This window comes from Panthera tigris, chromosome F3 (genome assembly GCF_018350195.1).
Source record: "Panthera tigris isolate Pti1 chromosome F3, P.tigris_Pti1_mat1.1, whole genome shotgun sequence".
Taxonomy (NCBI): domain Eukaryota; kingdom Metazoa; phylum Chordata; class Mammalia; order Carnivora; family Felidae; genus Panthera; species Panthera tigris.
The window spans coordinates 31,910,817-31,970,743 of record NC_056678.1 but is presented as its reverse complement, the minus strand read 5'-3'; the positions used below and the strand labels follow the sequence as shown (position 1 = coordinate 31,970,743).

Below are 59,927 nucleotides of genomic sequence, written 5' to 3'. Positions count from 1 at the left end.
CTCCCAGGCACCCTGCCCAGGATTCTGTGATCAACGTGGGGAGCTGGCAACATGACCTTTAGTTCTGACTAACAGTAACACCTATTGAAAATTCCTCTCTCTCAACTTCCTAGCCCTGAAGTCATGCAGCCCCCACTCCCCACAACTAAAGATTCTCTATCTGTCCCAGCATCTGATTTCATTGTATTTAAAACTCAGATATGATTCTAGGGACAAATTGCCTGCTTTATCAGTTGATAGGGAAGAAGAGGAGGGAGAAACCATGGAATCATAAGTCAATGACAGTACAAGGAGCCCAGTGCACACCTGCAAATGTTTCTAGCCAGTGAAAGGAGATATACCCTTACAAAACATATCAACAATGACTTGTAGATGCTGGTCAGGGTATGGGGGGGTGGTGGGTAATGAGTCAGGAAGTAGGCAACGATAAGAGAAGATGTATAAGGGAACAGGGAGAGACAGTAAGGTTCATGGAGCGCCTACTCTGCGTCAGGAATATAGGAATGCTATCTCATTTATTTCACACAGGATTGTGAGGTGGGTCTAGAGTCCCAAAGCAATGCCCACTGGAGTGGTTAATCTGGCTCACCAACCCAAAAGTTGGAATCTGGATTTCTGGCTCTTGTGGAAAAATGGAGACCACGGGAGGACAGGATGGCATGGAACCTGAGCCTGAGCTGGAGCCTGGCTGCTCCTCCAGATCCCACACAAGCTCTGTAGTGCACCAGTGTCCCTCCCCCTCCTCCATGACTGCAGCCTTGGGCCTCCTTCCTGTCTCTTTCTGCCTGGCTCCCATGCATCTCTGGGTTGTGCATTTTACTAATTCTCCCCTTTTACTGATGAGTAATCAAAGCTCAGGGCAATCAAGTACTTGCCCACGGTTGCCTAACTGAAAGTGAGGAAGCTAGAATTGGACTTCTGATCTGTTTCACTCCAAAATCTCGCTCTTCATGCTCCATCAACCTCCACAGAGATTTATATAGCCTACAAATACCATTCAGAACATACGCTCCTGGAGAGAAGTATTCTAAGAAAGAGGCCTGTGTCTAGGAGTCGGGAGAGCTGGATTTAAGTTGTAGCTACAGCCCTTGCTGAGTGTCCACCTTCGGGCACCTCACTTCAGGTCACTTCTCTGGACCTCAGCTCATGGGTAAAATGAGGAGGAACGGGCCTACTTCACAAGGTTGTTTTGAAGATCCAAAGAGATGTCTGGGAGACCTTGGTCCAAGGTCAACCTCAACAATTCTAAAGGATTGCTAGACACGCAGCAAGGAGGAGGGCGGGCAAATTGGTGCTACTGCTGAGGAAGAAGGGGAAGGACTGGTTCCAACCAGACCTGAGACCTTGAGCTAAGGGAGTCAAAGCAGGAAAGGACTGGCTCAGCTTGGTTGTCCCAGGTTGAAGGGTAAGATGTGTACAGTTCAAAGGCACTTGAGGAAAATCTGAGATGCTTTTTATTTGTAGGTACTTGTGATTCCAGTGTGGTTAGGTTAGATTTCTAACTGCTCGGTAATTCTCCGCGTCCTACCCGACACCTTCCTGCGCGTCCGCCCTTCCCCTGGGGCCTGCGCCCCTCGCCAGGACTGCTCCGGGCCCCGCCCAGGCCCCGCCCTTCCCGGGTCCCGGGCCCGCCCTCCTTCCTCCCCCGGTCTGGCTCCGCGAGCAGGGCTGGGGGGCTGAGAGCCTGGCCCCCGCCTCGTCGCCGGTCGCTGCCTGGAGTAGCCGCGAGCCTGCGGACCAGCGCCGGCTGAGCACCCCCGCGCCGAGCCACACGTGAGTCCCGGCAGGTCGCCTCCGGGGCGGTGGCCGCGCCGCGGTGATAAGCCCCGAGGCTGTAGAGCTGGAGTGAGGGGACCGAGGAGCGTTCTTCGGCTCGTCCCGTTTGCTTTGAAACCGAAAGCGCCACAGCGGCACGGGCCCCGCAACCACCTCCTGGCGCCTGGCGCTCGGCTGTGGGGGTCCCGGGCCTGGCCGCCCGCCGCGCTCGCGTCTAGCGCGTCCCGGACCAGCGCCGGGCGGCCGCGGGGTGGGGGTTGGGGGGCCGGGGGAGCCTGCTGGGTTGGTGGCCGCTGCTGAGGGCGAGGGGGTGCAGTTGGGTGTTGAGGGTCAGAGCCAGGCTCCGCGGCTCCGAGCGGGTTTTCTTTGCAGGAGAAGGGTGTGTCGTGGACGGAGACCGGGGATCTGGGCTGGGGAGCTGCTGCAGAGCGCGGCTGTGGCCTGGAGGGACCAGGTTCAGGTTGAGGGGTGATTTCCAGGCGTGCCCTGCACGCACGCACTGCAAACCCCAGGCTCTCCGTTCGCACCCTTCAGCGCCCCCTCCACTTCTGCAGGACTTCTCCAACCTGAGCCCTCTGGAATGAAACTTTAATATTGGAATGAATGGAAACCTCCACGAACTGTTCGATTGAGCGTGCTCATTTAGAAACACCACACAGCACACAACACACACACACACACACACACACACACACACACACACACACACACACACCCAAAGCCGAGCTTGGAGGGGTCTTGGAAGAAACCAAGGTTCAGGGAGGTGAGTTGCCCTGGGACACCCAGAGGATTGGTGGAATCTGGGTTTTCCAGAACAGATCGCTTCCCCCTTGCCGCCGCTCTGCAGGGTTTTGGCAGTTCTGAAGATTTTCTGTGAATACCGGGGCCTCACTCTTATCGCTGACTCCAGTGGGCTGCTCTGCCCGCTGCCGACTTTCTCGGCTGGTTCTGCCCCCTCCTGCAGAGTTTCCATATTTGGCTATTTCAGATTTACTTTCTCGAACTCAGTTATCGCCCCGTGGCTGGCAGGGCCGCTCTAGGCCAGCGGTGAGGTTGGGAAAAGGCTGCCCCTGCAGCCCCACCCTCCACAGCCCTGGGCCGTGACCCGTGTCCCTGAGGACAGGCATCTAGTAACCAATTTAATTCAGTAAATATTTATTGGGCACAGGTGCTGTGTGACTAAGGCCAGTGGAATATGGTTTCTTCCTCTAGAGACGTTCGCGGTTTAAAAGGGCTCTGGAAGACAAAATGCAAAGAAATGGAGGTGCTTCTGGGAATAGAACAGTTATGTGTGTGAGAGAGAATTTTAGGCCGGGAAAGGCTGGGTAGGGCCTCTCAAATCCAGGGTGCTGCTGCTGGCTCTGTCTGCCCTTGTCACATGGCCGATGAAAGGGAGTTAGTGCAGTTGATGGTCGGGTGAAAACTATTTGACCACTCCTCCCTGTGGTCTACTCGGATTTGCATAGTAAGGTCACTGCTGCAGGAAAGCTGGTTGTGAGATGGAAGCAGAAAATATCTAGCCCCTGTCGAGGCTTTCTTGTTTTCGTTACCATTCTGTTTTGAACTGTGTGGAATGGGTAGGCCCTCAGATCCTGGACACAGGCAGGAGAAAGTCACCTGTGTGAGCCCGGCTCTGGACGACCTGCTGGAGGGGCAGTGATGGAGGAAGTGACTTTCTCAGGTCCTCTGGGCTGAGGTCCGTGGCCGTGAGGGTAGGATGGGCAGCGTTTCCATCTGTCAGCAAGCATCACCTGAGCACCCATTGGCTATGGGTGGCAGGGCAGTGGAAAGAGTACGGAAAGGAGAGGGAGGCCCCGTCCACTGGAAGTACTAAGTCTGTAACTGGGATATTTCAGTGGAGGCGATCTGCAGAGCGAGGGAGCTGGATGCCTCTGAGTCAGCCTAAGGCTCGTCAGCCTTAGACAATCAGACCTTCTGTGATTATCTCAGCTTCTCAGCAGAGGACCCTGAAGAAAAAATAATTCCATGTTTGTAAAGCTCTTTCCTTTTTAAAGCATCTTCTCGTTGCTGTTCTCATTTTGTTCTCCCTGATATTCTAGTGAATCAGGCCAATGCAGGATTATTCTCCTCGTCTCCCAGATGGTGAGGGTGAAGTCCTGAGTGTAATAACCCTTGAGGTTCCACTGCTGGGCCGGGCCTGGGTCTCTAAGGTGCCTGGTTCCTCTGCTCCAGGCCCCCACCCTGGTTTCTCAGACAACTAAATCAACCCACCTCCTCCTCAGTCTGGACTCTGGTAACACATGTCTGGTGTGCTCCCAGCCACACAGAGCAGAGTCCCCTGGAGGCTCTGCCTGGGGCATCACATGGACAGACATCTGCTCTGTTAGCTCTACCCCAACTCAGTGAACTCGGGGCAAGACCTGTGTCTATTCTGGTTTGGGTCCTGGAATCTGACAGAGTTGGCCTAAACAAATGTCTGTGTTGAATTCATTTGAGATGTGTCTCCCTTGGGACCGATGGCTGGGGAACATGTGCTCGGTGGGGCTCTGGACAGAGAGGCTGAGCTGTCAGCAGGACTTGCTTAGACCCCAGGAATCAGAACAGCCCTGTGCAGTTTGAAAATAGCCTTTCTGACCTGATTAACTTCTCATGGCCTCCCTGAGAGAAGGGAAAGGCAGGTTGCTGTTCCTTCCACTTCCCTGGTTGCAAGCTAGGGCACAGAAGTGACCGGAAAGATTTCACAGAATGTAGGGACCAGCCAGGACCCCAGTCCAAGTCTCCTGACTCTAATTCCTGTGCTCTTCTCCTGGTATTTTGGCTAGAGGAAGCCAAAATTCTGGGCAGGAGGAGCGTGAGAGAACCAGAAAGGCATTCATCAAAGGCCACCTGACACCTTTGTCACTGGGGGTCTTTAAGGGCTAATAGGCCAAGGGAAGGGGGGAGCTGTGGCAGACCCAGTCTCTGAAGAGCTTTTTCTGTGCAGATGGTGGCTTTTACTGAGGCTACTCTGGGGCAGGAGTCATCACCCCAGCAGAGCGAGGTGGGCATCTGTGTGTGTGCTGAGGGTAGAGGGCACCAGGGCAGAAGCGATCTTCAGGGCTGGAGGGTTCCTGCCCCTGCTGAGGCCAAGGTTGGGCCCCACTGAGCTTGTGGCTTTGCCCAGAGGAAAGCTTTATTTGGAGGGTCAGACAGTAGTTGACCCACATGGCCCCTGGCAGGCCCTGTCTTGTGAGGAAGTGGACTGGAGGACCAGAGAGGAAATAAAAGTGAAAATACTCACCAGTCCTGACAGAAAAATTCAAAGTCAGCTTGAAGCGGCAGTGAGGAGTATATTCTGCGTATTGTTATCTGGAGGCAGGTGGCGACACATGATTAGACGGTGCCGTGGCCAGAACTGGGTACCTCTGCAGATACCTGCAGGGTCTGTGGGCCCCGTGTTGAATGACAGAGCCCAGGGAGCACCCCTTCCGGAGTGTGTGAACAGGGAAGGGGGACCCATTCACTTTCAGCAGCTGCCCATGCCTCATTGCCGGACATGCGCTCCACCAGCTTCTCTCCTCTCCAGTCCAGAACATCCCTGGGATTTCCCCCATGGTCTGTTTCCTCTCAGGGAAGAGGTACTCTCCTGACCCATGGGAGGGAGAGCACCTTCTCCACCTATGCCCCTGATGCAGCCCTCTTCTCCCTCTGACGGGCTCCATCCATCGTTCCCTTACCACTGACCTCTTCCTCTGCCCCACTAGCTCAGCCTCTGTTAAACAGGAACAGCCCATGTTTCTGCAACCCCTCTTCTCTCCCTTTCACTGAAAAGCTTCTGGAAAGAGCAGCCAGCACTTGCACTTATGTATTCCTCGCTCCGCGCTGTGCACCTGCCCTGCCGCTCAGATTGCCCGAAGGTTTCTGGGGCCTGGTAATCCTCAGTCGCCAGCCTGCTCGGCAGCTGTTGCCCATCTCCTTGGAGGGTGCCCCACTGTCCCCACTGACGTTCCCTTCATTGACCTTGAGCTTCTCATCCTCCTCCCTCCCTGCAAGTGCCCATATGAGGACCAGGCTGTGTCCTCAGGCTGGCCCTCTAACCCCTGTGCTCCTCTCCCTAGAGCCCTCCTGTCCTCCCATGGCTCAAACCAACACTCTTCAGGAAAGGCTCTGTCTCTCACCCAGCTCTGTTCCTGGCCGGTTTGATTTGTGACACACAGAATCTTCGCCGTGATGTTTCCAGAGCCCCTCAGACACGCATCCCAAGCCGTGCCTTCCTCTGAGTTCTCCCTCACCTGTGCAGACATCACTGTTCTCCCACAGTCACCTCTGGCCTGTCTCCCCTGGCCGGTTCTGGTCCCCAGGGCGGCACCCTGAGTTCACGTCCATTCGACACATCCATTTGACCTCTTTCCTGTATTACCTTGATTGTGCATTCTCTCACTTTCCTGCCTTTCCGTTTCCTCTCCTGCACTGCTGCAGAGGGGCCGCCTAAATGCATAGTGGAAATAGTGTGGACTTCAGAAGCTGTGTTCAAATCTGAATTTATGACTTGCTGGTTGTAGTTGTATGATCTGGGCAAGTTGCCCAACTTCCATGAGGCTCTGTTTCCAATGGTAAATAGAGATAGTAATGTCACCCACTTGGGGTTGCTGGAAGGATTAAATGAGCCAATATATACACAGAGCCTAGCGTCTGGCGGATACTCAGTAAAGCTGTTTTTCTTCTATGTGTTTGATAGCAATAGGGAGTTGTGGGGTTTCTGGGGAGGTGGAAAATGTGTGTGGAGCCTAAAGGCATTCACATTAAATTAAAAAGCAGACAAACAAAAGAACTGCCAAGTTCCAAGGGAGCCCATCATTTAAACTAGCCTGTTGCTGACACTTGGCAATCTAGACCGAGCAGAGCTCAGCAGCCAGGTAGGTGGGCTCGGATGGGACTGGACATGGTGGGGATAAGCTGGGACAAGCCCTTGGCAGCCAGAAGGCAGAGAGGAGGGCAGGAGGCATAAGATAATGGAGGCCCAGGCCCAGGGAGAGGGTTTCAGGGGCAGGATTCCAGCCTTTAGAATAATGTGTGGGCACAGTAGCCGCCATCTTGGAGGGATAGTTGTGCTGGTAATAAGGTGACACAGGGACCCAGCAGAAGAAATACAATGGATTTGGGAAGCAAAATACAGGCACTGGCTTGATCACCAGGAGCAGAGAAGTCCTTTAATGGGATCCAACTATGTAAGCAGAGCAAAATGTGGAGTGAGGTTGACTGGGTACAGAACAGCCAGCCAGAGCCTTTTCCACACTCCCTTACTAAGGAAGGTGGCTGGGAACAGCCAGGCTGTGTTCTGAGCCTTCCATTTGCATTTGTAGAGGGCCCTTGAGGCCAGAGGATGGAGGCAAGTGGGTGGAGTGAAGCTAAACAGTCATGAAAGTCCCTCTTCTGCCTTCATGACATTAAGATTCTGAGGAAGAGGCTGGGCAGATACCTACACTACAACTTAGCAAATTTACCCTGCTTCCCTGGGTTAAAGGCAAATAATTTAACATAAAGTGAAGGCCTAAGTGCTAAGTAGTTGCAGAATAAAAGAAGTGATTCACCAGTTGGGTGGGGTTATTCCAGGAAGCCCTCCTGAGGAGTGAGGAGAAGTGGGCCAGAGAGATGGGAGGGGATATTGGACCCTAAGCAAAGGCATTTGAAAGGGATAAAGGAAAGAGTGAATAGTTGCCTTTAATGGATGGGAAGTAGATTATTCTGGAACCCCCATATTGAAGTGGTTTATTTGAAAAGCCAATAATTTGGATTGTTACCTCAACTGCTCAGTGGCACTTCTGGAAGACCTTTCTGAGAAATGTCCAATGCCATGGATATTAGCCGTGGACAGACAGACACTACCTTCTTTCAGTCTTTTCTTGGTATTAATTCCATATGTGTGACTTCACTGGATTCATTTCATTGATGCTGGATCATTGGAGCAAATGTGACTTCTCTAGCATCCATGTCTTCCACCTTACAATCATAGTGCTTGATTCTCTCAATGTCAGCTCTGCTTAGGCTGTGTTAAACAGCTGTAGGGCCTTTTACACCTGACTTCCCTGTTCCTAACTTTCTTCACATCATTTCTTCTGCCTAGAGTGCCTCCTGTATTAATCTACTAATTCACGCCCCCCGCCTTTGAAGGAAAACCCAAATTCATCTCGTGTTAAGAAGGCTTCCCCAAGACCATACCCAGCTTTGATGATTTTCTCTGAGGGCTCACAGGATTCAGCGTATAGTCATACAGATATGATTCATTACAATGAAAGGATCCAAAGCAAAATTGGCAAAGGGAAAAGACACATGGGGCAAAGTCCAGAAGAAGCCAGGCGCAAGCTCCAAGAGTCCTCTCCACCACTGACGTCACATAGGGTCACGTTATTCCTCCAGCATTGAATAGTGACAACATGTGAAATGTTGTCTACCAGAGAAGCTCATTAGAGACTCGGTGCTTAGGGTTTCTATTGAGGACTGGTCATGTAGGTACCCTCTGCCTAACGTATACCAACATTCCAGACTTCCAGAAGAAAAACAGGTGCTTAGGAATATCCACATTGTTTGCAAAACAGTTTGGGGACAGTGAGCCACCCAAATTAGTTAGGAGAATTGGCCCCAAATCCACCTTCTAAGATGTTAACCAAGGGCCATCCTTGGAAACAGAACTTCCCAAGGATGGCAGTCTCAGGCCTGCTATGTTACCTCTTTTCTGCACAGCTTGCCTGCATAATTCCACCCGATAGTGCCTAGCTATGCTTATGCTGTAGAGAAAATCACTCTAGATAGGAGCCAGGAGACCTAGGATCCAGCCCAGCATGGCTACCTACTGCTGGGTGACCCTTTGAAGCTCTCACTCCATTTTCTTCTTTCCTGTGGAAGAGGGGAATTGTAATTCTTCTTTGTAGACCTCAAGGGTGAGGCCTACACCCTTGATAGTGGGTTATTCTATCTATCCCTCTTGGTTGAGCACCTACTGTGTGTCAGGCACTGAGTGAGCACTGTGGGAGTACAGAGGGAAGTGTGGTGTAGTGGCTTTGAGAGGAGACCAGTCTGATATTAAACCCAGCACTTACCAGCTGTGTTACCTTGAACATGTTATATAATCCTGATCGGTAGAATGTGAATAGGAAAATAAAACTGGTGCCCACACCTCAACGGGTTGCTGTGCACAGTGGAACAACCCATGTAAAGCTTCTAGCCACAGTATCTGTCACGTTGTAGGCCCCCAAAATGGCAGCTATTAATTCACTCAGATAGTTGAGCGGTTGCTGTGTGCCAGCAACTTGAAAAATACGTGGCCCCAGGCCTACTTTCTGTTTGCTGGTTCAGGTTAATAGTGAACAGATAATGACATACAAAAATGAATTGCAGTCATAGTAAATGCTATGAAGGAGAAGTACAGCATGGTAAATAGCATGCAATTTGGAAGAGGGGACCTAACGTGGCTGAGGAGGCATGTGAAGGCCTGGCTGAATATGTGATGCTTAAGCTGGGCCTCAGTGAGTTTCACTCAGAAAGAGGTTAGGGGAAGGGGAGGACAGGATGTTTCCAGTGGAGACAGCAGCTTGAGCAAAGGGAGACCGGCCTTAGGGGTGAACGCTGTAAAGAGGGCAGTTTTGCCACTTGTATGAAGAATGGCAAACAGGGGCACCTGGGTGGCTCAGTTGGTTAAGCATCTGACTCTTGATTTCAGCTCAGGTCATGAGTTCATATTTTGTGACTTCGAGCCCCAGGTTGGGCTCTGTGCTGACTGTTAGGAGCCTAATGGGGATTTGCTGTCTCCCTCTCTCTCTGCCCCTCCCCTGCTCACGCTCTCTCTCTCTCTCTCTCTCTCTCTCTCTCAAAATAAATAAATAAAAACTTAAAAAAAAAAAAAAAAAAGAATGGCAAAAAGACCAGGGAGAATGGAGAATAAAAGGTAGGGGAGGAGGGGGGCTTCCAGATGACCCTAGAGATCGGACGGGACCATCGCAGCATGCATTAGGGCTTTGGAACGTTAAGAGGAATGGGAGGCTGTGAAAAGATCGTGTGAGTGACACAGCTTGGTGTTTTCAGAAGCTCAGTCAGGCGGTGTGTGGAAAATGCTCTGGAGGAGTGAGTGGGTGAGGGAGACCAGTTGTAGGAGGCTGTGCTGTGGCCCAAGTGAGAGGGATGGTGGCTTGAATCAGGGTGTTGGTCATGGGGGTGGAGAGAAGGAGGCGGAGTGTACCTGTCAGGTACACTCAGGGGGCCTCTGTGACTGATGGGATGTGGGGGAGGAGAGAGAAGGCATCGCCCGGATGATGCCAGTTATCTGGCAACAGCAGGAAGATAAAAGAGTTGGGTCTTTACCAAGAGGTAGCTCTGGGGAGAGCAACTTAGGAGAGGGGAAATCGGTTCAGTTTGGGATGCCTTGGCTTTGGAGTTCCTGTAAGACAATCGGAAGAAGGCACTCAGCAGGCAGCCTTCATGTGGGTCTAGATGCAGAGGAGGTCTGGGCTGGAGAGAGAGAGAGAGAGTTGGGAGTTGTTAGTCCATACATTGTCTCTGTTCTTGGACAGTGTGGTTTCAGGGAAGCTAAAGGGAGAGTGTGTGTGTTTGGGGAAGGGCATGGAGGGGGCAACAATGTCTGATGTTGCTTAGAAGCCAGGTAAGATGAAGACTGGAAACGGACCATTGGCGTTAGTGAGCCAGCAGTCACCGATTTGGGTGGCTTGGTGAGGGTGTGAGCCAGGCCCGAGCCGGCTGAGGATTGGACTGAAGAGAGGCCAGTGGAGACAGTCCCTCCACTGTGTTGAGGGTGAGGGTGAGTGAAGAAGTTTGGCTGTGAGAGGAAGGAGAGCTCGAACTTTCGAGAAATGTGAGAGTGAGGATTTTTAGTGTTGCTTGATCTCTAGAGAGATCGTGGTTGTGTGAGAGTGATGGAAGGAGCCAGCTGAAAGAGAGAGGTTGGCGATGAGGAAGGGGGGTGAGTGACAGTGGATGTGAAGCTCCCTGAGGAGGCAGGGGTCCAGGACAGGTGGAGAAGTTGGCTTCATTCAGAGGTCACCTCTAACACGCTCTGAGAGGGAGAGGGCAGAGCAGGGGCCCCCGTGCAGGGAGACACATAGGTCTGGTGGCAGGAAGTGGAGGTCTTTCTGGTCTGAAGACTTCTATTTTTTGTGTGCAATAGGAAGTGAAGTTTCTGGGTGAGGCCTGGGGGGCGTGGTCACGGTTTGCAGAGAAGAGAAAGGTTTGAAATAGATACTGAAAACAAGAGAGTGAGCTGAAAAGGAAAACCTGGCCTCCAACTCTGTTACCTGTTCACATGGTGAAGCCTCCAGAAAAGGACCCTGGCAAATGTGATTTCACCTGTCTAGCACCTTGTGAGGCACCTGGGTGAGGGCCCTATACATATTTCTTGAGTTGAATTGTTGGCCTTGTCTACCTTTAAAAATCCTCCTCAACATGTTCCCCTCCTTCCCAGGTACCTGGCTTCCCCTATGACATCTCACCAGGGGCTGGTTCATGTTAGTAGGACTAAGGACCATGGCTCAGACTTGGCCCTTCCAGCCCTGTATGGCTAGACCCTCCCCTCCTGACACTAACTACCTCTCCCCAAGTCAACCATCCTTTTTTTTTTTTTTTAATCTTTTAAAAGTTTATGTATTTGTTTTGAGACAGACAGGCAGCGTGAGTAGGAGAGGGGGAGAGAGAGAATCCCAAGCAAGCTCCACACTGCCAGTGCAGAGCCCGATGTGGGGCTCGAACCCACGAACTGTGAGATCATGACCTGAGCCGAAACCGAGAGTCAGACGCTTAACTGACTGAGCCACCCAGGCTCCCCTCAAGTTTCCTCTGTCTAGCTGTAACTGGTGGAATTTTAGGACTAATAAACAGTTAAGATGGGAAGTTTTAGGTACCGGGAAGCAGCATAGGTAGGAGAGAAGCTTTCCTGCTTTTTGCAGAATTCAGTCTTTCTGTGAGTGTTTATGGTATGCCTGTCATGGGCGCCCTTCTAAGTATTAGCACCTCAGTAAACAAAGGAGACACCTCTGCCTCCTGGAGAGCTTGCGCTCTGCCTGGGGAAGACGGGCAGTAAAGAAGTAAACCTCAACATGCCTGATGGTGGGGAGTGCTCTGGAGAAGAATGCATCAGGTGATGGGGCGTGTGGTCAGGGATGGTTGTGTTTGCAGTTGGGGAGATCAGTGGAGACCTCACTTGAGAGGGAGCGTTTGGGCAGATACCTGAAGTGCAGGAACAAGCCATTCAGGTGTCAGGGGGACAGACAGCAAGTTAAGGCGCTTGCACTAGTCAAGAAAAAGTGAGGCCATGAGACTAGAGTGTGTGAACAGGTGGAGAGTGCTAGAAAATGAGGACAGGCCAGATCACATTGGACTCAAAGGACACTGGCTTTAACCCTGAGTGACATGGGGGCCATTGGAGCCCAGAGGAGTGGCATGTCTAACTTCTGTTTTTAAAAGGATAGCTCTGGCTGCTGGGGTATGACTGGGCTGTACAGGGAAGGACAGGGGCAGGAGGCCAGCTAAGAGATTAATGCTGTTCCCCATAGGGAGATGACACTGGCTTAGACCAGGGCGGTTGTGCTGAAAGTAGGGAGCAGGGTTTGATATGTTTGGAAGAAGAGCCGAGAGGATTTGTGTTGTGGGGTGCAGAGTAAGAAGGTCAAGGGTGAGTGACTCCCGAGTTTTGGTTCAAGCAATAGGGTGATTGTGACAGCATTTTACTGAGGTGGAGGAAGGCCATGGGAGGAGCAGGTTGGGTGGGGCTCCAGGTAAACAAACACAGAGGTATGGACTAGGCACTTGGAATGAGGAGAGGTCCAGATTGCAGGTAGACATCGGGGCACTGTCAGGGATGGCATCTAAGGGAGGAGCCAAGATGAGCTCACCAGAGAGAAGAGGTCCAGCACCAGCCTGGGCCCTCTGAGAGATGGGGACATGAGGAGTAGCTAGTGCGGAGGAGGAGGAGGAGTCTAGAAGCTGGCCCAATGGTCTAGTTCTGTGCATCTCACACGGTACTGGCTGTAGAATCTGAGAGATTCTGATTCTGAAATATGTTACCTAGGGTAGGCTAAAAGATTGTAACAAATAGGCTTCTGAAACAGAGGTCTGTTTCTTTGGGGTAAAGTATCCAAGTCAGCATCTTTGTCATGCTCCAGGGCACACTCTTAGAGCACATTGTTGGTGTACTTTGTATACAGGCATGGCCCCCACCTAGACTGAAAACCTCTTGGGGACAGGAACTGTCTGGTAACTGGGGGTCGACCCCCACTCCACCCTCTCCCGCAGTAGAATGAGGCACAGGCCTATGCACACAGCAGGCACTGAATAAGTGCTGACTAGGAGTGAAGGATGGACATGCATGGATATTTAGTGCTTATTTACGTGGCAGGCACTGTGTGCTAGTAATTTACGTGGATCAACACCTTCAATCTTAACTCCAAGCCATAGAGGCAGCTACTATTCTCCCATTTTCTAGATGAGGAAAAGAGGACACAGGTAAGTGAATGGCAGAAGGAATTGAACCCAGCGGTCTGGGTCCAGAGCTGGTCTCTAGGCTGTCCTGCCTCTCCTCAAGACCTCCATCTTGGTGTTGGTTGGGATGTGGTCCATTTCCCTCTAGCTATGACACAGAGCAAAGAGCACTGGACTTGGTGTCAGGAAGCCTAGGTTCACATTCCTGCACCACTATGTGCCCGCCGTGTGATTTGGGGCAATTCGATTGACAGCTTGGGGCCTCAGGACCTTCATCAGAAATGTGATGATATTGCCACAGGGTTAGTGTGAGGACTGGGTATGATGTTGTATGTAAAAATAGAAACTGCTGGGGCGCCTGCATGGCTCAGTTGGTTGAGCTTCCGACTTCGGCTCAGGTCACGATCTTGCAGTTCGTGAGTTCAAGCCCTGCGTCGGGCTCTGTGCTGACAGCTTGGAGCCTGGAGCCTGCTTCGGCTTCTGTGTCTCCCTCTCTCTCTGCCCCTCCCTGCCACTTTCTCTCAAAAATAAACATTAAAAAAATAAAAAATTAAAAAAAAAGTAGAAACTGCTAAGTATCAGGGTGTGTGAAACTGGTGTTATTTTTATCATCTTGAAAAATCAAACTGTGGAACTCCTAAGATTGCCCAAAAAAAGTTGCCAGAGGGGTATAGACCACAGGAAACCCCACAGGCCTTGCTTCAACCAAAATAGTTCCTCTGTACAATTTTTATTTATTTTTTTTATTTTAGAGAGAGAGAGTGCAAGTGGGGGAGTGGGGCAGAGGGAGAGAGGGAGAGAATCTTAAGCAGAGCCCATCACGGGGCTGTCTTCGACTCTGGGATATCACGACCTGAGCTGAAATTGAGAGTTTAACGCTTAACCAACTGAGCCACCTAGGTGCCCCTGTATACTTTTTTATTTACTGATATTTCTGCATAAGATTTGGTTTGATGAGTTTCACTGTTTTTAAAAGGTTGTGACACTCTTGTCTAACTCATCTCTTAAACCCTGTCACAGTTGACTGGCTTAGTTTTGTGGGGGAAAGCCATTCTTTCAAATGCTTTCTCTTTCTCTTGGGTCTCCTCCCTGGGCTCCTTTCCTTCTCTCCCTCTTCTGCGGTCCTGATCTCAAGAACCTGATGTCCAGTGTTATACTAGGGACTACAGCGTTCTGTGACCAGGACTCTAGGGTGCCCACCCATGTGTGGGTGGGGCAACTGGGGTATACCTGGGGTAGCAGACCTCAGGAAGCTTTTCCCCTCAAGCTTGGGCGAGAGGGCCATCTCTGGTCCCATCTGCTTCCTCCCTGGGCCTGGGCCAGAGCTGGCCTCACTGCTGATCAGGAGAGATTTTTCTGTCTGCCTCTCACAGAACATCAGCTCATGTCCCGGCCACAGCCTCACCCAACTCTCAGACAGTGGGCAGTGCATCACACGTCTGTGGTCAGCTTTGGAGATGTGAACCTAGCACAGAGGCAGTTGTGCGCAAGCATGTGTGGGGGATGAGGCATGGCTAGAATGATGTTGGCCTTTGGTAGCTAAAAATCACTAAAAGGTCAAGCCAAGGTGGCTTGGCACGTCTGTTCTGTAGCCTAAGATGGTCTCAGGTCCCTCCCTTTTCCTCTGAGCACCCTTGGGCTAGGAAGGGTGAGGCCAGGTGAAGGTTTCTAAATTCCCAGCCTGATCTAAACTATTGTCTGTTGGCCCTGTATCCAGACTGCCATGCGGCTCTGCTTGTCTGGCCCCTGGAATCGCGGTCTCCCTGTCTATGAGAAAATGGAATGGTTGGGAAGGGAGAGGGCGAGAGAGCTGTGAGGCTGAGCTGACACCCCAGCATGTGATGAAGTGGGGATCCCCACCCACATGTGGAAGTAAGTCCGGTTGGGATGAGGAGGCCTTTCCCATGAGGAGAGGTGGGAGTTTGGCAAGAATGAGGGACAGAGGCTGATCCAGTCTCAGGGGACTCCCACGTGGAGCCCTGCAGAAGTGTGGTCGGTTGGGGGGGGGGGGTCAGGGCCAAGGGATCAGGGGGTTTCAAGGAGGAACTACCAAATGCCACATAAAGGGCAGGATGGCCATGATTTAGGACAGACTAATCAGCAGCTCTGATTGTGTGATTACAGTTTAGGTCATGGAACAAACATAATATGCTTTTCCAAACTACCTACCCATTCCCCCAGTCCCCGCCCAACACTCAGATGATTCGGGGACCCCAGCTTATTCAAGGGCAGGGTACAGATGAACTGGGAGAGCAGGCAAGGCTTCAGGGACGTGCCCATGGGACCCTAGGAGGGACACAGGTCTGCAGGCAATGCTGGAGCCAGGAATGGAAGGGAGGGGAGGGGGCTAAGTGGCCCATGCAGGTGCTGCTTGGTGGGAGTGGGGGTGGAGGGAATCCAGGCCCACCGTGCTGCATTTCTGCTTCCCCATCAGTGTCTGCATGCAGTAGGTCCTCAGCAAGGGAAAGATTTACACAAAGTGACCGAATGAATGAACATTTAGTGGGAGATAGTCCAGTGTAAGCATGAGTTCAGAATAACGCACTGGGTGAAGTGAGGAGGAAAATGTGTTTGGAGGAGGAAATAGAGAAGTGAGAAAAATGACAACAGAAAGGCAGCTCTGGGTGGAGAGAGAGCAGTTAGCTTAGTGAAGGGTCCTCGATGAGGGGGAGTAGTACCCTGTTTGGGGGAGGGCGTGGTATCTGAAGAAATCATGGAAATGGGTTCAACTTATGCATATAAGTGAAGATGAATCAGCAAGGTGCTGTGCCCACCTGCAAGGGAGTAGTTGTGATTCAAGCCTTAATGGGAGTGCTGACTGTAGGTGAGGGGACAGTGGGGTGTGGGGGGGGGATGGGCTCTCCAGACTCAACTCTGTGATCAGAACTGTCATTTGTCACCATCACTTCTGTGCCTAGACAAGGGGACCAGAGAGGGGTAGGAATATAGGGATACAGCAAAAGCAAAATGCATTCACAGAAAAGCAGTGAGTGAGGGAACACACACAAGCATGAAAAAACATGGGAAGGAAATGGGAATATTTAGGCAGGTTGCATGGGGGAGGGGAAGAGATGTTGGGGAGTGGTTGAGGTCATTGTCTCCTACGTGCAGGGTTGTCTTCAGGAAAGGGATGAGGTTCTTTCCCTCCTCATGGACCAAAACAACTCCTCATGTCCCTCCTTTTGCCCTCATTCTTCCCCATCTCCTTGAACAGAACCACCTCCCCCAAGGTACTGAGGTCCAAATCCTGGCATCAGCCTCCAGTCCTCCCTGCCTCCAAGCTTCATATTCGGTCATTTATTTGCTCCATTTCCCTGCCACCACCATAGTTCAGTTCTGTGTCATCTCTCCCTGATGGCTACAGTGTCCCCACATAGAGATCACCCTCCTGACCGCTTTACCCCTGTCCCCAGCCTCAGAGTCTATTGTCTGTGCAGCATCTGGAATGGTCTTTTTAGGCTCCAAAGCAGACACTGCCATTGGCTCCTTGAAGTACTCATGCTGCTTCCCATTGCTGTGTTCTTAGAACATACCCGACTCCTTCCCGTGGGCGACCAGGCCCATGTGATCTGGCTCCGGCCCGATCTCCTGCTGCTCTTCCTCTTGTCCCTGACATTAGGCAACACCGGCCTCTCTGTTTCTTGAACATGGCAAGGCCTTTCCCAGAACTGATCGTTACCCTTGCTGTCCCCGCTGCCTGCAGAGTCCTTCCTGCTACTCCTCACATTTGCTCCTCCCCTTCCTCCCCTCGCTGTTCAGGTATCCCCTCCTCCGTGAGCCCTTCCTGTCCAAGTGGCTGCTCCTGTTTCTCTATCTCAACATCCTGTTTATTTTCTTCAAAGGACTCACCGTAGTTTGTTACTCCCTTGTCTCCTCCATTAGCTTGTAAGCCCCATAGGAGCAGGCTTGAACCCTTTGTGTCTTGTTCCTCCCCAGCCCCCAGAGCCTGATACTGTGCCCCACATGTCAGGCAGTCAGGTCATCCCCAGGGTAGGGGACCTTGATGGAGGGACTCTGGGAACAAATGCTTAATAATAATAATAGTCATCACAGCATTTCCTGTGTCCACCGTTATAAGCTCTTCATGCAGAGGGGGGTCAGTAAACTTTTTCTGTAAAGAACCAGATAGTAAATATTTTAGGCTTTGGGCCATGTGGTCTGTGGCACAGCTGATCAATTCCACTGTGGTAGCAAACAAACAAACAAACAAAAACCCCAGCCATAAACAATATGTAAACAAATGAGAATTGCTGTGTTCTGATAAAACTTTATTCACAAAAACAAGTGGTGGGCCAGCTGATCCTTAATGTATAGTATTAACTTATTTAATCTTTAAAGATTCTACAAGGTAATTATCATTATCATTATCACTATTTTATAGATGAAGAAACTGAGAAGTGTAGAGACCAAGTAACTTGCCTGAAGTCATACAGCTATTCAGGGATAGAATCAAGATTTTTGCCTAGGCAGGTCGACTCCAGAGTCCATGGTGCTAGCCAACATACCACACTGCCTCTTGTCAGACTTTGGAGAAGCAGAGAGGAACCCCCAGCTCCTCCTTATCCCCTGAAGGCCTCCACTGCTTCCTGGCCATAGGACCTCTGTAAGTTTCCTCATTCAACAAATTGGGGATGCTAATGATGTACGTACATCTTGGGGCTGCTGTCAAGATTAAAACAAGACTATGCATGTAAATTAGCTGGCTCTGAGCCTAGACATAGCCTCACTGCGTGTAATCCTGACCCAGATCCAATTCCAGCCCTTAGGTCCCATTCATATCTTTTCATATTGTCCCCTTGCCCTCTGTCTACCTCATTCAGATTTGTCCTAGGTTGTCTTCGTGGCCCTCCTTCTGACAGCCCCTTTCCAACAAGGCCTCACGTTAATCTTAGGTGTCCCTTATTTAGCCAACACTGAGTGCTGTGTGCCAGGCATAGGGCTGGCTCTGAGTATCTGGGAATCAATGAAGACAGCTCTCCCTAGGAGCTCGCCCAGGAGCTGAACCCCGACAGCAGGGAGGGCTTTGAAAGAGTGGGAGCTGAGGCTAGGGGCAGAGAGATAGAGTCAAAGCTTCCTAAAGAAGAAACTTTCACGTGGGAAGAGCAGTAGTGTTTTCTCTATTTTTTTTCTCTTGGTCTACGTTTCTGAGAGCAAATCTGAAAGGTCTGCTTCAGCATCATTTGGAGCCAGGTGGACTCTGGAGGGTTCTGAGGCTTCCCTGTGAGTGAGACTGATGTTCAGGGAGCAGGTGCCACGGGGTACCTTCAGATGGGTGCCCCAGGAAGGGCGCGGGGATGCCCTTCAGCCCTTGAACCCCCTTTTCTTCACCAGCGGTGCTTTGCTGCACTCCCAGGAAAACAAGGAACCAGGAGTTTCCTGACAACTTGGAGAGAAGTCATACTTCTCTTCACAGGAATTAAAAGCTTACCCACATCATTCATCCTGTATCCAAGAAAACCCTCTTCTGGGAAAGCATAAGGAAAAGAAAAGGAAAAGAAAATACACGCTGCTTCTGCTTCTGCTTCTGCAGTGCCAACGCCAGCCGTCACGTGGATCGGTGGTGGGTTTGGTGAGCTGTTGTCACAAATTATCTGGCTGTTGTGGTGTCACCTGGCCTCTGCATGGTCTCCCTCCCACATTATGCCTGATGGAAAACGGCCTCATTACTTCTGTATTTCTCCAAGGCCCTTCCTCTTTGTCTAGCCTGCATGGTGAAAGGTCAATGAAAATAAAACCAGTTTCTCCCAGAGGTCACAGTGCAGTTGTACTGTTGTTGTGTTAAGCTATGGAAACAGTGGAGAGGAAGAGAAGATCAGGGGTTGGAGCTGAGGCTGAGCAGTTTTCTTGAGGGGTTTCATCTTCCAAGGAAAGATCTTTCTGAGCCATTGAAGATGCAGGCTTTGGTAAGCACTTGAAATCCATCTCACTTCTCCCTCGTGCAATGAGGATAATGTACTAGATAAAATGCCTTTATTCTTCTTCCTCTTTGGTCTCCTCCTCCTCCTCCTCCTCCTCCTCCTCCTCCTCCTCCTCCTCTTCTTTTTTCACTTTCCTGGTAGTAGCTGTTCTTCTTGGAAGAGCAGAATCTCAGAATTCAAAGGCCAGGTGACTGAGAGAGGGAGCTGCCTATCCTTCTAACTGGTGGGCACCTGGCTGTCTGAGCCAGGGCACAGATTCCAGAGTCTCCTCGGGTTGCTGCGTCTTGGGATTTGACATTTTAACTTTTCCTCCTTACTAACCACATCTCTTCTCCTTTAATTTTAGCCCAGGACACTTTGTTGGCTCTCAGGTGGGTTTGGGGAATAACATCCTTGCACCTGCCCCTCTTGCTGAATGTGAGCATCCATCAGGGAGCTGGCTGCTTATGCTGGTGAAGCCTGAACAGAGCTGAGAAATGGGCAGTTTGCCTTCTAGCAGCCCATCCTATGACTGGTAGGTCTCATTGGCCAGTGCAGTGTTACCCCTCCATTGCCCATGGCTCAAGGACCATCCTGAGCCTCCTGCCCAGCCTTTGTGCCCCCACCTTGTTACCTGGCCCTGTAAGTCCCACCTGTGAGAGAAGGCAGCCTCTCTTGAGTCTGCAGATCTCAGGACCCTCCCTTACAAATGAGCCTTGGGGAAGGCTGTAGGCCTCTCCCACAGTCCTCAAACCCTTCCCCATCACTGCTAGACACTTACCAACCCCTCTGGACCCCAGAAGTCATTAGCAGGAAGGATCTCAGACCTAGTAAGGTGTGGAGGGTCACATGAGGCTGAACAGGGGTTACTTTGGGGGAAGGAGCACCCGTTCAATCCCAAGGAGGGAGGAAACAAGGTCTGCGCTGTAGCCACAGGTATAAGTGGGAAGCGCAGACTTCAATACTGGCTCCAAGGAATTTTCCCACTGCTGTCTCTCTGGGATGTCTTCTCTCTCCAGATCTTATTTTCCTGACATAGATCTAAACCTGTTATGTCAAATGCCATCACTAAAATGACAACTGAATTATTTGTGAAGTAAAAAAAAAAAAAAAAAAATTAATGCCCTGGGCAATTTAAAACCACTTATTGATACCACAAAGGAAATGTGGCCATTCCTAGGAATCACGTCATTTATTCTGGAGGAGATGTTAGTTGTCCTGTCTTCTGACTCACCTCTACTCTCTTAAGACTGTCCCTAACGGACCTCAACCTGGATATACCCCCTACCCACATCCTTGCTTCTTTGCTTCTCTCCTTCATCCTCTCCCATTGGTGTCATCAGATGAACCTGGGAGTCATCCTCCACTGTCCTCTCCTTCGGCCCTTCCACGGAACCCATTTCTAACCCATTTCTCTGCATTTTATCTCAGAAATGCCTCACAAACATGGCTTCTCTTTGCCCCTGCCTTGGATCAGGCCATTGTCATCCTTCTTTATCTGTTAGATCAGCCTCTTCCCCTGAACTCCCTGTTTGGGCCTGTCCTGTATGTTCAGCATCCCTAAAAAGATCTAAACCTTGGGGTAAAATTTGGAATTCCTGACTGGCATTCATTAAGGGCCCTTCATGCCATGCTCCTCCTCTCTCTCCCTCTCTCTCCACACTTACATCTCACAGCGACCTTTTTAGGGGTTTCTGACAGGAATTTAGTTACACAGGAATCAGCTTACACAGGTAAGCTGGGAAGCCGAACAGGAGACTCGGGGTGAGGGAACTTGGAGATGAGTCATGCGGGAGGCTGCCCACCCCCTCTAGAGCTTAGGAGCTGGAGACCACCTCAGCCATGGAGGAGACCCAGTCACTGTTGAGATGCTGCCCAACTCCAAGAGATGGGAGAGAAATACTCTGGCTTCTCCCTCCACATTTCAGTGTCTTGACAGTGTCTCTTATTATCCGAATCTAGCCAGAAGCCAAGGAGCATTGGGGGCCAACCCTCACCCCACGAGGTGATGCAGACCAGGGCAGGGGAGCAGAGAGTGGACCTGAGAACCGACAGGCAAATAACTGGCACGTTCCCTTAATTCCACTTCACCTACAGTTAATTATTAACCATTCCAGAACTTTTATGATAGCCTCTGAAAAATTCTTTTATCTCCTTCATGTAGAAAATGTTTCCCCACTTCTTCAAGACCAGGTGAGATGTTTTCTTCTCTGTGAAATCAGCACAGACACTTCAGAAAGCATTAGCTACCCTTCACCTGGGCTCAAACAGTTCTTTTGTGGTACTTGCTACAAGGGTGTTATAATGCATCATTCTTGTGTCTGTTTGCCTCTGCTTGACTTGGAGACCCTCCAACAGCAGATGTAGTATCACAGATCTCTGCACTCTTGGGACCCAAACCAGGACATGTGCATGCTGAGTCCATGCAGGGATGTATAAATGAGGTTGCTTTGTGGGGTGTCTTGCTCAAGGTTGCGTAGCTGGTGAGTGGCAGAGCAGGGATGGAGCCCAGGTCTCTGGGCCTGTGCCATTTTCACTCTGGAATTTCATCCATAGTAACTAGTAACTCCCAAGAATCAGATCTTGAAAACTCTGGGAGCATAGCTCCTGGCCTTATATCTTACAAAGTCTGAAATGATTTATAAAAACATTCTTTCATTCATCTAAACAAGATGTCTGGGGTCCTGTGGAAGTAGTGTGGACAGACAGACAGACCTACTTTTCTTTTTTAAAGAAAAGTAGACAAGGACCTACTTTTCTTTTTTAAACCTGAGACTGAATTCTGCTAGATGTGTGTCCTTTCTGTTGTAACTAAAACCTAAACTCCTGTTGCTTCAGAATGTTAGACTGCTCATTATGTGTTCCCCAAAAATGAATCAGAAGAAATTTGTAAGTAAAGAACTTAAATCCTGACATCTACAGCTTTGCCTTTGGAATATCTAGAAAATTCTCGAGAAAAAGATGCAGTAATTTATGAAGCTAAAAAATGAGGTTTATAAGGCATATTATATGTGATTTTCTGTTGTCTTTTTAGGTTTGAGTAAATAACTTTTCAGCAGGAGGCCCACACTGTGAGTTCCATCAATGGCAGGAAAAAGGCACTGTTTTTTTTTTTTTTTTTAATATTTAAATTTTAGTTAGTTAACATATAGTGCAATATTGGTTTCAGGAGTAGAATTCAACAATTCATCACTTACGTACAACACCCAGTGCTCATCGTAACAAGCCCTCTTTAATACCTATCACTCATCCCTCACCCACCTCCCTCCATCAGCCCTCGGTTTGTTCTCTGTTGTTAAGAGTCTCTTGTGGTTTGTTTCCCTGTCCTCTTCCCACCACCTTTCCATATGTTCATCTGTTTTGTTTCTCAAATTCCACATATGAGTGAAATCATATGGTATTTCTCTTCCTCTGACTTATTTTGCTTAGCATAATACATTCTAGCTCTATCCATGTCATTGCAAAAATTTCATTCTTTTTGATGGTTGAGTAATATTCCATTGTATGTATATACACACACACACACACACACACACACACACACACACACACACACATCTTCTTTATCCATTCATCAGTTGGTGAACATTTGGGCTCTTTCCACAGTTTGGCTGTTGTGGTGCATGTACCCCTTTGAATCTGTGTTTTTGTATCCTTTGGGTAAATGCCTAATAGTGCCATTGCTGGATCATAGCATAGTTCTATTTATAGTCTTTTGAGGAACCTCCAGTCTATTCTCCAGAGAGAGAACACCCCACCAACAGTTTAAGAGGGTTCCCCTTTTTGCACATCTTCACCAACACCTGTTGTTCTCATGTTGTTAATTTTAACCATTCTGACATGTGTGAGGTGGTATCTCATTGTGGTTGTGATTTGTATTTCCCTGATGATGACTGATGTTGAGCATCTTTTCATGTGTCTGTTAACCATCTGGATGTCTTCTTTGAAAAAGTGTCTATTCATGTCTTTTTCCCATTTTTTCACTGGGTTATTTGGTTTTTGGGTGTTGAGTTTGCTAAGTTCTTTATAGATTCTGGATACTAACCCTTTATCAGATATGTCATTTGCAAATACCTTCTCCCAAGGAAAAAGGCACTGTTTACTCCAATAGGGAGGTATACAAGCCCTGATAGTGATTTTGATGACTTTTCTTATTTGCGAGAACTGAACTCTTTTTACTATTCCTGTTACATAAGCTATTATACCCAAAGGGGAAAGATTTTAATAAAATGTAACTCTTATTTATTTCCACTAAATAGCTGCCTGGGAATGACAGAGTACTCACTGGAAATGTTCAATTAATTAGAGAAATATATTTGTTAGACAAAGAAACAGCAGCCCTCATAGTTCTATTATTGGGACTGTCTTGTGTCAGAGAACAAACACCTTGAATTGATTCCATTTTGGGGACTGGTCATGCGCCCGAAAAAGCTTCAGAGGCAGGAGACAGACCCTGTCCTGGGAGATACCACAGTTCAGTTTATATACAAGAATACTGTCCAAAAACATCTAGTGCCTATGGTGTAGCAAAACATAAGTGCTTATTTTTAAAAAATACCTAATGAGATAAAAACTCAATTTCATAAGAACAAATACCGGGCAAGATAACAGATTAGAGAGTGCACAGGGTCAGTAGATGACCTCTGCGTGCTGACTACAGCTGAGCAAGACACAAAGGTGGGGAGAGGGAGCGTGGGGCATCGGGTCCTCAGGACTCTGCTGGTCAATCAGCAGGGGCAAGGAGACTGTCTGTGAGGTCACTGTGCTGGGCCGCCCAGCACAAAGACTGACAAGACATGGGCCCACCCAGCAGCCTGATAGAGCAAGGGCCCCGGGGGTGCTGGGGCAATTCTTAGCAGGAAAGCAGCTAATGGGCTCTTACTTAGTTCAGGTATGTTCGGGCACAGAAATTGGCAAATTGTACAAACTGGCCTCCCTGAGACCCTTTCCGGGGATCTGCATGAGCAAAACTATTTTCATAATACTACATAGATATCATTTGCCATCTTTACTCTGCTTTCCTGAGCATACAGTGGTGTTTTGCAAAAGCTTCATGATGTGTGATTCTGTAATACACTGCACGTGGAAGAATTGGATATGAGAGCCCTGCTATCTTCTGTTAAGCCCAGAGATGCGTAGAAATGTAAAACAATGCCACTCTTCTCACTTATTTTTTTTGTTTTGAAAAATGGCTATTTTTCATAAAAATGTTTTATGTTAACATATAATTGGCTCATTATCTTAAAGTGAATTAATAAAGAAGTAGACATTTTTAATACTTATTTATTTTTAAATTTATTTTATTTTATTTTATTTTATTTTATTTTATTTTATTTTATTTTATTTTATTTTTTTATTTTAGAGAGAGAGAGAATCTTAAGCAAGCTCCATGCTTAGCACAAAGCCCGATGCAGGGTTTGATCCCAGGACCCTGGAATCATGACTTGAGCCAAAATGAAGAGTCAAATGCCAACCGGGTCCCCCAAGAAATATATTTGTTTTAGTTTTCAGTTTTAATCTCAAAGTGATAAATATCAACAGAGAGAACCCACATAAACAAAAACTCAGGGGTCCTCAATTTTTTAAGAGGCTTTATTTTTTAGAGTGGTTTTAGATTCACAGCAAAATTGAGCAGAAGGTACAGAGATTTCCTACAGATCCCCCAGCCCCACACATGCACAGCCTCCCCATTGTGCATGTATCCCCCACCAGAGAGGTGCATTTGTCACAGCTGATGAACCTACATTGTTTAGGGGAGGAAAAATAATTTTCCCTCTACTCTTCTGAGTTCTTAGCTGAGACCCCTGTGGTAAAAGACAGATTAGCAGGAGAAAAAACAAACAAGTTTATTAACATATATAACTCATGTATGCATGGGAGATACCCAGGGAAAAATGGATAGCTCTTTGAGGTGGCTTGGAATTCAGGATTCATTGTAAGAGGGAAAAGGGAGGGGGAAGAAGGCTTTTTAGTGGGGAGTGAGTGATTTTTAGGAAAAGATGAATGATCCCTTAGAAGAGTTGTGATAGTTTGTGACCAGGTTTGTCTGGGTATCACCTTCTAGTTTCTTCTCCTGTGATGAGTTACTCTTTCCTGGTTGATGAAACTTCTGGAGAGATGGTTTATAATAATTGAGTTTCTCTTGGAGGATTTGTCCTTAGTCAGATAAGGTGTTGTTTTAGGACAAATGTAGAATATGTATCTACCATTATGGTATCATACTGAGTGTTTTCACTGCCCTAAAAATCCTGTGCTCCACTTATTCATCTCTCCCTGCCTCCATTCTCCCCCTGGCAAACACTGATCTTTTTACTGCCTCCATAATTTTGCCTTTTCCAGAGTGTTGTATAGTTGGAACCTTACAGTATGTAGGCTCTTCAGATTGGCTTCTTTCACTAAATAATATGTATTTGAGATTCCTCCACATCTTTTCATGGCTAAATAGCTCATTTAAAAAAAAATTTATGTTTATTTATTTTTGAGAGAGGGAGAGTGCAAGTGAGGGGAGGGGCAGAGAGAGAGGGAGACAGAATCCGAGGTAGGCTCCAGGCTCTGAGCTGTCAGCACAGAGCCTGATGTGGGGCTCGAACTCACAAACCACGAGATCATGACCTGAGCCAAAGTCAGACGCTGAACCAACTGAGCCACTCAGGCACTGCTGTAGCTCATTTCTTGTTGGTGCTGAAGAATATTCTGTTGTCTGGGTGTATCACCATTTATCCATTTGCCTACTGTAGGATATCTCGATTGCTTCTAAGGTTTGGCAGTTAGGAATAAAGTCCCTATAAACATCCGTGTGCAGGGTTTTATGTGGACATAAGTTTCCAGCTCCTGTGGGTGAATACCAAGGAAGGATTCCTGGATGGTAAGAGATGTTTAGTAAGAATCTGCCAAGCTGTCTTCCCAAGTGTTGCATCCCCACCAGCAGCGAGTGAGAGTTCCTGTTACTCCACATCCTTACCAATATTTGGGATCGGCAGTGTTGGGGTTTGAGGCTATTCTACTAGTTGAGTAGTGGTATCTCATTGCTTTTCTTTTTTAATGTTTATTTATTTATTTTGAGGAAGAGGGAGAAAGAGAGGTGAGTGGGGAGGGGCAGAGAGGGAGGGAGATAGAGAATCCCAAGCAGGCCCCATGCTGTCAGTGCAGAGCCTGATGCAAGGGTTCATCCCACAAACCACAGCATCACGACCCAAGCCGAAATCAAGAGTCACATGCTTAACCATGTTAGTGGACTGAGCCGTCCAGGCACCCCTCTCATTGTTGTTTTAATTTGCATTTTCCTGATGACATATGACGTGCAGCGCCTTTTCATGTGCTTCTTTGTCTTCTTCCCGGGTGAGGTGCGTTTTGGAAAACAGTCCTTTATCAGATGTGTCTTTTGAAAATATTTTCTCCCAGTCTGTGGCTTGTCTTCTCGTTTTCTTGACAGTGTCTTTCACAGAGTAGGAAATTTTAATGAAATCCAGTTTATGAATTCTTTCTGTTATGGTTTGCATCTTTGGTGTTGTCTCTAAAAAGTCACGGCCATACCCAAGGTCATCTAGGTTTTCTCCCTTGTTGTCTTCTGGGAGTTTAAAAGTTTTGCATTTTACATTTAAGTCTGTGATCCATTTTGAGTTACTTTTTGTGAGGGCGTAAAGTCTGTGCCTGGATTCTTTTTTTGCATGTGGATGTCCAGTCGTTCTGGCACCACTTGTGAAAAAGCTGTCTTTGCTCCACTGTATTGCCTTTGCTTCTTTGTCAAAGATCAGTCGACTGTATTTATGTGTGTCTATTTTTGGGCTCTCTGTTCTGTTCCATTTATCTGTCTGTTCTTTCACAACTACTACACCATCCTGGTTTTATAGCTTTAGAGTAAGTCTTGAAGTAGGGTTGTGTCAATCCTCCAGTTTTGTTCTACTCCTTCAATATTGTGTTGGCTATTCTGGGTCTTTGGGTCCTCAGTTTTTAAGAGTCTAAAGTGGGGGGGGGGGGGGCGGGGAAGGGAGGGTCCTGAGACCAAAAAGTTTGAGAACTGCTATTGTAGAGAAAGATGGACACACAGATGAGTGTATTAAATATTTTGTTAGGAAAGAGGATAGAATGTGGTGGAAGGGAACTCAGACTGAACTCAGACTACATCTTAACTGCCCTCTTTTGGGAGCTGAGCAAGCCCGTTGCTTTAGGGTACATCTCTGACAGTCCAAATTTAGATGCTTTGTGACACAGACATGAGCCTGGTCTTAGGAGAGAATCCTAGATGGGCGTGGGACATGAGTTGTTGTCTTCCCTTGGGACCAGAGAACTCAGGGCCGATTAGGGAGGTTTGGAGTTGGTTTTTCCATTTCTCTGAGAGAAAGGTGAATCTTGGGGATTAGGGTTGTGCATGTAAATCAAGTACTATGCCTTTTCACCTTCATAATTAAGGCTTGTGAAATCTCAAGAGTAAGCCCTGTTAAAAGGGGAACAATCACATCTTGTGCTGTTTACCTACCACCCTTGAAGTTCTGCAGGAAACATAGAGAGGAAAACGTGGGGCTTTGGTCTCAAACCCCAGGATTAAAAAAAAAAAAATCCCCTGTTCTGCTGAGCTGGGCTCCTCCAAAGAGAAAGCTTTATTAGCTGAAAGAGGCCAGTTGCTTACTCTGCTCCATTCATGGCGGCCACACCCCATATCAGCCCGCTCCAGCCAGGGGAGAGGTCTGCAGCTGACTCAAGCCGAGCTGGGTGTTGGATGGCACCCATCTCCCACCCGCACAGTCAGGCCGCGCAGCTGCTCTCAGGCCCAGTTGACTTCATCAGCTGCAGGGAAATCTTGAGGGATCTCAAGAGCAAGCCAAAGCAAACAAGCCTGAAGGCCAAGCCTTCCTGTTCCCTAGCCATGTGGAAGGCTGTCACCTCCAGGGACCACCCTCGATTGCCTCCCATCCTTTAGCCAACTGCCAGACGCCCTGGAAGCACCACTCCCCGCACTGTGCCAAAAGTGACAGTATTCTTACTCCAGGGGAGGCAAGGCTTGCCCTGAGGGGAGGCAAGGCTGTTGTTAACCTGGGGACCACTGGTGGGTTCAGAGGGTCCTTAAAGGTCCTGAGACCAGGTATGTGTGCTCTTTTCGGGGGGGAAGGTCTAGAGTTTTCATCAGATTTCAAAAGTAGAGAAAATCCTTATAAAAAGTTAAAAGGATCACTGTGCTAGAGAGCAACACTAGTTATAACTGTCCTGCTGAAGAGTTTCAAAGAGTCCTTCCAATAATAATAATTCAACAAAGAGTTGAGTTCTCCATGCCTGGCTCAGTGCTAAGGGCTGGAGACACAACAATGAATAAGATCGGATGTGACCTATGTGTCATTGAAGGGCACAGATATAAATGAAATACACAAATGCATGTCTAATTCATTTACTTGTTTATTTATTAATTTATTATTTTAAAAAGTTTATTTATTTTGAGAAAGAGAGAGAGAGAGAGTGCAAGCAGGGGAGGGGCAGAGAGAGAGGGAGAGAGAGAGAGAATCCAAGCAGACTCCACACTGTCAGCACAGAGCCCCACGCAGGGCTTACAGCCACAAGCCATGAGATCATGACCTTAGCCAAAATCAAGAGTCAGACACTTAACCAATTGAGCCACCCAGGTGACCTGCATGTCTAATTTAAAATCAAATGCGGTTCTGAATTTCAGAACTTGATTCTATGACACATAGAACAGTGGATGTTTAGTTTTTGTTTTTGAATGTTTATTTCTGAAGAGGTAATATACTCATGTTCAAAAATTCAAAAGAATTATACAATGAAACACACTCACCCCTGGCCACCCACCTACCATTATTCCCTAGCCTCTCCCTGGAGGCCATGCATGTTTTATAGACTGATGAGTGGGTGTTCTGCTATTAGACGGAGGGAGGGGAGAGGAGGGCGGAAAGGAGAAAACTTACCTGAGGATATGATGCTTGAAGTTTGAAGCATGAATGTGAAGGGAAGAAGACTGCAAAGGGTTAGGGGAAGCATTTAGATAGAGGCAATAGCTTATGCAAAGGCCCTGTAGCAGGAGACAGCTTGATGTATTAGAAAAATGAAAAGAAAGCCTATATGGCTGGAGTGCAGAAAGCAAGGGGAGGAGAGGTCTGGGATGCTGCTGGGTGGGGAGCATGCAGTCTTGTAGCTCTCAGCATTGTGGACTTTCCCCTAAGATCCTGGGAAGCCACTGAATGATGAGAGGAGAGAACCTTCAATCATACTTGCATTTTGAAAATGCTATTCTGGCTATAGTATGGAGAATGGATTGGACGAGAGAGCAGTTAATGTGCTTATTTAGTGCAGGTGAGAAATGATGTGGCTACATATATTGCAAGAAATGTATTGGTATAAAAGTTTCCTGCTTCTGAAAAATGTTGACAAAGTATTTGTTTCAGTTCTCTCAACTGAGCGGAAGAAAATTCCATAATAAGAGTTTGCTTAGAACATAGTTATTTGGTCCGTGCATGTGGCCAAACTGACAGGATAATTTAACATCTGTAAAAGGTTGATGGACGAGGGGCTGAAGTCTCATAAAATCTTGCTACAAGTCTTTTGGTCCAGCCTCCCTCCTGACCACCCCCGGAGACATCTCCCCTGTGCAGGAGCCCTCCAGTGGCTGGAGGTCGTCACTGTTGTTACAAAGTTATAACAGAATGACTCTGGGTGACAGTGCACTAGTTAGGAAACCAACCACTACAACACCTGATGGCTGTAGTTGTTTTGGTATTTGCACACTTAACTTTCCTTCTCTTGACCCCCCTCCCCCAGAATGGCTTATTCTGAGGAGCAAGGAGGGGTCCCCTGTGGTTTCATCCGCCAGAATTCCGGCAACTCCATTTCCCTGGACTTTGAGCCCAACACGGAGTACCGGTTTGTGGAACAACTGGAAGAACGTTACAAATGTGCCTTCTGCCACTCAGTGCTTCACAACCCGCACCAGACGGGGTGCGGGCACCGCTTCTGTCAGCACTGCATCCTGTCCCTGAGGTGAGTGGGCAGGGCCTGCAGCTCTGGCCAGACCAGGCGTGGCTGTGCCTGGGATGGAAGTGTCGAACGTGGCCACTCGGCTGTCATTGTGGTTTTTGGAATTGCTGTGGTTGGCCGCAGAACCGCGAACGCGAGGAGGGGCTCTCCCAGGGGCTCTCTCTGAGAGCCTGAGGAGTAACCTTTTTTTTTGGCCTCTCACTTATTGATAGTCACCTTTTTTTTCCCTTTAAAAAAAAATTCAATTCCTGGTAACTTCTTTTGAATCCATGTTTAATATCTAATATTGTACAGGTTGGAGAGTTCTATCTAGAATATGGACATTTATAAAATCAATTTCAAAATTTGTAATTTTTCTATATTTAAGACGAGAGCACATAAATGGTACTGTAGGGCTTAGAGAGGAAATATATTTCTCCTGTATGTTTGAGAAAATGTGAAGTCTTTTTCAAGAAAATCTAAGAAACATTATAATCCTACCCGTGAGGAAAGAGGGCCTCATTTACTCTTTCATGCAGTGATTTACTGGTAACTAGGGATTTCCGGATTGGATCGCTGTAGTAATTTATCTATGCTGGTAGCTCTGAAAGTAAGCCTTGGGATCCATATTTGTTTTATGTTCTGCTTAAATCAGCAAGAATAATTAGTCTGATGGTGTGAAAAAATAATAAAAAATGAACGATAAGTAAAAAGATAAAAAAAATTCAAGCATAATTAACGTACAGTGTTCTGTTAGTTTCAGGTGTACGATGTAATGATTCAACAATCGTCTACATTACTCAGGGCTCATGATAGTCACCTTTTCTTGACATTCAGACCACATGCGAGGCAAACCTTGATGCACAGTCTGTGTTGGGAAGGACCTGCATCTCACGGGGGTCTGTGTAGTTGTTGCTCTGACTTTTCCTTGCCTTAAGGCAGAGGTGGTGTCACATCCAGAATGGACCTCTCTGCAATGGATGCTGTCCACTTAGGGCAGTGGGAAAACCTGGGTCATACCATTTTGAGGGAGAAGACCAGGGAAGCTATGGAAGCAGGCTTTGGGGGTTTTTTTAGGGCACTAAGTAAGTTGTTTCCTACCAAGCTTGGAAAGAGGGTTATTACAGCACATTCTCGTTTATTCATGGGTTTGTCTATTCAGCACCTGTGTGTTCCAGGCACCTTGCTAAACTAAGCTTCAGTGTACAGAGAGGAAGAGCTGGAGGTCAGTGTGGAACGGGACCCACTCTCTGCCCTCCAGAACGCTCCAGTCTAGTGAAGAGACAGGTTGTGGCACAGTGGGATAAGCAAAAGACTGCCGTGGGAGCACCGGCAGGGGACATTTAACTCTGTCTGGGGGACTGACTATTTGACCTGCATCTTGGAGAATGAATGGGAGTTTTTTGGCAGACTGGGAAGGTGCTGAAACTGCAGTGGGAGGTGGGGGAGAGACACAACCCTTCTTGGGGGAGGGAGCAGCAGGAGGGAAGATAGGGCCAGGTCTGTTCAGGGGAGCTGAAGGGGTCAAGCATGGCTGGAGTGCTGGGGCTGCTCTTGGAAGAGTGTTTGAGGTCAACTCTTAATTCCAGCTCTATTTTTATTTTTCTCTCCAGAGAATTAAATGCAGTCCCACTCTGCCCTGTAGATAAGGAGGTTATCAAATCTCAGGAGGTAAGAAAATCACCGCTTTGGTTTAGCGGCTCTCTGAGTGATGGAGAAACCAGTGTCCTGGGTTGAACTGGATATAGAGGTTGGAGCAGTAGCGGGAGAGGGGGGCCTTTCTTAGAGTCCACTTTCCTCTGGTGTGGGGTCAGGCCAAACCCTACTCCTACCACTGTTTCAGAGGCTTGTTTGGGTCTTTATTGATGCCTCTCCCCCTGCCCGCAACCAAATTTCTACTCTGCTCCCTCCTGATCCCCTTCCAACACCAGCTCCAGGTACATTAAGTTGCTTGGAGAAATTAAACATCCTGTTTCCTGGAATTCACTTTCTCCTCTAGTTAATTTCTAAAACTTCCTTTTATTATTATGTCTAACAATAGCTTTATTGAAGTATAATTCATATGCCATAAAATTTACCTTTAAAGTATATGTGTTTCTTGGAAAATAATAACATAAAGTAAAGTGTACATGTTTCTTGGGTGTATACTTCGGAGTGGAATTGCTGGGTCGTATGGTAATTTTGTTTAGGGCCATAATGGTAACTTTATGTATAACATTCTGAGGAGCTTCTTCAGATGATTTTTCAAAGCAACTGCACCATTTTACCTTCCTACCAGCAGACTGTGAGAGTTCTAATGTCTCTAGATCCTTGCCGAAAGTTGTTAATGGCCATCATTTTGATTACAGTCTTTCTAGTGGGTACCTGTTTTGCTTTGCATTTCTCTAATGATTAATGATATTAAGCATCTTTTCATGTTTTTGTCTATTTGTGTATCTTCTGGGAGAAATGCCTTCTCAATTTCTTTGCCCATTTTTTAGTGGATTATTGGTCTTTTATTGTCGAGTTCTAGGAGTTCTTTATATATTCTGGATACAAGGCTCCTGTCGAATGTATGATTTGCAAATATTCTCCCATTCTATGAGCTGTCTTTTCACTCTTGGTGGTATCCTTTGAAGCATGAAAGCTTTTCATTTTGATGAGGTCTTACTTGTCTTTTGTTTGTTTTGGTCACTTGTTCTTTTAGTTGCATCTAAGAAACCATTACCTAACCCCTGATCATGAAGATTTTCTCCCTTAAAACTTCCTTTTAAGGTGGCTCAGTCAGTTGAGCATCTGACTTTGGCTCAGGTCATGATCTCGCAGTCTGTGAGTTCGAGCCCCACATCGGACTCTGTGCTGACAGCTCAGAGCCTGGAGCTGCTTCAGATTCTGTCTCCCTCTCTCTCTGCTCCTCCCCCGCTTGTGCACGTGTGTGCTCTCTCTCTCTCTCTCTCTCTCTCTCTCTCTCTCCCTCTCCCTCTCAAAAATAAATAAACATTAAAAAATTTAAAAAAAAAAACTTCTTTTAAGCTCAGTTTTCTTCCTCTACAATTCTGTTACAGGACGTTCAAGCATCACCTCCTCCAGGAAGCTCCCTGAGCACTGGTCTAATGTACATGCTCCTTGTCTATGCTCTTATGTTGTGTTTTCCAAATGCCTAGTAGAGGACAGTGCCGTGCTTGTGTTTGCCTCATGCACTAGACCAGGGGTTGACATACTACAACATGAGATATGTTGAGACAAATCCAGCCTTCCACCTGTTTTTGTATGGCCCATGAGCTGAGAATGGTTTTCACATAAATCATTGAAAAAAGTCCAAACAAGTGTACACAGGAACTCTGTGCTACTTTTGCACATCTCATGAGTATGTAAACTATTTCAAAACAAAAAAATATTTTATTAAAAATTTTTTTTAATGTTTATCTATTTTTGAGAGAGAGACAGAGACAGAGACAGAGAGAGTGAGAGTTTAAGCGGGGGAGGGACAGAGAGAGGGAGACACAGAATCTGAAACAGGCTCCAGGCTCTGAGCTGTCGGCACAGAGCCCGATGTGGGGCTCGAACTCACAGACCGCGAGATCATGACCTGAGCCAACGTCGGATGCTTAACCGACTGAGCCACCCAGAAACCCCAACAAAAAATTTATTTTAAAAGTCAAAAGAAGAATAACGTTTTGTGACATGTGAAAATTATATGAAATTTACATTTCAGTGTCCATAAATGTTTTATTGGAACACAGCCAAGCTCATCCATTTAAGTATTGTATGCAGCAGAGTTGAATAGTTGCAAAAGAAAACATTGCATTGTGGCCTGCAAAGCTGAAAATACTATCTGATCCTTTATGGAGAAAGTTTGCCAACCCCTGGTGTGTGCTGAAATAGCAAGTCCTCACAGCTTCAGTGACAGTACCTGATGACTAATACAAACTTTTATACTGTGACAGGAAGCTGAAAGCGTCACCCTCATCCACAGCCCACCTTCTGACCTTTGAGCATATGAGGTCAAGTGCACCATGAGATTCTCTTGCAGCCTACTGTGCTGAGCATTGAATTTCCTGGCCTGTATGTTCAGTGGCCTGTTGGAAATACGTATCTGAAAAAGCCTTTTCTTTTATGGTGGCGAATCTGATATTTCCATTCCAACCACTGTCTGGAAGTTTCCACCTGACTTTTTTTTTTTTTTTTTAATTTTTTTTTTTTTCAACGTTTTTTATTTATTTTTGGGACAGAGAGAGACAGAGTATGAACGGGGGAGGGGCAGAGAGAGAGGGAGACACAGAATCAGAAACAGGCTCCAGGCTCCGAGCCATCAGCCCAGAGCCCAACGCGGGGCTCGAACTCACGGACCACGAGATCGTGACCTGAGCTGAAGTCGGACGCTTAACCGACTGCGCCACCCAGGCGCCCCGACTTTTTTTTTTTTTTTAATGTTCATTTATTTTTGAGAGAGAGAGAGAGACAGAGTGTGAGCTGGGGAGGGGCAGAGAGGAGAGGGAGACACAGAATCTGAAGCAGACTCCAGGCTCCCAGCTGTTAGCACAGAGCCCAACACGGGGCTTGAACCCATGAGCAGTGAGATCATAACCTGAGCCAAAGTTGGATGCTTAACTGACTGAGCCCCCCAGGCGCCCCTCCACCTGACTTTTGAGATGTATCTGAAGACCAAATTAATCATAGTTTCATTCACATTGCTCTGAAGCTTTGGAGTATATGAGACCTGTTGTGTTTCTCTTTTAGGTGTTTAAAGACAATTGCTGCAAAAGAGAAGTCCTGAACTTATATGTGTATTGCAAAAATGCTCCTTCATGTAATGCCAAGATTATTCTGGGGCGATACCAGGTGGGTGTTACTCATGACCAATATTTGCTTTGGCTATCTTTCCAGTGGCATGTATTGAACACCTTTATGTGACAGTTACTGGGCAAAGCATGATAGGGGGTTCATTGGGTTGCCCTCAGAGAATTCCTGTCTAGCAATACAGTTGGCTACAGTGCAGCACTCCAAGAGCTAAGTGTGGGTGAAGAGGTCCATCTCATATGGAATGCACGGAGGGCATACTATATGTGCTAGACCTACACTGTGGGTTAGGGGTCATTGACCCAAAAGAGAAGCTGTGGGACATGCTGAGCAAAAGGACATGCCAGTTCTGGGGAACTGTAAAAGATTTGGGGTCCCCAGGGTGGGAGCCAGGGCAGTCTGCACAAAGACACGTTTGCAAGGGTCCCTGCCCCAAAGCATTGGCAGATGCTGGTGGGTGTTTCCAGCAGCTGTGGGCCCCAGCCCGTTGGTTTATGATCCGAGGCATATAACATAGAGCAGAGCAGAACTAGGATGTGATTTAAAGGGGAAGTGTTGGTGTGAGCTGCAAACACACAAGGTGTAGGAGTAGTGAAGGGGAGTTTCTCTCACATGGAACTGCCCTACCTGGTTCTTCCAGCCAGCTGGGGAAGCTCGATAAATGGGAAGCTGGAAATGTGGCTGTGCCACGGCAGGCCCGTATCAGGTTTGATCACACTGTGCAGGAATAAGAAGCGGGCATCTCTAGCTTCCAGAGAATTGCTTGGGGGCTGCTGAAGTTTTGCTCTCCCACCCACATCTTTTGGAACACATTTCAGGTGATTCAGCCTTTTCTCCACCTTGCCTCCGAACCCCCCGGGCACTGAGCTTATAAATGAGTAAATGATTTCCTTGTTAACCCCAGGATTTCTTTGGAGGTTCACTGAACTTCTCCTGGGTTGATAGGCCCTGGAGCAAGGCCTCTTTTCCAGCTTTGTTGTCACTAAGGCTGAAAAGGAAATGAGGCTCAAATGGACCATCCATCCATCAGCTTTTGTGACCAGATCCGCACTTTCTAGAGAAGAGTGGCTGGTGTCTTTTCACCTGTTTCTTTTGTATTTCCCCTCACTCCTGCCTCCCCCCACCACCACCCTGGCTTCCAAAGGTGAGGTGAAGGTTCTCAGGCAGGAGAGTCCTGATGGATGTTCACTATTTTGGTGAGAGCGGAGGGGTAGCAGCAGTGAATTTTGGAGAAGATACGGATTTCAACGGTCACTATTTGTTTCTTATTACTAAAGGTAAAGGAGAGTAGCTGTAATATTTATTTACCTCCTGTAGAAAAACTGGTTGGTTTTTCTCCTTCAGGAAGGGGGTCAGCAAAGTGTTTCTGTCAAAAGCCAGTCGGTAGATTTTTTAGGCTTTGCAGGCCATACAATCTGTGTATCAGCCACTCACCTCTTCCATTTCAGATGGAAAGCAGCCCCTGGCTGTATGTGAACAAATAAATATGGCTGTTCTCCAGAAAAACTTTATTTACAAAAGCAAGTAACAGGGCAGATTTGGCCCACAGGCCGGAGCTTGCCAACAGTATTGTAAGGGATCTTGCTGGGAATAACATCAATAGGGTTTTGATAACTTGTTAGCATCACAATAACTTGCAGTGATCCAAAGCATTTATTAAGATATATCTCCTGCTGGGGGCGCCTGGATGGCTAAGTGTGTTAAGTGTCCAACTTTGGCTCAGGTCATGATCTTACAGTTCCTGAGTTTGAGCCCCATGTCAGGGTCAGCTCAGATCCTGCTTCAGATCCTCTGTTTCGCTGTCTGTCTGCCCCTCCCCTACTAGCTCCCTTTTCCTTTCTCACTCTCAAGAATAAATAAACATTCAAAAAGAAAAAAAAAGATATACCACCTGCTTTTCAAAATTGATACCATAAAGAATACTGGAACGAACACTGTCCATGTTATTGTTGTCTCGTATTCTGATTAAGAACATTTCCTGACTAACAAGCTTGACCACTCCCAGCTTCTCTTGGGCCTGTGATTCTGGTTTTGGTTTTTTTTTTCCCCATCTGCTTTTTTTGACCACTCTGGAACAGCTCTCTCTCCCTCCCCTTTTTTCCTTTAATCCTTTTCCTTCCTTCATGTACTTAGGATATGCCCCACTCTTATTTGCTCTTTCCCTCCGTCCCAGCTTTTACCATCTGCCATGCAGAGATTAGTACTTGGTGCTGGCAGTGGGGATGGAGGGTGCACAGAAGAAATTAAAAATGCCCTTGCAGGACTGGTAAATTACTCAGCAAGCCTAAGGAAAGTGTTTAGGAACTACCCTGCAAATTCGGGCATGTTACTAGATAATCTGAAATAGACTCAGCTTGCTTCCTTCTTCAGCCATCTTCCCTGTCCTCCTAACTCCTACCAAACAAGGCTAGCCATCACAGCCTCCGTCTGGGCAGCCCCATCTGTGCCCTCTCCTCTGCAGCCCTGTCTGCCCAGCTGCCCCCAGTGTCCTCCCTCCCTCTCTAGGCTTCCAGCTGGCTCCCCTCCCGCCGCCCTGGTCAGCGGGGCCCACTGGCCTGTGTTATCTGTTGCAGGACCACCTCCAGCAATGCCCGTTTCAAGCCGTGCAGTGTTCTAATGAGAACTGTCAGAAGCCAGTCCTTCGGAAAGATCTGAAAGAACATTTGAGCGCATATTGCCAGTTTCGAGAGGAAAAATGCCTTTATTGCAAAAAAGATGTGGTAGTAATCAATCTACAGGTAAAGAAAGAAAGAGAAAGAAAGAGACAGAGGAAGAAAGAGAGAAGAGAGAAAGAGGAAGAAAGAAAGAAAAAGAAAGAAAGAAAGAAAGAAAGAAAGAAAGAAAGAAAGAAAGAGAAAGAAAAGAAAGAAAGAAAGAAAGAAAGAAAGAAAGAAAGAAAGAAAGAAAGAAAGAAAGAAAGAAAGAAAAAGAAAGAAAAAGAAAGAAAGGGAAAGAAAGAAAGATTGTCTTTTATGGGACTAAATTCTACCTGAGTGGTCACAGTGAATTTATTTTTGTACAGAAATAGGTCCAAAGAATTATCTTAGAGTTCTGTAAAAAGCCGAAAACCTTGCTGGTAGGACACTACTCATTTATCATTGGTGAAAGCACTGTTTGAACACCTACTAAGTGTGATTGTGCAAGGAGCAGTGCTAGGTGCTGGGTCATGAGGAGGTGACGATATTGTGTCCTCAGGGTGCTTCAGTCCATCTGGAGTGGCAGGATGTAGGCAGAAAGAGAGTGTGCTGTACTTTTCACATGTACCAGAGGAGCCATACTGATGACTCACAAAGTTTGCCCTCAGTGAGTCCTGCGCCCTCTGACCTTCTTTTGGAATATTTGGAAAATTGAATTAATTTACGTGAAGAAAGCGGCCATCTTTATTTAGTCCTTTTTGGAACTAGGCTGTACCTTCCTGTAGAGGGCAAGCCACATAACACAGATCCCCAGAGACCTATGCATAAACCCTGTGAGGCCATAGTAGGGAACCCTGGGAAGCGCAGTTTGGCTCTGTTTCATCACACTTTCTCTGTTTCAGAATCATGAGGAAAACTTGTGTCCTGAGTACCCAGTATCTTGTCCTAACAAGTGTTTGCAGATGATTCCAAGATCTGAGGTAACTGTAAATGATTCTCTTAGATTTTACGTAAGGTAAAGTTTTAGTAACCAATGTGGTATGTGTTTGATAAAATCCCACAGGCAGAAGCCCAAGGTTTAAATAACCCCACGACAGCCATATCTCTGTGTTCCCTTCCCTTTTCCCTGAGAATTCTTCTCGGTTTTTACCACAGCTCTCCTTCTGCCAGGCCTCAGCATGGCTTTTCCCGTTCTGTTCCCTCCCTTTTTCCCAAGCCACCCTTGGTCCCCTGCACGCTGCAGTTCTATCAGGCAGTTGGAGAACTGGTGATGAATTTCTGTGGCGTGAGGCTGTCTGTTTCGTAGGTGGATGAACACCTCGCTGTGTGTCCTGAAGCTGAACAAGACTGTCCTTTTAAGCACTATGGCTGTACTGTAAAGGTATGGAATGCCGTTTTGTTTCTGCCCCTGCCTTCTACTGTATCGTTTATTTGGCGGGCTTATTTCACTCTTTGATTCCATTCAGGATGCAGAAGGACATTCACTTTGGAGAACTTTTAGACTGGCAATTTCAGTCAGGGTTCTCCAAAGAAACAGAACCAATGGGAGATACATACCTACCTATACATACAGAGACTTACTTTAAGAAATTAGCTTATGTGACTGTGGGAACTGGTGAATCTGATTATTTGCAGAGCAGACCAACACTGTGGAAACTCAGGCTGGAGTTTCTATGTTGCAGTCTTGAGGAGAAGTGCTTCTTTTTTTTTTTTTTTTTTTTTTTTTAACGTTTATTTATTTTTGAGACAGAAAGAGAGAGAGACAGAGCATGAACGGGGGAGGGGCAAAGAGAGAGGGAGACACAGAATCGGAAGCAGGCTCCAGGCTCTGAGCCCAGAGCCCGACGTGGGGCTCAAACTCACGGACAGCGAGATCGTGACCTGAGCTGAAATCGGACGCTTAACCGACTGAGCCACCCAGGCGCCCCGAGGAGAAGTGCTTCTTGAGGAAACCTTATTCTTTCCTCTTAAAAGGTGGTTGGATGAGGACTTCCCACATTACGTAGAGTAATCTGCTTTACTTAAAGTCAACTGATTTGTAAATGTTAATCTCAGCTACAAAAGTTCCTCACAGTAACATCTAGATTAGTTTTGACCAAACAACTGGGCACCGTAGCCTAGCCAAGCTGACACATAAAATTAACTATCATGGTAATTATTTCTAATTCAGACTCCACTGCGTCTACCAGATTTTGAGACTTTCTGGAGTCATCCTTCTGATGATTATAAATCTCGGTTTTATGGTACCCCTTCTATTACCACATATTTTGAGATGGAATTGATTTGAAATCATGTTTTAAAATGTATTGGGGCGCCTGGGTGGCTCAGTCGGTTAAGCGTCTGACTTCGGCTCAGGTCATGATCTCAAGGTTCATGAGTTTGAGCCCCGCATCAGGCTCTGTGCTGACAGCTCAGAGCCTGGAGCCGGCTTCGGATTCTGTGTCTCCCCCTCTCTCTGCCCCTCCCCTGCTTGTGCTATCTCTCAAAAAATGAATAAATGTTAAAAAATATATATTTTTTAAATAAAAAAATAAAATGTATTTTATTACCTGTTAAACACCTTTAAAAATGTTATTTAATCAATTTATAAAATATACAAAGAAAAGAAAGTTTGCTTTCTACCTCATTTTAACAGATTCTTGATGGATCAAACTTTTAGGCATTAAGATATACCATGCACTGTATTGTTTCATACTTTGTGTACATCTAAAATTACTCCAAATTAAAAGTTTATTTTAGGGGCACCTGGGTGGCTCACTCGGTTGAGCACCCGACTCTTGGTTTTGACTCAGGTCATAGTCTCATGGTCTTGTGGGTTCAAGCCCTGCATGGAGCCTCGCACTGACAACACAGAGTCTGCTTGGGACTCTCTCTCTTTCTCTCTCTCTCTGCCCCTCCCCCACTCACTCTGTCTCTGTCTCTCAAAATAAATAAACTTTAAAAAAAAGTTTATTTTAAAAGTCATAAAAAATACTAGAAGAAAAGGTGAGTGGATTTTTTTATTCTTGATATAAAAGTCTTTCTTAGATGACTAACACAAAACCAGGAGCTATAATTTTGATGTTTAACCACAAATATTTTAAACTTTTATATGATTTTTAAAAATACCATAAATAAAATCAAATGGCAAACCACAAACTGGAAGTAAATATTTACAACATATGACAAGACAAAAAAGGATATTTTCCTTAATATATTAAGAATCATTACAGTAGGCATAGGAATATATGAGTAGTTTCAGAAAAAAATTCAATTGACTAACAGATGTAAGAAAAGACACTCAATCTCACTCCAAAATGTATATTATAACAAGAAATATAACTTTCACCATCAAATTGACAAAGATTAAAACAACTTACAATATCCCAACTTTTTCTGAGGATAGTTTAGTTATATCTATGAAAAGTGAGGGGCACTTGGCTACCTTAGTTGGTAGAGCATGTGACTCTTGATCTCAGGGTTGTGAGTTCAAACCCCACGTTGGGCATAGAACTTACTTATTTTTTTTTCTTTTTTTCTTTTCTTTCCTTTTCTTTTTTGAGAGAGAGAGAGAGGGTGCAAGTGAGCAAAAGGCAGAGAGAGAGAGAGAGAAGCAGGGGTCACCCAAAGCGGGGCATGAGCTCACCTGACGTGGGACTTGAACTCATGAACCATGAGATAATGACCTGAGTGGAAGTCAGATGCTTAACAACTGAGCCATCCAGGCACCCAGAGCTTAGTTTAAAAAAATAAAATACAGGAGCACCTAGGTGGCTCAGTCGGTAAAGCGTCCAACTTCCACTCAGGTCATGATCTCATGGTTTGTGAGTTCGAACCCCGCGTCGGGCTCTGTGCTGACAGCTCAGAGCCTGGAGCCTGCTTCAGATTCTGTGCCTCCCCCTCTCTCTGCCCCTCCCATGCTCATGCTCTATCTCTGTCTCTCAATAATAAATAAATGTTAAAAAAAAATTTTTTTTAATAAAAAAAATAAAATACAATAAAATAAATTTTTTGTTAAAAAAAAAATAGTGAGCCCATACAGTGGCCTTGTAATTCTATTGCTAGGAATTTATCTCACAGAAATTCTTTCATAAGTATGCAATGATTACACGCATATACAAACCCTCACACAAAGCTGTTTATGTAGCAAAAGACAACAAAAAACTAAAAACCTCTAAGTCCATCACTAAAGTACTGGCTATATAATTTTTATTATATATTATAATATATTATTTATATTTTGGAATACCATGCATCTGATAAAAAGAATGAGGTATGTATTTTTAAAAATTAAATATGGTTATGATCTCATTGAGTTAAAAATGTGTATATATCTTCACTGACTCTGGTGAGTGAGAGACTTAGCAAATTGGATGCGGTGCTGGAAAGAAGAGGACTTTTGCTTTTCATTCTATATCTTGCTGTATTGTTTCACATGAGCATCCATTTCTCTTTTTTTTAATTTTATTAAAAAAAATTTTTTAATACGAAATTTATTGTCAAATTGGTTTCCATACAACACCCAGTACTCATCCCAACAGGTGCCCTCCTCAATGCCCATCACCCACCCTCCCCTCCCTCCCACCCCCCATCAACCCTCAGTTTGTTCTCAGTTTTTAAGAGTCTCATATTTTGGCTCCCTCCCTCCCTCCCCTCCCCCATGGTCTTCTGTTAAGTGTCTCAGGACCCACATAAGAGTTAAAACATATGGTGTACGTCTTTCTCTGTATCACTTATTTCACTTAGCATAACACTCTCCAGTTCCATCCATGTTGCTACAAAAGGCCATATTTCATTCTTTCTCATTGCCATGTAGTATTTTGTTTTAATGTTTATTCATTTTTGAGAGACAGAGAGAGACATATCATGAGAAGGGAAGGGGAAGAGAGAGGGAGTCACAGAATCTGAAACAGGCTCCAGGTTCTGAGCTGTCAGCACAGAGCCTGACGCGGGGCTCAAACTCACGGACTGTGAGATCATGACCTGCGCTGAAGTCAAATGCTCAACTGACTGAGCCACCCAGGTGCCCCTACATTTCTCTTATTTTAAGAACCTATTTTAAAAAATGCATATTGTGGGAACGTTTAAAAAAAATAATTGGAGTCCACAGATTTTCACATATCAAACCAGTGACAGTCTTGGCTACAAAAAGGATAAGGTTTACCTTTTTAGTGCATGAAATACGGCATTGCTTTCCAGCTCTGAAAGGAATCTTCCTAATAGTTAGGCCTAAACTCCCAGTTGGGCTGTAGTCTAGACCTTCCAGGATGAAAAGGAAGAAAAGGAGGAGGAAAGGTATTCTCTGGAAAAGGGGCCAATCCTAAACTGAAGGAAAATTGTTGATAAATGTATGCTTTGGTCCACAGATCACCCAGAACATCTACCGTTTGCTTTTACTAGTAATATAGGCAGTTTGCAATTCGGTATTTTAATCATCAGGGAAGAAGTAACCCTTTATTCTTATAAACCTGTTATTTGATTTTGAGGGCAACAAATTTGCCTGGGCTGAAATTACAATCAGGTTGCATGCCTGTGGCCTTTGATAGAAGATTGCATGGAAATGTGTGCTTGGTAGGAGAGAGAAGTAACCTAGGCTTGAAACTGATCTGAAGCTAACCCGCCAAAGAGATAGGTTTTGTCTGGGAATAGTTGACAGAGGATAACTACACTTGACCCACGGTCACACATTCCCAGGACAAGGAAGGAAATCCGCATTGAAATTTTGACAGTGGCCAGATTCTCTGTTTCTGTAAGTTTAAAATTGTCTCATGGGCACTGTAGAATCCTGTGGCTGGGAAAGGGACCTGGAGGGGCTGTTTCTCCTGCAACTCAGCTTCAGACAAGCAAGCAAAATTGTTAAGGTCTGCTTTAGCAGAATATCTCGCCACCACCTTCATGTTTGGAGCTTTTCAGCAGCCTGACTTCCTTTCCTCTTCACATTGAAGGATAAACGGGGGAACCTGCTGGAGCATGAGCATTCAGCCTTACGGGACCACATGCTTCTGGTTTTAGAAAAAAACTTCCAGTTAGAAGAACAGGTAAATATTCAAGAATTCAGATATAAGGGGAGGCAGCACAACCACTGGGGCTGGTAATCGTTGGCTTTTTATAGTCTCCTCTGTTTCAGTACATGTCTACTGGAGGTAGATGGTTTTCTACTAAGTGGCCAGGCAGACCCATAGGATTATAGAATATTAGAACTGGAAGGTGCCTTTGAGATCTCTGGACCCAACCCTTTTATTCAGCAGATGAAATAACTAAGCTCAAAGAAATTTTGATGTGTTTGTAACTTGTAAGTGGTAGAATTTACTCTCAAACCCATGTCCCCTGATTCTTAGTCTAGAAATACCACACTGTCTCTGCAGCCTATCCACACGCCTTTTGGTTAATATCTGGCACCTAGTAGGTGACTAGCAGGTGCTTGATGTTTTTTAATTAGACCAATCTTACCATGAAGCAATAGTTAACTCTCTGTTCTAGGCATTTTGGGTTTTATATATTTTGTAGTAAGCCTTAACTCCTGCCTATGAAAAGCTTTGCAGCCTGATAAATGCATACATACATATGTATTTCACTGAGTTGTGATTACCAAGTGAAATTATGTGTGCAAATGCCTGCCACAGTCCCTGGAATATTCATAATGGACTCCAAATGCTGATTCTATTGAGTAATTATTATAAAAGTTAATTATTTTGTTAGAACATCTCAGAGGATCAGACTTCTCAAGCCCATGTCAGGAAGAGAGGGAGCTGAATTCTATTATTGCCAATTAGTTTATGGTGTCTAATTCCATATTAAAGTAGGTATGTGAGTTCCAAGGTCAGACCCTGGAGAAAAGTGCGAAGACCACTCAGACCGTGATTTTGGTAGAGGGCACACTGCCTGATAACCATTCCTAAGTTCTTTCTGTACCACTTGCCTCATCCATCCATCCATCCATCCATCCATCCATCCACTCATTCAACAAACACCTGCCATACATCAGCTATGAGGTGCGTTGCTAGGGGCTCTGAGTCAGGAAAGACACAGCGTCTGCCCTAGAAGGACTCACAATGCAAAAATGCAAATAGATAAGTTGCCGTGCCATAGGATATGCTATTACTCAGTCTGGGGTACAGAGGTTGCAGCAGTTTGCTGTGTGGGATTTGGGGAAAGCTCTTCAAGGTAGCACATCCGAGCTTCATTTTGAAGGAAGAAAAGATTTGTCAACTTAAATGTTGTGGGGAAAGAACGTTCCAGAAAAGGAAAGCTTGTGCCAAGACCAGGAATTATGAGAGAGGCTGATGGTTCAGGGAACTGGGGTTTTGGGGTGGTGAGGCTCCTGAACATGAGCTAGAAAGAGCTGGAGACTGGTGTGCTGGGTGCAGATTGCAGTGGCCTTCCATGTAAGCTAAGAGGTTGCAGATACTGTACATTCAATTATTATTTTTTATTCATTCATATCTGCTTTGTTTCAGAAAGGATTTAAGGGCCAAAGTTTGAACTAATGTTTGTCAGTAATAGGGGAGCTAATGGAGGTTTCAAGATAAGAAAATACAGGTTTCCCACACAATGGGAAACAGAGCAATCCTATGGAACCTTTCATAAGCCAATGTCGTGTAAAGCAAAGAAGCAACTACCATTTCATAAAAGCGAAGATCCTCTTTGATTTCTTTCGGTTAGTCAAACAGGCACTAACGCAGGTCTTTCATGAAAGCAAAGTGGCGTAAAGTAAAGTTTTGGATGGTGGGGGCAGGCGAAGACCACTACTTGGCTGGCTAATTGTTTGGCTTTAAAAAGTAAGATAGCTGGTGTAGCACAGAAGATGGATAGAGGGAGAGGAGAGCATGAGGACAGGGGGACCAGGCAGAAGGATGTTGTCATGAACTAGGCAATGTAGCAGTAGAGCCTGGCAGTTGAACAGTGAGGGCTCTGGAGCCAGAATGCCTGGTTTTGAGACCTGGCCCCACACTTGCCGTATGAGTTTGGACAAGCTACTTAACTCCGCTCTTCTCCAATTTCCTCATTCATAAAATGGGGCTGTTGGAAGGGTTAAATGAGCTAATATATTTAATCTCTTAGCACAGTGGCAATGTAATAAGCAGTTGAAGGCAAGATACTGGAAGTGATGGTGCTGGTGGCTCAGCCAAGGCTGTGTCTGGGGATGGGAAGGGCATTGAGAGACACTCCAAGGTCACAATGGCAAGCTGTAAGTTTAGAAGGCGGAGAACATGGAATTATTATCTGAGATGGACACTGCAGGACAAGTAGAGGTTAGGTGGAGGGAGAAGACACTTAGCAGGGAGATATGTCTACCATGTAGGTGGAAATCAGCTCTCAGGATCTAAATGGAAGATTCTGGGGCCAGAGAGCAGATGGTTGTTGCAACCATTTGTTCATTTATAAAACACGTATCCAATGCCCTCTGTGTGCCAGGCACTGTGCAAGGCTTTGGGGATGAAGAAATAAGGGAGATGTAGCCTCAATAGTTTAGTGGAGGAAAAGACCAAAACAACCCAAAAAAGCAATAAGAGTAATGAAGGTAAGTTAAATGCTAGAGTGTAGTCAGGGGGTCTTAGAACTTGAGAGATGACCTAGGTAGGTGATACTAGTGAAGAAGTGTTTCTGAGAGAAACTGTCCTTGAGTAGAGGCTTAAAAAGTGGTAGTTTCTAGATGGAGGAGGAAGTGTGTGAGAGACCAGGACTCGATGGACAATAGAAGTGTGTAGGCTTGCAGGGCAGGGCACAGGTGGGATGGGAATAGGCAGCAGGCTGAGAAAGTAGCCAGGGGCAGATCATGTAGGACCCTGTAGGGTCTGTAAAAGAAGGCCACTAAGGTTAAGGTGGGAGGGGGGGGGGAGTGACAAGACCGATTTGTCTCTGGTTACAGCATGAAAGATGAATTGGAGAAAAACAAGTGTAAAGAAAGGGAGAGCATCATTTGTTCATACTAAAAATATTTATCAAATACCTGCTGATGCCAGGCACCAGACCGGTTGCCAAGGTTACAGCAGACTGGGACATGCGTCCCAATTCCCATAGAGCTTCCCATCTGGCGGGAGTGCGAGGGATGGTGTAGGACAGGTGGGAAGCTGTTGTAGCAGCCCAGGTGAGAAATAAGGCTACAGTGAGTGTGAAACGAAATGAGATGAAATGAGAAGTAGATATAAGAATCGTTTGTTTTGTTGTGTGTCGGGAGTTTAAAGTTGGTAAGTATTGCTGATTGAATGGATGAGGCGATAGGAGGAGGGTTGTCTAGGCTCACACGAAAGTTTTTGGTTATTTCCCTGAAATAATTACAGATTCTAAGAGCATATCATGTTTTGCCTACCACTTGCTAAGCTAGCTGTATGCTGGGCAGGTCACTTAAACTCTCTACCTCTGTTTCCTTATCTATAAAACGGAACTGATCATCATACCCAACTCATAGGGTTTTTTGAGAATTAAGAGAGCTAATGAATACAAGGGTATGACAGACATTCAGCAAATGTCAGCTATTACTATTGATACCGTGCAGATAGCATCTGCTGTGCTGTGATGATCAGTACTGTGTGGTTGTTTAATAAGTGCATACTGAATGAAGAGAACTAGTTCAGTAAATTTTGTCAAGTGATGTCACTATCATTAGATGAACCATCATAGCTGGTTAAGCTATGAAAAAGACTGATGAGAAATCTGTGGATCTGGTTTTTTTGAAGCACCTACAAATATTATATAGAAATCTACCTGTAAATATTTTCCTAGAAATACATGTATGTATTTTTCTTTTTTTTAATTTAATTTATTTATTTATTGAAATTTATTTAAATTCAAGTTAGTTAACATATAGTGTAGTAATGCTTTCAGGAGTAGAATTTAGTGACTCATTACTTACATGTATATTTTTCTAGAAACACTTTCTTACTGCAATATTTTTCTAGACTTGTATTTAAATTATTTTAACTTGTATACATACATTTAAATGATCTCATTCCCATTTCTGTTATTAGATTTCTGATTTATATAAGAGCCTAGAACAGAAAGAAAGTAAAATCCAGCAGTTAGCAGAAACAGTAAAGAAATTCGAAAAGGAGTTCAAGCAGTTTGCACAGCTACTCGGCAAAAATGGAAGCTTCCTCTCAAACATCCAGGTGAGAAATGGCCTCTCTATTCATAGCCAAGATTTGGCCTTCAATTGGCAGTCAGGGTTTCTCTTATAACTTCTTAAGTGGAGATAATTTCAAATGTAAAGAAAAGCTATAAGAATAAGATAGTGCTTAAAAATACCCATGTATTCTTGGGGTGCCTGGGTGGCTCAGTCAGTTAAGTGTCAGACTTCAGCTCAGGTCATGATCTCATAGTTGGTGAGTTTGAGCCCCATATTGGGTTCTCTGCTGTCAGCATGGAGCCTGCTTTGGATCCTCTGCCCCTCCCCTGCTTGTGCACATGCTCTCTCTCTCTCTCTGTCTCTCTCTCAAAAAAAAAAATCTGTGCATTCTCCGCCCAAATTCACCCATTGTTAGTATTTTGTCCCATATCTCTCTACATCTCTGTTGCTGTATGTATATGTACTTTCTGAAGCATTTGAGAGTAAGCTGTATATATATTATGGCCCTGTACCTATACACACTTCACTATGTATTTCATAAGAATAAAGATCTTCTTTTACATAACCCCAGTACATTTAACAATGTCAGTAAGTTAACTAATATAATTATGTAATTATATTATATTTATTTATGTTATATCTAATTATAATAATATAACTAAGGTAATTAACAGAATTGACATAATACTTTATATAATTTATGGAAATTAGGGTTATAATTGATGTTAGGCCAATATTAGTTCCTTTATGTAAGATTCATTGAGTGTATCCATAGTCAACAAAGTGAAATATTAATTCCCTTGGGAATAAAATGCTTTATTTATTTAAAAAAATTTTTTTTAATGTTTATTTTTGAGAGCAACAGCATGAGCAGGGGAGGAGCAGAGAGAGAGGGAGACACAGAATCTGAAGCAGGCTCCAGGCTGTGAGCTGTCAGCACAGAGCCTGATGCAAGGCTGAAACTCATGAGCTGTGAGATCATGACCTGAGCCAAAGTCGGACTCTTAACCCACTGGGCCACGCAGGTGCCCTGGGAATAAAATGCTTTAAACACTAAAATATATCAAAAATTACTTGCAAATCATGAATGTTAAGTAACCATAAACAAATTTCTAATGAATAGTATCTTTACTGTAGTTATAAAATTTATGGTAAAAAAAAATTTTAATGTTTATTTTTGAGAGAGAAGGACAGTATGAGTGGGGCAAGGGCAGAGAGAAGGAGAGAGAGAGAGAATCCCAAGCAGGCTCTGCACTGTCATCATGTCAGCCTGATTGGGGGGGGTGGGGGGCGTGCTTTGATTTCACGAACCTCGAGATCATGACCTGAGCCGAAGTTGGACGCTCAGCCGACTAAGCCACTCGGGCACCCCTGTGGTGAAAAGGATCTTAAGACCTGTGGTATGGGTAGCAGTTTTGAAATGTGGACTATCCCAGAAAAATGCAGGCCATGTAATTTCCCCATACTTTGTCAGCACACTGTGTGTGTGTGTGTGTGTGTGTGTGTGTGTGTGTGTAGAAAAAAAGGAAATCTTTATTTGTTATTATCTCAATTCTGACCTTTTTCTAACACAAAACCAGTCAGAGTTAAGGTCCTGAGGGGCAAGTGTGGAAGAGAAGTATGGGTCTAGTTTTATTTAGTCTCTTCTACCCAGGTAGAGAATCTAAAGTTCAAGCCTTGCCTCATTGCACTTCTGGACCACTTTTAGGGCTCAGGCCAGAACAGATGGGTCTATTTCCAGCTCATTCTCTGCCTTCTAACAGAGCAGGCGTGGATCAGAATAGCCTCTGAGAAGGACGTGATTAAGGCAAGAGGAGAGACAACAGGAGAACAAAGATATAAAGATAAGTTAGAGCACCAAATGGATAGAAATTGAGGGAGGAGTATAAGTCAGATGAAGAGAAGTTCAAAAATTTGGAACAGGAGCTGTGACCGGAAGGAGGAGGAAGATATTAGGTAGTTCATCTCTCTGTGAACCTCACTGAATTTTCTCTTCCAGACTGTGCATTTTTCATTGCATTAATTGATTAATTAAATGTGAAATGTTTGGGTTGAAAAAAATTCAGTATCAATGAATTACTAAGATATTAACTTTTTTTTCTTTTTTACATTATGATCCATGTTGTACTGAAAGGCTCTTGCCAGTCTCATTGACAAGTCTGCTTGGCTAGAAGCTCAAGTGCGTCAGTTATTACAAGTGGCTAACCAGCAACAAAATAAATTTGATCTGAGGCCTTTGGTGGAAGCGATTGATACAGTGAAACAGAAAATTACTCTGCTAGAAACCAATGATCAAAGACTAGGTATGGCACGTATTTTACTTCTCTTTGGATGAGTCTGTTGTCTGCATGTTTCTGGAACAAGCAAACACCTGGCCAGATGGAGAGTCGCAGCTGTCCAGGATAAACAATGGTCGAATCTGGTATTTGTGAAACAGAACAGCATGAGATTCTGGCCACTCGGGGGAAAATGATGGACGGCGATGAGCAGGGGCTGGACAGGCAAAGGGTAGAAATGGGCCAGGAAATTCCAAAAACAGGGAGTGGTGGTTTTTAAGAAGAGTGGAAAATAATGAGAAAACTAAGGGAGAGATGTGGTGGAAACATTGTTTGAAGTATAGGAAAATCTGAAAGGGTTTGGCTATTTAAAAGCATCCCAGTTATTAAATAATGGGCCTCACCATGCTAATGCACACGAGTCAAATGCTGTGTGTCTTCTGTACGCTTTGGTGAGCTTCAGTTCAAGAGTATGCATTTGGGTTTCCTTGGTGCTACTTTTGCCAAGACATGAGAGTCACTGAGTTAATTATTCATACAAATGATCCATTGGTGGACATTGAGTTCAGTTCATCTTTAGGATGTCAGAATTTTATTTTTCTCTTCAGATAACACAATTCCACTTTGGGCAAATTCTAAAGACAACTTTAAGGCCTATGGAATCTTTTTTCTTTCTTTCTTTCTTTGCAGTTGTTTTGGAAGGGGAGACCAACAAACATGATGCCCACATTAATATTCATAAAGCACAGCTGAATAAAAACGAAGAGCGATTTAAACTGCTAGAAGGTGCCTGCTATAACGGAAAGCTCATCTGGAAGGTGACAGACTATAAGACGAAGAAGAGGGAGGCACTCGATGGGCACACGGTGTCCATCTTCAGCCAGCCCTTCTACACCAGCCGGTGCGGCTACCGGCTCTGTGCTAGAGCATACCTAAACGGGGATGGGTCCGGGAAGGGGACACACCTGTCGCTGTACTTCGTGGTGATGCGAGGGGAGTTTGACTCACTGTTGCAGTGGCCATTCAGGCAGAGGGTGACCCTGATGCTTTTGGACCAGAGTGGCAAAAAGAACCACATTATGGAGACCTTCAAGGCTGACCCCAATAGCAGTAGCTTTAAAAGACCTGATGGAGAGATGAACATTGCGTCTGGCTGCCCCCGCTTCGTGGCTCATTCCACTTTGGAGAGCGCCAAGAACACCTACATTAAAGATGACACCGTGTTCCTGAAAGTGGCCGTGGATTTAACTGACCTAGAGGATCTCTAGTCCCTGTTTCTGGGGATGATGAAGGACTTGTTGGGTCCAGAACCATGGAGGAGGACACCTGTGATTATCATAGGGACTGACATTGAACTTAGTACACATTTGTATTTGGTTTCTTGCCACTTGGTGTTTGAAGGCAGTTTAAAACTTCTCAAGTGCTATCTTCTTTTACGTTTTACTCTATCCCAGTTTGAAACTTAAAACCTTAGAATATTCTCTCATTATTTATATTTTTATATTTCTTGAAAGATGTTAAGTTTCTTGAAAGTGAGGTCTGGGGCATATCTGTTTTACTGGTGCTTAGCATAGTGTCTCATTGTAGGCACTATGTGAAATGTTACTAAGGACACAGAGGAAGAATTGAAAATGCTTTGGTATTTTATTATTTGGCCTGCTGATTCTAGACCTGACCATAAGCCTGCAAAAGCCATCTTCCAGGGTAGACTATTCCAGTTAAGTAGTTGGGTGGTGTACTTTCAAAGACCATAAGCCCAGTTTGGACCAGACTTTATTTGGTCAAATACAAAATTTGTGGAAATTACTACACCTCTAAATATTTTCATTAAAAATTACCAGTAGTCACCAAGTACAGTTTTGCAAGGCTGTGTTAGAACTGGTGAATAGAGGAAGCATTTTCATTCTTCCTGCTGAAGTAAACAGAAAGTACTGCACTGTGTGTGTGTGTGTGTGTGTGTGTGTGTGTGTGTGTGCAGAGAGAGAGAGGGAGAGATAGTTTATACATATATATGGAGATATAGTCCTCCAACTAAAGCTCATATTTTATTAGGTACAACCATGTGAAAAAAAGCTGTTTTCATAGGTCAGAAAAGGTCAAGTATTAACAGTTTCATAAGGTTCAATTTAGTAGATACGTATGTACATGTATATGTATGTATACACCTAGTTTAAAAGTATGTTGGTAATAATAGTAAGTTACTGTGAGGATGGGTAGAATTTAGTACATGATGGAGAAAAATGTCATAAATGGATAAGAGGAACTTAAACCTAGGGAGAACACCATTATTATTCCTATGGTGTCAGAAGTATTCTCATCCCAAACTGATTGCTAAAAGCAGTATCTCCTATTCTTTTTGAAAGAACTTCTGAATTCATAAACTGATATGAAAATGGGCATTTATATAAACCTGTGACTTTTCTTGTTGAAGTTGTGAGTACTTTGTGAGGAACAGAAATGATTCTATTCTTACGCATCTGTCTGTGTGGGTCTATCTACGAGGGTGTGTGTACCAGTCAAGTGAATCCCAGTTTTCCTGAGCCCTCCTTTGTTGTTATGCAACTCAGTGTTTCCTGACATTCAAGCCGACTCCCTTGAGTGTGTGGGGATAAATTGCCCTGGGCTGAGGGCCACTTAATGCAGCTTACCCGAGTGAGGACCGTGTACCTTATAGCTTTTGAGCAGTCGATCTGATCGAAGAAACATGATTTTTATACCAGTGGCTTCTGGAATAATTGAGACTTTCTTAATCTCTTCTCTGAAAAATTTCAAGATGCTAAAGACTCATCTTGCAGAAATCATCCCAAAGACTTAAAGAAATAAGTTCACAATGGAAACATACTAAAGAACAACACTGTAGCTGCTGGTGAACTCTGGCACAATTGATAGTCAACAGATTGACCTCACACACACTCAGGAAGCATTTCTGTAGATCACACAGCCAGACCCAGTGGTTCTGTGTGTTTGTTTTCAATGTTCCTAATCCAGTCCAAGTCCTTGGGAGTAGAAGATCATATTGTTGTAATTAGTTTTAAGTGGGTATGAAAAACATTTTAAAGTGAATTTATCAAAATACTGGTTTTGTGTTCTAACCAACTTCTCTACATAAAAAGCTTTAATCATGGCATGGTTTGCTTATGAGTTCAGAGTCCCTTCATCATTGAAACAGTGATCATGAAACAAGGTATTACAGAGTAAAAAAGACTCCTTTCTCAAAAATAAGAGTTGTGATTTTTGTTTTATAGAAGTGGATCCATGTAAACTGTTTTTCCTCTTCTACGATCTGAGCAGTTATTTTTATTCTATGTCAGAAATATTTAAAGATTTTATTTTTTAAGTAATCTCTACACTCAATATAGGGCTCAAAATCACAACCCCAAGATCAAGAGTCCCATGCTCTACTGACCAAGCCAGCGGGGTGCCTCTATATCACAAATATTTAAATTCATTCTATTTTGGTTAGATTTCAATTCCTGATGAAAAGAAAAAAATAGGTGTAAGAGGGAAGTTAAGAAAGGCAAGTACAGGATTAAGGTAGGGTGGGGAGGTACTCTACATATGAATGCATATTAACAGATCTGAACTCTGACCCCTGATATCCAAATTTGATTTTTCAGAGAAACAAGAGATAGTCACAGCCAGTTCCAATTCACAGTGCCAATCTTGAGCACAACTAAACAGAACAGAGAGCACAAAGCCTTTGTGTGGTGCTTTGGGCAATCGGTCCACACTGCCAACTACCTCTTTTCTCTTAGAAAGTGGTTGGAGACATGGGTCTTAATTGTACCTAAGAATTCTGGGCTGGAGATAAAGCCTTGATGGATGCATAGTAGGGGACCCAGGTGGTGCAATCGCCTGAGAACACCACATTTTAGGGGAGGAGGGAGAGGAGATGAGGAGAAGTACCAAGGGAGGTAGGAAGGCAAAGAATGTCAGCAGGGCCACCCTGCCAACAGTGGTCCCTCGCAGCGTACCCCACAGCCAACTCTTAAGCTCACAGTCCGCCCCCTCCATGCCACTCCCTCCTCAGCCTTTGCCTTAAGCTGCAGGCTTAAATATCCAAGTACCTGCTGCACATCTGATCTTTCAAGTCCCATGGGTACCTTAAAGTACACTTCACCATAACTGAACTGGAGAGCTTCCCACTCTCCCCGCCACTGCCCACCTGTGATGCTTCCTGTTTATTCTACCCCGGCTAATGACCTCATCACCCAAGCCAGAAGTTTGGACACTATTCTAGATTCCTCCCTCACCTTCCCCGTCCAGTCACCCACCCAGTACTGCCAATTTGACTTCCAAGTAATTTCTTGAAACTATTCCTACTACCTGTTTCTACTGCCCACTACTGTCCTGTTTGCAGGCCTACGTTTTTGGCTACACTTTTTTCTTTCACCTCTTCACATCTAACCTCACACTGCCACCCAGTAATCTCTCTGAAATGAAAATCTGAGAATGACTCCTCGCAACACCCACTGTGGCCACATCACCCAAAGGCCAAAGCCAAGGCTCTACATGCCTGCCTCTGCACACCCCACCCCCCCAACCCACCTCCTGACAGTCCTCCTACTTCATATTTAGCAATAGCACCCCAAGCCATTGGACATTTCTGTGTGCTGGTGCTGCACTTCTAACTGGAATACTCTTCACTATCCTTACCTCTTTCTTTGCATGATGAAGTCTTTCTGTTTAAGATTCTTTGATTTCATCTCCAGGATGTCTTCCCAAACTAGTCCTCACTTACTGTACATCCCACTCACCACCTTCGACCCTTCGCTAGGCCGAGAGCTCTGGCTCTGTGCTGTAGACTTCCTGGTCTATACTCCAATTGTTGGACTTTTCTTTTTTTCAAAAAATGTTTATTATTTGAGAGGGAGAGAGAGAGAGAGCAGGAGAGGGGCAGAGAGAGCAGGAGAGAAAGAATTCCAAGCAGGCTCAATGCTGTCCAGTGCAGAGCCAGCCCCACACAGGGCTCGATCTCATGAACTGTGAGATTATGACCTGAGCCGAAATCAAGAGCTGGAAGCTTAAAGCTTAACTGACTGAGCCACCCAGGCGCCCCTGAACTTCTCTCTTTTCTAGAAAACAAGTATTAATTGGCTATGTATTTGTCAGATTTTTGTGTTAGGCACAAATAGAACAGATCTTGTCCCTGTCTTCATAAAATTTATAATCTGGAGGTCAGTCACAAATGGTGACCCAGAATGTTCAATGTGTAAATACTCTCAGCCTTCTCTGTCCGATAAGGACTTTGCCTCTCCACTTCTTCACCCTGTGCTCTGAGAAAAATGCATCTCACAGACCAGTGCTGCATGTTTGTGATGCAAGATGAGAGCAGGCAGAAAACATTTGAAGACAGAGCCCTAGGGGCAAAATTTATGAAGAAATGATAAACCAACGCACACAAGGACTGGAGGAAAGTGAAAGGAGAGAAAAGGGAATATGAACCTATGAGAACCTTTGGGAATTGTGACTGGAGCCCCCTTGATGTTTTTTTCTTCCAAGGGATCCACGTTAAAGACTGAAATACATTTTTAAATTAGTTTTGGCTGCTTGAGTCATACGTATTCGAGTGAAACTCCACATGGAGACTAGACTCTGGCTCCAGGATTCATAAGGCATTTGAACAAATATACAAGTTGTGATAAAAAGCCTTGAAGACAATGACAGAGTACAGGGAAAGAATAATAGGACTAGGCTGGAGAGAGTATGTGCATACTTAGGGTTGTTGGGGAGGGCCTTTTGCTGAGGTAACTTGCTATTTAGTGTTCACATGACATGTTTTCTGACTGTCCAGCCCCTTTGGACACGCTTATAATACCTGAGGAGTTTAATGTGACAAGACTCGCCTCCTTGACCCCCTCTGCAGCACAGGCATATGTGACCTAGGCCCTACCAATCAGGCATGGTCTGGCAAAACTTAAACTTGAAAGATAAAGTTGGAAAGATTCAACTTTTTTGTTGCAAGAAACATTTGCAAGATGAAAAAGGAGGAGTGCCTGGGGGGGCTGGGTCAGTTAAGCCTCCGACTCTTGGTTTCAGCTCAGGTCATGATCTCATTGTTCGTGAGTTCGAGCCCCACATCCAACTCTGCATTGGCAGCTTGGAGCCTGCTTGGCATTCTTTCTCTATTTCCGTCTCTTTTGGCCCCCAGCCCCCGCCAGGGCAGGTGCTCTCTCTCAAAACAAATAAATAAACATTAGGGGAAAAAGAGGTGAAGGAAGAAATGTGCCACTCCGGCTACCCAGTGGTGAGGGTGATGAGTGTATGGAAGGGACTGGTTCCCTCATCCTTACTTTCAGAGCCTGTGTTCGTAGAAGTTGTGATTTTGCTGTCAGGTGGTGGTGGCAGCAGTGGATTTTCACTAGAGCCTCTAGCGTGTTTGGGTATCGGACCCAGCTGTGCTGCACCTGCATCTGGCTTCTGGTCTTCCTGGAGACTCGGGGGCTACGTAATATTAACAAAGTCCCAATCTTCGCCAGATTGGATCCTGTGGTCTGTAACTAAGAACCTGACTGAATCAACCGAGACCTGAAAGATGAGTCAGCCATGATGACGTCAGAGCAGGTGGGATGAAAATTCTGGGCAGAGGGCACTGAGGAAAAAGAGAGTTGGTTTAAGGAACTGAAAAGAGGCCTGTGTGGCAGGGGCCACCAGAAGGGAGGAGAGTGGGACTTGATGAAATCAGAAAGGGAGGCAGGGCCCAGAGTCTAATGTTAAAGTCATAGCGAGGAGACTGTGGTTTATGTAAAGCATAATGAAAGTGGACATGATTTTGGCAGGGGAATACACGATTTGATTAATGTGTTCTAAAACTGCTCTGTATGGAACATAGATAAGAAGGGGACAAGAGAGGACATGGAAACAGTATTAAGGTTATGTCATAATGCACCTGTGTTTCTAGGTCTGTGTCTTTACTAGATCATGAACTCCTTGAAGCCAAAAAGCATACTAGTTCAAGTGCATAGAAGGTACTCATTATATTAAACTGAATAAACAGAAGACCATGGGGGAGGGGAAGGAAAAAAAAAGGTTAGAGAGGGAGGGAGACAAAACATAAGAGACTCTTAAAAACAGAACTGAGGGTTGATTGGGGGTGGGAGGGAGAGGAGGGTGGGTGATGGGTATTGAGGAGGGTGCCTGTTGGGATGAGCACTGGGCGTTGGAATGGAAACTAATTTGACAATAAATTTCATATTAAAAATAAATAAATAAATAAATAAATAAATAAACTGAATAGTATATATGCAATAATGCATTATTTTTATAACAAATCAGGTATTATGTCCATTACATTAATGAGAAAAGTAGTGATTAGATCTATGCCCTGCATGCTAGGCATTGTCCTAAGAATTTTACATACTTATTATACATTAACACACTAATCCTCTCAATAATCTTATCAGGTATATGCTATTTTATCCCCATTTTACAGATGAGGCAATTGAAGCACAGAGAGGTTATGTAATAAGCTCTAGGTTACACAGCTAATAAATGGGAAAGCCAGGATTTGAATCTAGGCATTCTGGCTTCAGAGTCTCTACTCTTAACACTGTATAAGATTGCCTCATAAAAATGCTGATAAACTCCACATGACTATACAAAAGTACAAATTTAAATAAGCTAAAATACAGTAAAAGTAGCCACTAGATAAAAATTGAACATAAAATTTTCAAACTACTAAAGAAAAAAAAATCTGGAAAAAGGAACTTTATCAAACCAAAGACAGAAAAGCGAAGAAAACAACAGGAAGCACAACATATAGAAAAACAAGTTAGAATTAAATCTAAGCACATAAATATGAATGGTTTAAATTTTACTATTAAAAGAGGAAATATCTCCAATATGGGGGCATATGTATATGCTTTTTAAACATATATCTATAACAAAACAGAGCTAACAACTCCATTGTTAGTTATGTATCAGGGATACTTTTGCGCATGTGTACCAGGAAACACATACAATGAAGTTTACTACCAGCATTGTTTACAATAGCAAAACAAAACAAAACAAAAAAAAAACCCTGGGAAAAAACAAACAAGGGATGGCATGGATGTGAAGCAACAGAAACTCCTACACTGTTGGGGGCAGGGTAAATTGGCACAAACGCTAGAGAAGAATCTGGCATTAAAAATAAAGTTGGATTGTGCAAACCTTGCTGTTCCACTTCTAGACATACACTGGAAAATTCTTGTGATGTGCCTAATAAGATACGTTAAAGAATGTCCATCAACTGTGTTGTAACGGCAAATGCCAGGAGTAATTAAATTACTAGCAACAGGAGAATGGATAAATTGCTTCCTAGTCATACAATGGAATGTATGTAAAGATCAGCAGTTAAGATGAAAAAGTGAGAAGTACATGAAATGATATGGATAGCTTTCACAAACATAACTTTGAATGACAAAAGCAAGTTACACAATGGTAACATTAATATTAAGTTTAAAAACCTACAAAATAATACTACAGGTACTTATATAGCTATATATACACTATACACACACATGCACACACACACACATATGTATGTATGTATAAAAGCTTTCATGGGAATGACAACACACCCAGGGGAGGAGTTCATTTTAGGGAAGAAGAGAGGGAGAAAGATTGCAGAAGTGTTCACAAGAGGCTATAACTGAATAACGGTAAATTGTGAAGAAAATATGGAAAAATGTTAAAACGTGATAAAGTGAAGTGGTTGGTATATAGGTGTTCATATTATTCTCTAATGTTATGTTTGTAATATTTCCAATTGAATATTTCATTTTTGTGTGTGTGTTTATTTTTGAGAGAGAGACACGCAGAGTGCGAGTGGGGAGGGGCAGAGAGAAAGGGAGACACAGAATCTGAAGTAGGCTCTAGGCTTTGAGCTGTCAGCACAGAGCCCATTCGGAGCTCGAACTCAAGAACCACAAGATCATGACCTGAGCCGAAGTCAGATGCTTAACCGACTGAGCCACCCAGGCGCCCCTTTCCTATTAAATATTTTAAAGAAAATAAGTTTTCAACTCAAGATTCTACAAAAACAAAACACAAAAAAACAAAGAAATAAGAAATTAATAAAGGCACACATTAATGAAAGAGAAAAAAACTTCTAGATAAAGGTTATCTATAAAAAATCAAAATCCATCAGTCAAAAACCAAAACGTGGTTCAAAAAACCTGATCAAGAAAAAGAAAAAAGACTTCAATTGAATATGTAAGAATGAATAAGAACAATGTGAAATCAAAAAATGCTAATCCCAGAGTGTAGAGAATGGGATGGAGTCACTCATGTCAAGCAGGAGCCTATGTCAAGCGATGACACGAGCAGTAAAAGGTACTGCAGCTAACAGGTATCACGGTGACCACCACCAGCTGACATCCCAGAACTGATAAAAGGCAGAAGCAGAGGTCTGCAGGGGCCCCAGACTGATTAAATTCCTTTATTATTCTTAAAAAAAATTTTTTTAACTTATTCATTTTTGAGAGACAAAGAATGAGTGGAGGAGAGGCAGAGAGAGAGGAACACACGGAATCTGAAGCAGGCTCCAGGTTCTGAGCTGTCAGCACAGAGCCCAACATGGGGTTCGAACTCATGAACCATGAGATCATGACCTGAGCTGAAGTCAGATGCTTAACCAACTGAGTCACCCAGGCTCCCCTTAAATCCCTTTAAAAAGGGAGGAATTTTGCAGCAAAATGTCAGACTTTCCAGACACTGACCCCTCTATGTCTGACCATTTACAAAAGGCAGCTGCCATTGAAGATTGCCCAATTGATTTCCCAATAAAACTGAGAGCCCTCACTGCTTGAACATAAGCAGTAAGTGCTAAGAGCTGCTGACCCAGACCTGACCAAGGCTCATCTCAACTGCGTGCCCCCAGACTGACTTCGTGTTTGGTTCTTTAACATCCTATCCTTTGTGTTATCTTGTTTATTGTGTAGCTTGTCTCTGTTCTGCTCTGTGTACCGGTAAAAAGCCAGGTTAATCACATGGTGAAATGTCATTGAGTTTGAAATTCTGAACCTGCATTATAATTGTTAACCTTGATTTATGACTGAATAAAGCGAACGCTGTGGAAAGACACAACCCGGGTGTGTGCCTTCATAGCATGCTCATGACACAAGGATAGTTTAATGCCAAAAAAATTGAAAACGTAAAT

At 45.1% G+C, this 59,927-nt stretch overlaps 1 protein-coding gene across 5 annotated transcripts; it reads left to right on the top strand.

The window, feature by feature from the left end:
* The first annotated feature begins 1,634 nt into the window (after positions 1 to 1,634).
* Positions 1,635 to 53,068, top strand: TRAF5 (TNF receptor associated factor 5). Of its 5 annotated transcripts, none has more exons than XM_042975554.1 (12): positions 1,635 to 1,773; positions 17,579 to 18,757; positions 29,856 to 30,074; positions 31,664 to 31,721; positions 34,770 to 34,871; positions 37,403 to 37,567; positions 38,368 to 38,445; positions 38,772 to 38,846; positions 43,390 to 43,482; positions 47,413 to 47,553; positions 49,645 to 49,813; positions 50,477 to 53,068. In XM_042975554.1, exons 3-12 carry the CDS (start codon positions 29,857 to 29,859, stop codon positions 51,052 to 51,054), a joined length of 1,677 nt encoding a protein of 558 aa, XP_042831488.1. In that variant the 5' UTR covers positions 1,635 to 1,773; positions 17,579 to 18,757; position 29,856; the 3' UTR covers positions 51,055 to 53,068. The 5 variants fall into 5 exon arrangements, with proteins under 5 accessions (XP_042831488.1, XP_042831489.1, XP_042831490.1 ...); XM_042975556.1 differs by lacking the exons at positions 1,635 to 1,773; positions 17,579 to 18,757 and adding exons at positions 18,767 to 19,100; positions 19,462 to 19,629; XM_042975555.1 differs by lacking the exon at positions 17,579 to 18,757.
* Positions 53,069 to 59,927: the final 6,859 nt, after the last annotated feature.

Bases quoted from the DNA above. Each gene is read 5' to 3' on its own strand.
- TRAF5 (XM_042975555.1), top strand. From the start codon at position 29,857: ATGGCTTATTCTGAGGAGCAAGGAGGGGTCCCCTGTGGTTTCATCCGC. The intron at 30,075-31,663 runs GTGAGTGGGCAG...TTTTCTCTCCAG, and splicing joins CACTGCATCCTGTCCCTGAG to AGAATTAAATGCAGTCCCAC. The intron at 38,847-43,389 runs GTATGGAATGCC...TTCACATTGAAG, and splicing joins ACTATGGCTGTACTGTAAAG to GATAAACGGGGGAACCTGCT.